General features: G+C 48.0%; 1 protein-coding gene and 1 long non-coding RNA gene across 3 annotated transcripts; both read right to left on the reverse strand.

Moving 5' to 3' along the window:
* Positions 1-20,908: 20,908 nt before the first annotated feature.
* Positions 20,909-34,797, reverse strand: LOC142594328 (uncharacterized). 2 transcript variants are annotated; one of them, XR_012831335.1, is made up of 4 exons: positions 34,443-34,797; positions 34,054-34,195; positions 22,110-22,258; positions 20,909-21,714 (listed from the first exon to the last, which is right to left on the reverse strand). It is a non-coding gene; the product is annotated as an uncharacterized LOC142594328 (long non-coding RNA). The 2 variants fall into 2 exon arrangements; XR_012831334.1 differs by having other exon boundaries at positions 20,909-22,258.
* A 4,111-nt stretch (positions 34,798-38,908) lies between these two features.
* On the reverse strand, positions 38,909-52,810 carry CCNL1 (cyclin L1). The gene is given in 12 exon segments (XM_075717036.1): positions 38,909-39,705; positions 40,737-40,835; positions 40,994-41,105; positions 42,800-42,941; positions 43,219-43,323; positions 43,457-43,556; positions 44,877-44,941; positions 45,365-45,485; positions 51,894-52,003; positions 52,223-52,297; positions 52,498-52,773; positions 52,775-52,810. Coding segments are annotated over 12 exon segments (1,584 nt in total). The 5' UTR covers positions 52,805-52,810; the 3' UTR covers positions 38,909-39,356.
* Between the last annotated feature and the right edge of the window lie 18,676 nt (positions 52,811-71,486).

Below are 71,486 nucleotides of genomic sequence, written 5' to 3' on the forward strand. Positions count from 1 at the left end.
TGCTACAATTAAGTCCATTAGAATTCAGCCTGCAGGAAGATAATATTAGCATACTGGTTCAGGAAAAGTATTTTTCAAAATACAGCCTTCAGTATTTCCTCCAGAATCCAGGCTTTTATTTTCAGGAAATTATGGCTGTACGTTCAAATTTGAATTTGTAATATGAAATATGCGAGATGCCTGAAGGACTGGGATATTTTACCCAGAATTTGCCACTCTCTCGCTTCCGTCTCTCCACTTTTTTGTCCAGAGCTTGTCCCGTGCATGTAGCATCAGTGGGGTGTTGTCTGGACCCTAAAACGAGCTGGAGCTGCTCCTCGCTGTCCTTGAGCCGTGGAGCCTTGCTGCTCCCTCTGACCTTGACCTGGCGCCGGGGGCGATGCTCGGAGGGGCAGGCATCCCGCCGATGCCTTGCCGAGAGCCTCTGTGGAGCTTCCTCCGTGTGCTCCTTCCCCTGGATTTCTGGTATCTACAACAGATTTAGGGGAGGGGCGACGCGTGATGAAAGAGGTACGCGGCGCTACCGTGCGCCGCGCTTCTAAATGGCAAGGAGCATGTGTCACGCGAGCGCGGTCCCCGGGAGCAGACGGACAAACAGTTTATACGGGAAGTTGCTATTCACGTGCAAGGCTGAGTGGCAGAGCACGAATAAAAAATGATTTTATGAGACAGAGTTAACATCTTTATAGCTTAATATTGAGCTTATTGCCTATCTTTAGCATGGTAGATGTCACTTACGGTGAACTGTATCATTTTGCTGCATTTGAAAGTAATAACGAGCTGAGTTTTGCCTCCGGAGCCAACGCTTCCAGCAAAACAATCATCTGTTTTAAGAACCAGCGAAGGATTTTGTACTTCAGTGTTTTCATAGTCATTTAGCGTGAAGTTCAGCGGCCTAAATTGAGACACCGCGGGGCTTGTGAGCCACCTTCGCGGGGCCGCGGGGTGCGACTCAGCCCCGATGCCGCGCGCAGCAGAGCCGGCCGTGCCGCCGTCGCCAGCGGCAAGCGGGAGCTTTCCCTCGCCAGCCCCCGGCGGTCGCAGTCACTTGGTGTTTGCTCAGTGTGCAGAATCTCAGTCTGCCAAATTTCACAGCCCTTCATTTATGGCAGCGTGGAACGTGAAACATGTTTTAAAGAGAAGTGGCTAAATCCTGTTAAAACCCACTTGTTCCCTAGATGGAAATTGATCTGGCTAAAGGTGAAGCACGACACAAAGAAGCAATCCTTAAAGTCAAGGAAGAAGCGAGAGTGGAACTAGACATTGAAAGACAAAAACAGCAAGAACTCATCACAAAATATCAGAGAGATTACGAAGAGCTCCAGAAGAAGGTGTGTAACGCTCGAGAGAAAAGTTTTGTGGCAGCAGATAATGTAAACTTGTGAGAAATAGTATGTGAAGGAATAAAACCACCTTTGTATGTAGTCCTGTATCTAGATGATACAATATTTTTTTCCCAGTCTTAGTATGTGGCATCTGTTTCGTTTTGGTGTTTTTGGTTTTTTGTTGGTTTTTTTTTTTTAATAGAACAGGCTAAAAATAACTATTCTGGTTAAAGTTAAATGGTGTGGAAGTTCTTCTGTTTCTCACATTTTCTCTACCCAGAGTTCAACTATGTCCATAGTCTGTAGTCATTGATTATTTTTAAACCGAAATAAAAAATCTTTTTTGAAAAGCTTTGGACTGTTTCAGACTATGACAAGCTGTCACAAAACCATCCACACTGTTTTTTCCCCTTCCCAAATTAATTCAGCACTGATGGGTTAAGGTCCAGCAGCCAGTGAACTGCTTTCTTGTCTGTACTGGTGGCTGCATCACGCGCAGGTGGCTATTCCCAGCTACCCAGACCTACAGTGTTTGAAGTTTTATGCAGAAATTGAAAATGGTACCTATAACCTTAGTTTTCGCAAGATTTGACGCATTTCTTGAGAATTCTGGAAAAATCAAAGAAATTTGATGAAATTATGTTGTTGTTTAAAATTCGTTATGTTACACAGTGTTTTAAAGAGCTGAAAATAACAGCTTGACTTAGTTCGCTTTACAAATATTTGACTATGATTTTAAAACCCTGAAGGAATACTGGCTTGCTGTAAAGAAGTTAAGTTTTCCCATTTTTACCTCTATTTCTCTATTTGATCTTGGACATCCTAATTAATCTCTTCTGAGTGAGTTTTGATTAATTTACTGCTCTCTGATATCCTTTGAGTGTATTACGTAAATTCAGAGCTTTTTTTTTTTTTGTCTCTGAGGACATGTATGTTTGCGTTTGTATTTTTTTCCCCTGAAGTCAACGTTTGTCTGATGCTTAATTCTACATATCTAAAGACATCCACTGAATGTCTTTTTTTTGTTTTCCAAATTATTTGGGAAACAATAATCAATAAAGAATGCCGTCACAAAACCCCACTAACGCAATTTTTGTCTAATCTAATGCAGATACCAGGATTAATATCCAGTGCCACCAATAGCTTAAGGGTGGAGACAGAAATTCTTGAAAAGAAGCTACAAGATGCCCAGATCAAACTTGCAGAGAAAGATGAAGATAAGGAAAAAGAAATTCAGAGCCTTAGAAGACTAATTACTGAGCTTGAATTTCAGCTGACGATGGAAAAGAACAATAATGAATCATTTCTGGATAATATGAGAAAAGAAATTAAGCACAAGTCAGATGAACTGGAAAAATTAACCCAGGAGAGGACACAGCTGATTCACAATTTGAGTCAAGTTCAAGAGGAGGTAGGAACATGACTGAGGAAATGCCTTGCTATTTTTACTTAGAGACATGTGATTTCTAAAATGATTCAAAGCATCTATATTTCAGACCCTGTTATGTACTGGTTTAAAAAACATTGAAATGAAAAGACTTATAAAACAAGCCCGTCATAATTTCATAAATACAGTGTACCACAAAATACGTGAAATTTTTAATTCAGCAAGCACTTAAACTAGTCTTTTATTTTAAAAATATATTTTTCACGTCCTGCAAGACATGCAGTCTCTAGCCTCACATCATGCTACATAAGCATGAGTAAGCAATAAAGCATTTTTGGTTTTAAAGAAGAAGACATGGACATTTCTCATTCTTTGAAGAGCAGCAATCCTCCCAGTAGTCTTACTTATTTGGGAAATAATTTGTAAGAAAAAACTTCATCCTGTCAATGGGAACGAGAGCGGACACAGTCCTGGTCTGAGTGGCTTCTGGGGCAGAGATCGCATCTTTTAATGTGGGAGTATGTGTGTGCATCCTGCCGTGCTACTGGGGATGTGTCCCACCTCCCACCACTAAATCCACTTCCACACAGGAATGCATAAAAATGAATCAAATGTGAAGAGAAACTTGACTGATGGATATTCTTAGACAAGCATTTGTTGAATGTTTGGAATATAATGGGAGGGGAGGAGAGAGTGCTGTACTGCTCTACGAGAAATGTGAAAACAGTGAAGTCAGGGACTGGAGATAAGATTAGGCTGGAATGTCTAAAGTAATTAAGTGGCAGAAAAAAATTGGTAAACAGTGAAAATAAAACTCTTCAAAATGAATTAGGGCTTGGGTTGATATTTATTTCTTCCTTGAAAAAGGTTCAGAAACACTGTGTTAGTGAAATCAGAGTGATATTGGCAGTCGTTCTGTCCTGTACCTATGGGAAAGGCTCTTGGAAAGACACGCGCTCCTCAAGTACTGCTCGGGAAGTTCAGCAGAGTAACGGACACGCTGTGATCCTCAGTTGTGAGATGCCACCAGCTCTGCTGATGTTCTTAGTTTTCCCCACTCTGAAGCTGAGTTCCCCCTCTAATACAATTATATTAGGAAACGGGGAGATGAGTGGTTGAAAATGGAAACTGGTTTTAACATAAGCTTTGCACCAGGGTGCTTTCTCAGATTTGCAGGTAACGCTTCCCAAATAATTTCATGGACTATCAGTGACCGTCTGAGTGGCAGGGAAAGTAACGTCTAACTTTCTTTCATTCAGTTGTCTGCAGAGTTAGGTGTTCAGAGAATGAGTTATTTTGGATATTTACATCTCTCCTACTTCTGCCTCTGCATGTAGTTATGTTCCTTCTCCAACAGCTCCTTCGCTTGCAGTCAGCACAGGGGTTAGACAGCCTGAGCAGAGCTTCTGGGTTTCCACTCTCCATCCACTGCAGATGCTTTGACTAAAGTAAAATTTTAAAATCTAAAAAATTTGGTCAACAAAGAACTTTTCATTTTTCCATCATTTTCAAGTTTTGATGGGAACACGCAGGCAAAAATGTAATAGTTTTAGTAACCTCTTCTTGGCTAAACAGAGCTTACCACCTTCCACTTCAGTGGGAACACACTTCTGTGCTCTGACTTTACTGCCCTCAGTATTTGCTCTTCAAAACGTCAAAAAAGTGCTATTGAGGTTATCTTTCTTACACATTTTCTGCCCTGTATACACCCACTGTCATAATCACATAGGGAATTTCAAATACAAATGTTTGTCCTCACTTCACGGTGATATGTGATCTGAGCCGGCATGCAGCTCATACTTCTAGCGCTAAAGAGGTTTACGTAGGAATGTTTGTGTCCGGGCCATGAGGTTGTGCGTGACCGAGAGTGTTCTCCAGTTGACTCGATTGTCACTCTCTGTGTTGGAGACTGCCTTGGTGGTTGCTTCCATTCTCATGGACCTCCTGGTGTCAGCAACAATTGCTTGCTTAGAAGAACAAAAAAAGTGGCTATTTTCTGCTTGTTTTGGTACTTTCAGTAGTTCTGACTTCTATGAATCAATTTAGTGCTGTTGTCCCTTGTGTTTTATTTACTTTTTGTTTCAGCTGGAAACCAGGGAAATTAGCATCACGAATAACTTCTACATAATATACTAACCTGGGGACTTCTGTAATGCAGAAACAGTTTCGGTTGTCTGCTCAAGGCCCAGTACCGGTCACTTCCCATTTAGGTATCAGTAATCACAGTGCAGAGTTTGTGAAAACCACTAGACTGAAAATCATTTATCCCAATTATTTGGGAAATAATAACAAAGAATGCCATCACAAAAAAATCAGTGCACAATTATTTAAACTACAGAGGAGGATAACTTCTTGAACTTCGTATCATAACGAAGTGGCGCAGCGATACTCAACCTCTGTACGTTGGTTTTTCCTTTCCAAGAGCAGCATTCCCAGTTTGCCCCTCGTTGGAGGATAGGCAGGAGATCAGAAGTAACTTCTGATAACTTACCTCATATTTTCCACCGTCTCCTGAGGGAATGACGGATGTGTAAATACTGATGTATGTCCTTTGAGTGACTCTCAGAGGAACCAAAATACGGGGAAGTATTGAAGGGTTTGTGTGCATCAGTACCCTCCAGCCACCCCTGCCTGAGCCTGAGGAGTTTAATAGGCACGCTTTTTGACTAAAGGCATTTTGTAAAGCCAGTGTTTGTTTCTGTTTGCAGAACACTCTTCTCCAGGAAACAGTGCGCAGAGAGTGTGAGGAACGCTATGAGCTGACTGCAGCTTTGACTCAAGCCAGGGAACAAGTACTGGAACTCAAAAAGCTCAGTGGAAACTTCCCGTTATCGCCGTGTTCCCTGACTCAGGGCAGCCTAACCTCCTCTGCTGCCCTGCTCGCTGATTACGGACAGAAAAGCCGCACAAGCCCCAGCGCCGGGAAGGAAATCAATCTCTCCGGACAGTTTGGTATTTCAAGATCCGCTAAGGCAGCCACCTCCGGTAAGCGTAACAGCAGCAGCAGCGTGGGCTTGCCGCCTCTAACCCCACCGCATCCGCCAAGAGGAAGAGCGGCTTCGCTGAATGAGCCCAGGAGCAGGATTGCTGCAGTTATAAGACGACAGCTGAGTCAGCTCTGACAGCTACGTACACATCCACAGCACGTGGGAAACCGTTCCAGTGCATCGAATGACCATTTACTTGTGGACCCCTGGGGTCAAATCTTAGCCAATGCAATTCATGCATTTCTACAGTTTAAGTTGAACTTTTATACATTTTGATGCAATAATGTTTCTTTGTCCATTGCATAGAAATGCTATCTATATTTCAAGATGAGAAAAGTAAAAAAGAAAAAATATTGTCTCTCCTAGCGGAGCACATCTTCGATAGCTGTAATTAAAATAATTGCCAATTTCAAATACTGTTTTCCCTAACTGCTTTTTTGAAATCTTTCTATTTTGTGTGTTCTCCCATGTAACTTAATTGCTCGTTTCTGGTGTAAAAACGTGATTTGTTCACTCAGAATCAGATTTTTGCCGTTATTTAATTCAGTAGCATTATATTTGCAAATAATTATGCTTAGGTCAGCGAGACTCGCTAGTTGTGGAGTATATGTCACTCAGCATGAAAATGTGGCAAATCTGTGCGCTCAGTAGACCAGCCGTTGGCAGGGACATAGCTTCGTCTGTGTGTGAGTCTTCGCTGTGCTAATTAACAAGGAGTTGAAGACTTAATACATTTTGTCCAAAAGACAGTTGCCTCTTGAATTTCGTCAGAAAAGTAGCTTTATGTTAAGCATGATTTTTAGCTTCAAAGTAGACATGCTGGAGGTCTATATAAAGTTGTTACACGAGAAGATCAATATATTTATTTTACTGCTTGATGCATGGAACCGTGGTTTGTTTTGGAGCATAAAAAGCCCAGACAAGTCTTGGTTGTCTTTTGTTAGCGTGCGGACGCTGCAGAAGTAGCTGCTCTTCGAACAAGGCAGGCCTGCTCTCGGGGCAGTTCGTCAGCGTGGAGCACCGGGTGGGCAAAGTGAAACGGCGATGGGCAATGCAGACACAGTCTGAGATTTTACTTACTACGTCACCAGACACTCAAGTTTTTTGGTCAGATAAGCCCAAACAGGACCGGTTTGGTGATCGTAACAGGTTCTGGCAACAGCCCAGCGGTCATCAGACGATGAGAGGTGATGGAGCAGGCCCAGGTCAGCAAGTCCCCTGGGCAGAGGTAGACCTACCACCGAGACCCAGCTCAGGCAAGGGCTGGGGCCAGGGCAGCAGCGCAGGGGCTCTTGAAAGGCTGTTCTTCTTCTGAGACCATCAGCTCTGACTTGGACAGAAGCTTCATGGGAGGTAAGTTAGAGGGGAACATTGTGGAGACTCTCAGAGCGTGCATATGAACAGCTGGATGACTGAAATTGCCTGCTGTTTAAGTTTTGGGACTGGGCTTGCTCTTCGCTCCGAGTCATGGAGTTGCTTCTTCACAGGACACTTTACTTGTAAACCCAAATACACTGATAATCGCACCATGGACCTTGACCTTCTTGTTATTTCTGAGTGATGAGATAGTCCCATATGTGACAAAGTGAGAGCAGTAGGCCATGTCTTCAATGCTGGAGTAAACTAGAAAAGCTGTGTTGAATCCAGTGGCGTAACGGGGAATTAATTTTATTCAGTAAAATGCATGGCTCCTGGAAATGAGGCCAGCTTGCCTTCCCTGATGCAGAAGAGCCCGGCTGTAGCTTCCAGCCCAAGCATGTATGGATGGGCTGTATCCTCCCTATGCTCAGTGGAGGCTTTAGTTTTACTAAACCAGGATTGTGCTCAGTACCAGTTGACTATACAAGGAGGAGACCTTAGTGCGGCCTTTCAGTACCTAAAGGGGGCCGATAGGAAGGATGGGGACAAGCTTTTTAGCAAGGCCTGCTGTGACAGGACAAGGGGTAATGGATTTAAACTAAAGAAGAATAGATTTAGACTGGATATAAGGAAGAAATGTTTTACAGTGAGGGCGGTGAGGCACTGGCACAGGTTGCCCAGAGAGGCGGTGGAGGCCCCATCCCTGGGAACATCCCAGGCCAGGCTGGACGGGGCTGTGAGCGCCCTGGGCTGGTTAAAGCTGTCCCTGGCACTGCAGGGGCTGGGCTGGGTGGGCTCTAAAGGGCCCTTCCCACCCAAAGCGCTCTGTGATTCTACGATTCTGTGACTAATTGGCCAATGTCAACAGTGAGTCTTAATCATGACCAAGATACCTGGGAAACAGTGGGAACCATCTGTGGGACCTGCTGACTTTGCTCAGTTACTCATCTTTTTCTTAAAGATGTTGAAAATTGGAAACATCAAAGACTGTGAAAGCAATTCCACTGAAACGCGAGCCTCAGGAAATACATTTTTCAGTAATTCCACAAATGCAGAAAGAAAGGGCTGGGGGTACTCCCAAAAGCCTGTTTGGAGGATGGCTGGATGGTCCCCTTCTCTGGTCGGTGGTCGTGCTGATTTTCTTTTTTGTGTTTAGGAAAGGTCCTGACTACTTCAAGCTTGAAAATTGTTATTCCACTGTCCACCCAGTCTTCCTGTGCTGAAGTAATAGATTTTCATTGAGGCAGTTCTTAAAATGATGACGTCCAGAGCTCTATTATGTAGATTTTTCATAAAATTTTAGATGAACTTCAGTTGTATTTTACAGTCTTATGAGAATTTTTAAATTATCTAGGTCCAGTAAATGTTATTAAATAATTTTACGCCCTTGTATAGCTATGGGACAGGTGTCATGGTCAACCCTGCGGTAGCTGATGTCGTGATCTGGAGTTTAATACTGGAATGCTTATATACTGGAGTTTAATACTGGAATGCGCAGTAACGTCTCTGTGCTTAAAGCAAAGCCAGAGCACAGATGTGGAAAGCAGCCTGTCCCCGGGTAATTCTTACCTTCGGTGACGGAGCATATCCCCAATTCCGCACTGTAGCAGCCACTCCTCCCCTTGTGCCGCTGGGGCTGGGCAAACAGGTTGGATTGAGAATCCGGGCTCGTGTCCACTGCTTCGCTGTTTATGTCCCGTAGCAGCAGCAGTAGTAAAGAATGCCTGTGTGGTCATAAATTGTAAAGAAAGGAATAGCACGTAAAATAATGAGAGCAGTCACAGAAGTAATGTTTCTAGTATGAGGGAGTGTATAAATCACGGATCCAAACCAAGTCAAGAACAAGTATTTCCCTTATTTCCTTTCCCTCACAGAAACCCAGAACTCCTGCTGCTAAGCAATAAACAAAATATATAAATGTCAGGAAACCTTTTCTAGCAGCTTTAAAAAACAATTAAATTAATTTCCCATAGTCAAGGAAAGTTTGCAGAGTGTTTCTCGTAATGGGATGAAACGCACTAGCAGAAAGTACCACGGAGAATGTGGACGCCTAATTATATCGCCACATTTTCAGGAAATAAAACTTCCTGGAGGCAACGCATCTTGTAGAAGCGGTGTCGTTTATGAATGGGTTTTTCGTATGCTAGACCTTGCACTCTAGGACTCATGGCACAAGGGAATACTAAAAAAATCTCCACGCTTGAAACAAATCTGCCTCTGTGGGCTCCTGACCCGCTGGCTGCAGGCAGTAAGCCATCCTTTCACTTCTCAAGGTTACCAGAAAACATCCCATGGCAACGGCTTGTCTTGTTCTTGCCTAATGCAAAGGCTTCTGTTTTCTTCCCTGACAGAGCTGATATTGTTGCCTGATCGAGAATAGCAGCTTGTACAGCCCTAAATCTTTCCATAAAGTATTAATCCCGCTAGCAGGCTGCCGGTTTGCATACTGGGATATCCAGTGCGCTAATGTACTGTGTTCTTACCAAATTTATCCATCTATTTTTGCGCAGTGGTCTTCGCTTCCAGAGCCGTTTCAAAGCTTTAGTGTCTTACTATTAACCAGAGAGAGTCTACGCTCCATGGCTGAGCGCAGCACGGGAGCGTTGGGACGAAGCAGAAGTGCCTGGGTGCAAGCTGCCGGGGGGCTGCCCTCACGCTCGTGGGTTTGCGGGTGGGAAAAGGCGACCGTGGCAAGGCCGCTGTCCGGCGAGGCTGGCAAGTGCTGCCCCACGCTTGCCCTCTCCAGCCTGCCCACCCTGCCAACCCCGATTCCTCTGGGCGTGAAAATAAGAGTAATATTGGTCTGATGCCTTAGAGAAGGCTTCATGTGAGCATCAAACATCATTTGTGGTTTGGCCAACTGTCTCTTGAGTGCAAAGCCGTCGTTATTGGTGGGGAAAGCACGTATATCTGTGAGATGGGAGGGGAGGGACAGGGCACTACCCAAAGCCAAGGTGGGACAGGGCAAGTGAAGCCATCGCAGTGTTTCTGGCCTACAAGGCAACGGAAGAGTCCCTTTGGCATGCCTCAAACTTGCGCACGTCCTTTCCGAATGCTCCTTTTAAGCTGCTGTCCCATTCCGTGTTCACCGGGGAGAGCTCCCCAGCCTCAGGCCGGGCCTTTGCTCCGCCCCCGTCCCTGCGGAAGGTGCAGACGAGAGAAGCTGAAGATGGAATTTCTGGCTCGCAGGCCTTGCACAAGCAGTGTGTAGTTCAGCTGCCACAGCAGAATGAGCGAGCAATGTTTAGACAGCTGCAATACAGGGGTTGTCCTCTTCTTGCTAAGGGCTTGCATCCCAGATGGACGTGGCCAACATAGTCTAGAGGGGGAAAGCTTTGGACAGGGGACATCCTGCGGGACAGTAGGACAGGAGCTCTTCTGGGGACAGTCCTTGGCGCAGCTGCGCTCAGAGCTGTGCCTTGGCTTCATCTCAGACGGAACTTGCTGGTTCACTCTGGAGGAGGAGCAGAAAGGTCCAAGAAGGATGGGTCAAGTACCTACGCGTAGCCTGGACTCAGGAGAGCAGGACCCGCAGCAGGGAGCCAAGTTCTTGGGCAGCACTGGAAGCACCCAGCACGTAGACTCCAAACCTAACTCAAGTGTCGGTGAGCATCAGAGCCCACGGGACGTACGGCAGGAGCCAGGCACGGTATTTCAAGCCCACGTCACAAATGCAAATCGATGGCTGTTGGACAAGAAATGGCTCATATCCAGCCCCCGGGAAGCTTGAGCAGGAGAGCCTGGGCTTTCCCCAGACACGCTCCCTGTCCCAGGTCCCTCGCTGGAGCAGCAATCGGATTGAAAGCAGACGGTCTCTACCTCATTATGGGTCATCACTTTTTCCACTAAGAGTTGCCCAGAGTTTCTGTGTTCTCTACAGATAATACTGCAGAAAGAGTCAAAGCCACGTCTGGTGACACGGAGCTCTCTTGCTGCTCCTTTGACAGGAGCTGGAATTATTGCTTGCCATATGTATCAAAGCGCTTGCCATATGTATCAGAGATATCAGTGCTTGCCACATGTATCAAACTTTTATTCCTAATAGGATATTACAAAATAAAGCAGTGCTGTGCCTCATGTATAAAAAAAATGATAAATAGATCTTTAACTGAGTTGGTGTGTATGATCTGGGATCCCAGCCTGTGGCTTGCATATGGAGTTTTTCCGTGAAGGAAGAAATTAGACTTCAGAAAAAAAAACATCTCAGTATCTTAGCAGCATTAAAAGTATATGAAAATAGAAACTGGAGCCAGACCCACTGCCATATTTCATTAAAATGTATTAATCAGAAAAAAAGATAGACTGCCATTTCATTTAAAGAAACAGTTGTGCTGTGAGATATTCTTTGCTTTAAATTCTTGATTTGGCTCCCGGCATTTGATAACTGCTTTCCTTTAAAGCCTGCAGCATGCTGCAGAACCGCTGGACATTTTTAATACAAAAGAAAGAGCAGACGAGTGAAATCGGGGAAATTTCCTTTCTCAGACAAATGCCCCACATCTTTATTTTTAGTTATTTAAAATAGGGACCTACTTACATAATGAAGACCTGATGTTCGATTTCATCTTTAATTGTTATAGGTGGCTAAGTGTATTCTACGGAAGAAAGAATAAACTCCATATGCAACTGTAATGGTGTGAAACAATATAACCAAATATGCTTAGCACTTATGTGGGTTTTTTTTTTTCATCCTCAAAGCATAGTACAAAATTAATTTTGATAGGATAATAAAAAGGATACTGCAGATGATTAATGTTGAAGAGATTTTAATACCGGAAATATAATTTGTGTGATGGAAAATATGAGCATCTGGCATTGCACTGTGAACTGTTCCCAGATAATGAGAGGAAAAAAAAAAAAATCTTCCAAGGAAGCATGGCCAGTTCCCGCAGATTATTTTCGCTTGTCTCTCCAGAGAAACCCTCTATCTTCTGAAACAACCGCGTGACAAGCGTTCCCTCCTTGCAGCTTTCCATCTGGAGCCTTGAATGACTGGTGAATTAAGGTCAGTGCCAGGATGGGACTGCGTTTCTTCCCAGTAAGCCAAAGGACGATCACCGAGCAGCCAACAAAGCCATACCTTCTGTTCCACCTAAGCGGATCTCATTGCGTTATAACCGTGCGGCGAAACCACGTGCAATTCCGTCAGCGCCTCGCTGGCAAAAGCAAGCGTTGCCTTGAAGTGAACTGGGTAACGGCGATCGCACCATCGCGATTCGCTTCGCACCAGTTTAAATGGACATTCCTTCGCAGCGTGCTTGGAAAAGCCACAAAAGAATACTGAGAAGTTTAAAAAAAAACCTCTTTTAAGAAGTGTTAAGATAAAAAGTGCCTGCAATGCGTATCATACCTTATCCCCATACCTTTTGTGAGACAGAAAGCCCTTTTTGTGTGCTCCGCGGTTCTCGTCCTCCGCTGGCGCAGGCTTGAGCGACTCGTTTGATGCAAAGGCAGTTTCACAGCTCTCTGAAGAAAGCTTCAAAGAGGCTTCTCCATGGGAATTGCTGTGTCCAAGGAGCGACTCCCGGCTGCTGGGCTCCGCGGCGGGGGAGCGCGAGCTGCCTTTGGTACCGCGCCGCGCTCTGCAGGGACGCGAGGGTTTGCTCTGGAGCAGCAAACTTCTCGGGGCTTGGCGCAACGAGGGTTGGAAGAACCAAAGCAGAATTGGGCAGCCAGGTGGGAGCTAAGGCAGGGAGTCGAGGCTGAGCTGGAATAAAGGCTCAGGTGTCCGTGGGAGGGGGAGAAGGGCTTGGAGGGAGCATCGTGCTGCGGTGGGACGAGCCCTGCACGCCTTCCCACCCTGGCCACGTGCAGCTGTGCCTGCGGCTCTGGGGACATCGCGCCACGCCAACGTATTAAAACTGAAAGCGGAGCAGAAACGACTGACAGGTCAGCAAAATTATGTCATTATTAGACTTGGATGTTACTACGGTGTGCATCGTGTCAGGAATGGTGTGGCCAGCAGGAGCAGGGAGGTGATTGTGCCCCTGTGCTCGGCGCTGGTGAGGCCGCACCTGGAATGCTGTGTCCAGTTTTGGGCCCCTCAGCACAAGAAGGACATTGGGGTGCTGGAGCGTGTTCAGGGAAGGGCAGCGGAGCTGGGGCAGGGTCTGGAGCACAGGGCTGGTGGGGAGCAGCTGAGGGAGCTGGGGGTGTTCAGCCTGGAGAAGAGGAGGCTGAGGGGAGACCTGATCGCTCTGCAGCTCCTGGCAGGAGGGGGCAGGGAGGGGGTGTTGGTCTCTTCTCCCAAGTAGTTAGCGATAGGACGAGAGGAAATGGGCTCAAGCTGCGCCAGGGGAGGTTTAGGTTGGATATTAGGAAACATTTCTTCATGGAAAAGGTGGCCAAGCATTGGAGCAGGCTGCCCAGAGAGGTGGTGGAGTCCCCATCCCTGGAGGGGTTCAAAAAACGGGCAGAGGTGGCACTTGGGGACATGGTTCAGTCTAGTCTACCCTTGATTGGTTTAGTGTGGACTTGGTAGTGTAGGTTAATGGTTGGACTGGATGATCTTAAAGGGCTTTTCCAACCTAAACGATTCTATGATTCTATGATTCTAGATTGGATATTAGGAAAAATTTCTTCACAGGAAGGGTGGTCAAGCATTGGAACAGGCTGCCCAGAGGGGTGGGGGAGTCCCCATCCCTGGAAGTATTTAAAAAACGGGCAGAGGTGGCACTTGGGGACATGGTTTAGTCTAGTCTACCCTTGATTGGTTTAGTGTGGACTTGGTGGTGTAGGTTAATGGTTGGACTGGATGATCTTAAAGGTCTTTTCCAACCTAAACGATTCTAGGATTCTATGATTGCACTGTGCACATCGCCGTCGTTCCTGGCCTTTCTACTGCAGGTTTGCACGTGACCACCCCCTGCGTGGTCCATAAGTTGTAGGCTCTGCACCGCTGGCCCGGCGCACCACGGAACTGCTCTGTATTCGCCTCACTCGCACTGCAGGCCATAGCAAGGGTCGTTTTGAAATGCAGCGCTCATCTCTGTGCAGGGCAGCTCTGAAATACGGCACACGGAGAGAAACGAAAGCAGTTCATCGTCATCCCTGCGCAACGGTTTGTCTGCTTGTGTCAGCACAACCCCACTTCCACAGGTCATGAATAAACAGATATTCAACTCAGGGTTTTTTTTATTTAGCCTCTATTTGCTGTCACACGCTAACCAAAATTAGGAACAAAATGGATTGCTAATGCAGAAGCCGTTTCGGTTGTGGAGCTTGTGTAATTGCACCATAAAATGTCACTGTCTGGGGTCTGAGCGCTGCACCAGCCTCTACAAAAATCAGATTTAACTATAGTCTTTTTTTGTGTGAATCATAACCTAACATACTAGAGGATAAAAGAGCAGTCCCAAATCACGCTGCGGGTGCCATCTATTTCTTCCTCTCCTGTTAACCTTCATTTAATAGGGTGTGGAGTGATGCTGGCTGCTCTGAAAGCTGTGTAGATTTTTATATCTCCTAAAAAATCAATCAAGTTCTAAATGTCAGGAACATACGAGTGATGACACAGACCCGTTTTAGCCTACAAAACCTGGTTTTGCTGGTTCTGCAAACCCACAAATTTAGAGGAAATGGTTTGTTTTGGGAAGCCTCCTATTTCCAAAAAAGGCACTGAATGTTTTTCAAGTTGATAGAATACCCTGTTTTGACACTACTGAATGTTAAATTTATATTTTATTTGGTTTGGAATTCAATTATTGACGACTTCATGGTAAAATCCAATCATGGTAAAACCAAAAGAAGTTGGAATTCAAGCCAAAAGTCAAAACACACAGGATTTCGTTTCAGCAAACCCAGAAAGTTTCACTTTTTGTTTACTTATTTGTGGCTGTCTTAAACTCTCCCAGGGCAGGAACACAATCTCTCACATGACTCGCTGCTAAAAACCCGTGTTGGCCGTCCCGCAAGACGCAGCGGTCGGCGCAGTGGCGACGGCGGCTGCGGACGGAGCCTGCGTCCCGCACGTGCCCCCGCGTCGGCGCTGCGGCGTGCGCTGGCTACCGCTGGAAACGCGTCAGAGCTCCCGAACTCATTGAGGTAAGAGCTGCAGGACGCTTTGGTGTAAGAACTGTGCACAGCTGCAGTCAGCGGTGTGTAAAAGGTCTTTAATGATGCAAACGACTTTTGGACAAAGTACAAAAGAAGATAATTAAGCAGCTAGGTCAGAAAGCATGGCAGGCAGGCGTTTGTAAGAGGTCCCCGCATGGAAGCAGTTTGCTCTGGACACAAACATGCAGACAACTTGAAGCCCAGCCCTTTTTCATACCCATTAATAAGACCAAAACCAAACCAAAAATGGGAATAAATGGGGTGTTAATGTTGGGCTTTGTGCTTGCCATTGGTTAGGGTGTAATTTAGCCAGGACGCCGTGCTAACATCCCCGGTGAGTTTAAATTTAGACGTGGTGAAAAGCCCAGGTGATGTGAGGTGTGCTCCGAGGGTTTCAAAGGGAGCGTTGAGGTTTGACCAGCTTGGACAGGGCTGGTCTTAAATATCATTTAAAGTGAAACCCGACGTCCTGCCCCAGTGACAGGTAGGTCTCCTCAATGACGCCTCGGCACGACGCTGTGATTTGCAGGATTACAGCTCACGAGGCCGCATCTGCAGGGGGTGAGGGGGCCTGGCAAGAAACGACGTCTCCGTTAGAACGGGACGGTATTTTGTCAGCACAGCCCAATGATTTTGAGAGTCTGAGGAGATGAACCAGCCAAGAGCGCGGGGTGACCTTGCTTGGCAGGAATGCCTGTGGCGGCCGCTTTATTCCAGGTTTCCTTCCTGAGCCGTGGATGTGGGCACCCTGCGCGTAAGGGAGGCTGGGCTGATTTCTGATGGGACGCACTCTTCCCTGCCCCGGTGGGAATCGGCATCAGCCCCGCCGCGGGAACCGGGCTGGGCTCGGGGAATCCCGCAGCAGAGGGACGAGCCCATCACGCTCCAGCAGCTCAGCAGCTGGTACCCTGAAGGCATTTCTCTACGGGGTTCAGCCCCGCTCCCTTCAGCCCAGCATCCCTGAGTAGTCATTAGCAGACTGCTGCTGAAATTAATCCTCTGGCAAGTCTCAGGAGCAGGGAAATCATAGAATCATAGAATCGTTCAGGTTGGAAAAGACCTTTAAGATCATCCAGTCCAACCATTGACCCACACTACCAAGTCCACACTAAACCAATCAAGGGTAGACCAGACTAAACCATGCCCCAAAGTGCCACATCTACCCGTTAAATCCATCACTTACCAGGTCCTTCACTGCCTCTGTGTAAATGCAAGCATCTGAGTGAGTGATTTTTTGCTGTAATAGAGCAGATGAGCAATCTGGAGATATCTGTGCTCAGTCTACTTCTCTGGTTCGCTGTGGTATTCGACCTTGTCACTGGCAGTGTGGTGACTTCAGGCAGCTCGCTTAGCAGTCATTTCCAAAGTTGATGCAATTGGCATCAGTTAATTATTATCAAATTATTATCTGTAGCAACGGATTTCATGTGCAAAATATTATTTCTGGGAGCCTGATGTTTGAGCCGCGTGCCTGTCCTGTACCTGCCGCATTTCTTGTGTGTACAGTCACCGGGGTGCACTGAAACTGTAGAGTCTCGGTTCTGCAATTCTGCACACAGACATGGCTAAATTTGTCCTTCTCCTTCATAAGCTGGCCCAGGCCACCTGCTCTCTGAAAGCTGCACCTGGCGGGGGGCGAGAGAAAACAGAGCCACGGGCACACGGTGGCCCCTTCTCCCGCTTCCAGCGGTCCTGGTGGTGTTTGTTCACGGTAAATCTGGGAAATAATGAAGTCCTTTATGGAAAAGATGGGAAAAGTTGGAGCCATTGGGGTAGAGTATTGCTGGAAAAGGCTTGGAAATGTAATCAAAGAAATTGCTCCTACCGCTTTTGATTCCCACTGCAGAAAGCAGGGACCTTAGATAAGCTTTTCATAACTGAGCAGAAACGTGTCAAGAACCGCTTCGCTCCATCTCCAGCCACTCTTCTGGGAGGAGCAGCCAGCAAGGGGCAATGGCAGGAATATTTTCACTGTGTAAAAGCGGCTAGCTCTTTACAAAATACAACCAAATCGTGTTTTGATGGGAAATGTATCCAACACGCAGGACTCCAGTGCCAGATCTGCGGGGACTCGGATGCCAACAGGGAGACTCCGCTGATTTGGCAACGCCAGCCGGGTGCTGAGTCCGTGCTGGCCCGGCGCAGCTCGGTACCCAGCTGGGCTTTCGCAGGTTTGCTCCTCGGCAGGGGCCCCTCGGGGTAATTACCAACGGCTAGGCATGCCGCAGCACCACGTTAACCTTCCTGCTCAGCGCAAGTGCCCGTCCCCGGGTGTCCCGCGTCGCTGCTGGTGCAGGCAGGGCCAGGCTGGCAGGTGTACCCGCTCCGAAAGAGAAGGGGCTGGCGTAGCCTTGCCTTTTTGCCTTCTGTTAATGCTGTGTGATATACACAAACTAAAAAGAAAAAATAAATAGTGAAACAAACTGTCCTGGTTTCGGCTGGGATAGAGTTAATTTTCTCCCTAGTAGCAGGCACAGTGCTGTGGTTTGGATTTAGGATGAGAAGAATGCTGATCACACGCTGATGGTTTAGGTGTTGCTCAGCACTGCTTATGCCAGTCAAGGACTTTGCAGCTTCCCCTGCTCTGCCAGGGGCACACGAAGCTGGGAGGGGGCACAGCCAGGAGAGTTGATCCCAACTGGCCCAAGGGCCATTCCATACCATACAGCGTCATGGGCAGTATAGAAACTGGGGGGGTTGGCTGGGGAGCAGCGATCGCTGCTGGGAACTGGCTGGGCATCAGTCGGCGGGTGGTGAGCAACTGCATTGGGCATCACTTGCTTTGGATATCATCATTATTATTATCATTATTATACTGTTACTATTAGCATTACTCTTTTACTTTATTTCAATTATGAAAGTGTTCTTATCTCAGGCCAGGAGTGTTTCTCACTCTCACTCCTCCGATTCTCTCCCCCATCCCACCGGGGCAGGGCAGTGAGCGATGGCTGCGTGGTGCTGAGCTGCTGCCTGGGGCTGAGCCCCGACACAAACGAACACAAAAGAGCTAGAATTAGTTTGGTTTAGCAGGCGTGCATGGTGAGGGAAGCCTGGCTGCATGTATTGTGCCCTTCTGCAGAGTCCTGGCAGGAGGCGTTCAGCATTTATTCAAGTTTTAAGCAGCGTTTTTTGCCATGATTGCTCAGAGAGGTTCCGTGCCAGGAACAGCCCCATGGTAGCCCCTGGCCAGCCCAGGCTGACTTTGTCCAGGCGCAGGCGGGGCAGCCCTGACGCTGACACCCGAGCGTCTGCCTTCCTCCCATGGAGGTTTGGTCCGGATTTTTGGCATTCAGCGTTCTCCCCTACCCGTCAGTGAGTCAAGAGGGAAACCCTCGCTTGGTCTGCGGCTGCCTGAACGCTGGCTGGTGCGACCGCAGTCACGGTTTCATGCTAGGCTAGCTTGCGGCGATAGAGCTGCCTACTTGTTCCTCTTATTTTTTTTTTTTTAAAAGTAAACTTGCAAATTGGGAACGAAGGGCTTTGCATGCAACAACTGCTGTACACTGAAGAGAGCCCACAAGAAAGCTTTGGAAGATGTGAGCATTACTGATTGATTCCAGTCTCAGTGGCAGCGTCCTCAGCTCACAGGAAGAGAGGGGCCTTGTTCCGCGCGTGGTGCCCAGCGTCTTCGTCGGTGCCGTGAATGAACGGGCTTCGGATGCACATCATCGTTCGTCATTGTCATGGTTTAGCCCCAGGCAGCAGCTCAGCACCATGCAGCCATCGCTCACTGCCCTGCCCCGGTGGGATGGGGGAGAGAATCGGAGGAGTAAGGGTGAGAAACACTCCTGGGGTGAGATAAGAACAGTTTAATAATTGAAATAAAGTAAAATAATAATAATAACAACAATATAATAATAATAGTAATTATGATATCCAAAGCAAGTGATGCCCAATGCAGTTGCTCACCACCCACCGACCGATGCCCAGCCAGTTCCCAGCAGCGATCGCTGCTCCCCGGCCAACCCCCCCAGTTTCTATACTGCCCATGACGCCGTATGGTATGGAATGGCCCTTGGGCCAGTTGGGATCAACTCTCCTGGCTGTGCCCCCTCCCAGCTCCTTGTGCCCCTGGCAGAGCAGGGGAAGCTGCAAAGTCCTTGACTGGCATAAGCAGCGCTGAGCAACACCTAAACCATCAGCGTGTGATCAGCATTCTTCTCATCCTAAATCCAAAGCACAGCACTGTGCCTGCTGCTAGGGAGAAAATTAACTCTATCCCAGCCCAAACCAGGACAGTCATAGAATCACAGAATCGTTTAGGTTGGAAAAGCCCTTTAAGATCATCCAGTCCAACCATTAACCTACACTACCAAGTCCACACTAAACCAATTAAGGGTAGACTGGACTGAACCATGTCCCCAAGTGCCACCTCTGCCCGCCTTTTGAACACTTCCAGGGATGGGGACTCCCCCAACTCTCTGGGCAGCCTGTTCCAGTGCTTGACCACCCTTTCCGTGAAGAAATTTCTCCTAATATCCAATATTCATCTGTGCCCTTGGCAAGGAAGAAATTAAGCTGGAGAGCACTGTTTGCTGACACTGGTATCTCGCTTTGCTACCCCGCGTCAGGCTTTGCTGGGAGCAGCACTGGGAATGCCAGAGCAACCCCGCTGCCCGGTTTGATCCGCAATTCCCTCGTCCCAGCCCCAGGGCCAGCAGGCGATGCGTGAGGTGGGGTGGAGGCTCCACCAGCTCTCTGCTGCTGCCGCCGCTGAGTTGTTGTTGTTGTAGTTGCGTTGCTTACTGCAGCTATGGCTACGGATAAATATTTTGTATGTGGGCATCTCTGGTGTTGGCTAAGCAAAACAAATCCCAAGCAGTTAAATTGCCATAGCAGGTCGGTTGGTTGTGTGTGTGTACCCGGAGTGAGATAAGGAGATCTGCGAGGTGGAGGACTCCGGGTTATCTGAGGCTGAGTACCGAAATTGGGAAGCCTGTGTTTTTTGCCTGTTTCTTTTTTCCTTTTTCTCCCAGCGCAGACAGCGCCGTTGTAGAAGGTTAATGCAAACAGGTCACCTCTCCACCCTTCGCCACCCAGGCAGCAGTGATTCCCTTCTCCTCTCCCCATCGGGCTGCCGTGAGTCACCGCCTTCTGCCTCCTGTGATCTGTCTTTCCCCGCAGCTTTGTCAGCTCCCACCTGGACACGCCGGCACACGCCGGTGTCCATAGGCTGAGCTATAGGGTCTGGGGAGGGGGTGCAGCACAGAGCCCCTCCGGAGCCTGCGCAGCATTCCCTGCTGCAGGCAATGCCGGGACAGGGCTGGCGTTACGGAATGATGCACGTACACACAAAAGTTAGTTGCCATTTCAAGATAATATCAGGAGACATGACTCATGGCTGGAGCATCTGCTAGCCCTGCCCGGAGCATCTGGTAGCCCTCCCCGTGCAGCGTGGCCGGGTGCCGGTGCTGCTGGGCCAGGTGTGGGGCTGGAGTCGTGCCGGAGTCACTCCGGTCTGTGGGGTTTCTTGATAAGGGCTAATGGGAAATCGAATTTCTAAGGGTACGTGAGGCTGGTGGGTGCTCCTGGCTTCTCCAGGCTCTGCAGTCCTCGCTGTGCCCTGCGCTGCCTGCCACGATCCAGCCCTGCAGCTTTTTCCCTGACGGTGGTCAAGGAGTCACAGCGTTGCAGAAAAACACCGGCGGTGTTTCTTGCCGAAAAAAAAATCACAGATAATTGTTAATTTTTTTTTTTTTCTTCTGCAGAAGAATGACTCTCCTCAATTTTTAGGCGGGGTGCTCAGGGCGTGTGATGGGGCTTTTGTAGCTGTGTCTTCTCACCTGCCTGTGCTGCAGCGGCTGTAGTGCAGAGCTGCAACGCCTCTCATCCCACCATGCGGACGCCAACGACCAGGCGCTGGGCGTTTCTCCGGGGCATGGACTGTCAGTTCTGCTCTCGGCACTTTCTCAGACTCGCTGGGACCTTGCTCAACCCCGTAACTGCAGTGCACCTTGGATCAGGCTGCCCATGGGCATTTTTGTGAGTACTCTGTTTCTGTGAAAAGAACACAATGTCGTGCCAGAAAAAAGAATTTGAGGCCAAGTTTCTGATTTTTTTTTTTTTTTTGGGTGTAAAACTAATTGTTCATTCGGGGCCATGCATCCAGCTGTTACGTGAGTGTCCAAGGTTTTTCACAGCATCCCAATCCCCATGCCTTTGTTTTACAAAGATAAGATTTTTCATATGGAGCCCACATATCTGCAGCTGAATTAGGATGGGTAGCTGGGAGTAGGTTATGTGTGGTGGCATCTTCACTTCATTTACATACAGCCAGAAAAGATGTCCCATGAGTGCCACCAGACTTCTAAGTGTGATGAAGACCATTCCCTCCGTTTCCTCATCAATTACAGCAGTTCAGGCTACTGATTTTCTTTTTGTTAAATTTAGTATCAAGTGTTTGAACTCTTCTACAACAGCCCTACTACGCTGGTCGCTGTAGTCTGTTAGTTTAGAGGTTGTCCGGGTCTGTCTGCATGAGGCACAGACTGAAGATGCTTTGCCCAAGGCGTCTTCGTGGCCACCTCTCCAAGCACCGGGCACCGCGCTGCCTTCTTTTATCTACGGCGGGACGCGTCTGCAGATCAGAAGCACTCAGACACTATGGTGACAGGCACAGAATAAAAAAATCAGGGTGGTAAACATCAGCGAAAGGCTGGAATAATTCCGGGTGGTCCCATGATGGGAGTAATGGGAAGATATTTAGCAAAGGAAAGTTTCGGTGCTGTACAAAGGAAAATGTCCTCATGTGGAGTTGTATTAGCCATGGAAGTCTCTGGTGGGAGTGGTGGAGCCCCTGTGCTTGAATCATTCCAAGTGGACAGGAAAAAAAGCTATGGAAAATGTAGTGTCAGGAGCAGCCCTGCGCTGGCAGGAGCTGATGAACCATATGACCTAAATGGTATTTTCCGACTCCCAATTTATGTGACATGGAAAGTGATTTATTTTGGCCTACCACCCCTTTACTACAATGAATAATATCCAGCTGGCAAGTACCTGCTTTGAACTCTGAGGAAAGAGTCCTCGGAGAAATCTGGTGGTCACAGAGGCACTGCAAGTGCAGGAGCTTTTCCTTTGCTGATGGGGTTGGTTTGAGGGTCACGCTCTCTGTCCTGCCCAAATGTGCTTGTCAATGAAACCGGTCCCTGAGAAATAAAATGACTGAAAGCATTAATTACACGTGGATTGCCCTCTCTTGACTTATGAGCTCACTTTTTTCCCATGTCCGGGTCAGCTGAGAAGCACTGAATTAGCAGCAGGAAATGTAGATGAAACATCCCCCCAATGCTGTATTCTGTAAATTCCTCCTGTTCTGCTAAAATCACACGTGATGGTGAGGGTGGGCGTTAGGACAATGACACGCAGAGCGGTGGACGGGGCGGTGGAGTCTGTCTCCGGCAGAGGAGGCTCCGCAGAAACCCGAAGCTGACCCTGCTTGCTGAACACCAGCTTTCATGAATCATTGGCTTTTATGGAAATCCGTTTCAGCATCTATTTATCCAGCTGTTTCCTGTGCATGGGAAGCATTGTGCTAGCTGCAATATTTGTTTTAAGTTACCAAGACCGAGTGGTCATTTTAATCATCGTAAAGCTCTGAACAAAGAACCACATGTGCATTTTGGGAAAAGAACCCAAAAAAGGATCATCAGCAACAGCTGAAAAGTGTCCAGAAAGAGGTCAGATGTGGAGAATGATTTATGGGTGCTGTGGGTGTAACCAAGTAGCAATATTGCCTCGGTGCTTTCATAGATCAGCTGTTGCCAGCTACATTCTATTTGCCAATGTCTTTTTTGGGTTTTGTAGATTCCATCTAAAAATAACAGCAGCACCTCCTTGGAGGGTAATGGGAGCAGTCGCTAGAGCTAGAATGAGGAGGTCATCTGCTAAAACTGTACACAGGGAGCATTTTGATTTTTAATTCCTGTGCTATAAAACAAAAGGATAAAAAGTTGCTTCTGAAGTCCAGGCTTTTGTAGGAATTAGTATTCATGGCAATTCGTAGAAATACTTTCCTCTGGCTATCTTTGGGCAAGGATGTTACAAACCTGCCGTGCGTCCGCCTTACAAGAAACCAGTCCTTTGCCCGAAGGGACGTCAGGTGAGAAGACGAGCCGTACGTGGCTTGCCGGACGCGCAGGGCGCAGTGCCTGTGCAATAGCTGCAGCGATGGAGACGTGGGAATCCACGGGTGGGTAGCGTCAGGCAGAAGGTCTGCAGACCACCCTCTCACCACGATCACAGCCCAAGTCACGTTTTACATTGCGCAAAGGGAGCTCATTTGCTGTAATTTTCATTAATCATCTATGAGTTTTTCAGTCCCAGGGCGGGATGAATGTGAGTTTAATGAGTCTCGGCTAGGAAAACAGCATCCCCCAGTTAAAACGAGGGGGTTTGTTCTCTTTCCACCTGACTTCATCTTTGTGCCTAACAAGTCTCTACATGTGGAAGAAGAGCCTAAAGGGCAATCGAGTATCTTGGCATCGTTTACTAGCCTCCTGGTGCAACGTGGTGAGGAACGTATGAGAAAATGTGATGAAGCTGGAGAAGATGTAATGAAACTGTTACGCTAGCCCTTGCGACCGTGCAGATCACATGGATTGCTGGCTGGCGTAGTGCTGGTGCTTTTTCCCCCTGCATTATCCCAATGAACACATAGATCTGTGAGCTCGGGAGGTGCTCGGAGTCTGCAACCTGGCTTTAGCCTTACCCGATGAAACCATTCCGTTCAAAGGCTGAGGCTCCACCTTACTTCCCAGAAATGTAGGTGAGGGGCGAGGCAAAAAGTATCCTGAAAGCATCTGATCTGAGGAAAACAGTCTATTTTTCAAGTAGCTCCCTTGGGAGCTCAGGAAAAGAGAGAGCTCCTGGAGAGATCGTCTTTCCTGAGAAGACTCTCCAAATTTGCTCGCTCCACACCGTTTCATTTCACACAACTCAGGTTGGAGGGCGAGGAAATAGAAATGTCCCCCCAAAAAGCTGGAAGCCCTGGGAACCTGCCTTCTCTCCACACCGGGTGAGTTGCAACAGCCCTCCCTGCCGCCCTGCTCCCGTCCCCGCTCAAGACGAGCATTTTGGCGTTGGCTGAGCCTGGATCATCCTTGGGAGAGGAAGCCCAGAAGACGCTTTCTCACCATGTACCTTTGCTTTCATTTTTGTTGCCATGGAGTTGCTCACATCATTTACTTTCCTTACATCATATTAACAGCTGTTTCTATTTCATATTTTTCTACGCTGAGAATTTTACCTACAACCACCCTGGCCCTACTCACCCCGGCGCTGTGTCACCCTGTCCTCTTCTGGGCCAATCTCCTTGTTGAGAAGGGCATCTCAATCCCTTACGCCCATCTCCACTTGCAGCAGAGCCAGGGTCGGGGTTTGGGTGAGAAATTATTCTCTTAACATCAGAGTAGTTACTAGTAACCCTCCCTTCCTTTGGAACACAAACCAAAAATGTTTGGGTCTCACTCCGAAAGGCAGGGTCCCAGATCCTTGTTTAGGTACCTACATGGAAGTCATTGGTTTTCAGAAATATATTCATTACAGAGCTCAGTGAAATCACTGGAAGCTGCAGCTGCTTGGCTTTTCTGAAGATCAGGCTGCTTTATTTTTGGTATCTAAATGTGGATTAAGAAGCCCTGACTGCGGCCAGCCGAGCCCAAAGGTCTGCCCAGGTCATCACGGCTTCCACTTTCTCTTTGGAGACTGAAGTGCGACAGGCACGTTTCCGAATATGACTAATTGCCGTTAGCTCTCCAACCCCTGCCCTGGGACCTAACTGTGCTCATTTTAAGGCTACAGCTGATCTCAAGACACATCCCGTGAGTAATCCTGCCCGCAGTGCTGGGCATCACCGCCTGCAACCCCACGCAGCCGGGGCACTGGGGACCATCGTGCTGCTAAAAGACAGCGGCAATGTTTGTACAGTCAGCTGTGGAGGAGGACATCCGCGTAGGGACTGAGCTCCCACCCTCACCGACCAACGGGACGTCAATGCAAAAAGGAATACGTCGCTTTTGGCCGGGATCCCGAAAGGTATTTCGGTGCCCACCTCTTCCTGAAACACTTACAATGTTATCGAGGCTCAGCAGATTTGGTAAAGCTCGCCAAGTACCTAAAGCTGCAGACTGGCACATGCCGAGGGTGCTGAGAGTGCCTGGCGGGGCTCAGCCCCAGCCCCAGCTCAGCGCCACGCAGCCATCGCCCACTGCCCCGGGGGGATGGTGGGAGAATCGGGGGAGTGAGGGTGAGAAACACTCCTGGGCTGAGATAAGAACAGTTTAATAATTGAAATAAAGTAAAAGAGTAATGATAATAGTAACAGTATAATAATGATAATAATAATAATATCCAAAGCAAGTGATGCCCAATGCAATTGCTCACCACCCGCCGACCGATGCCCAGCCAGTTCCCCAGCAGCGATCGCTGCTCCCCGGCCAACCCCCCCAGTTTCTATACTGCCCATGACGCCGTATGGTATGGAATGGCCCTTGGGCCAGTTGGGATCAACTCTCCTGGCTGTGCCCCCTCCCAGCTTCTTGTGCCCCTGGCAGAGCAGGGGAAGCTGCAAAGTCCTTGACTGGCATAAGCAGCGCTGAGCAACACCTAAACCATCAGTGTGTGATCAGCATTCTTCTCATCCTAAATCCAAACCACAGCACTATGCCTGCTGCTAGGGAGAAAATTAACTCTAGCCCAGCCCAAACCAGGACAGCACCCAATGCCTGGGTTCAGGGAGGGCTCGAGCAGCGCGTGTCTGGCTGGGAGCAGCTCCCAGGCAGCTGCAAGCCCCAGTCTCCTCTCCACCTTGCAGTACCCAACCCGTTTTTTTTGCCAATCTTTTGAAAAACCCAGCAGCTTCCTAAACTCTCTTGAAAATGGGACTTCACTCATCTGTACTGCGTGCACATGCATGTGCTGGGGTGAACCACGGCCTCTGAGCACTCACTCTGAGTTTGTCCCCGTGCCCAGCACCGCTTCCAGGGGATGCGCAGCATCCTGCGGGCAGGAGTTAAAGTGGAGGTGGCCGGCTGGGCATCGGGGGCTGTTAACCCAGGAATCCCTGAGCACAGCTTCTTAAAAGCTGTTGAAGGCTGGTGCAGGGTCTGGAGCACAGGGCTGATGGGGAGCGGCTGAGGGAGCTGGGGGTGTTCAGCCTGGAGAAGAGGAGGCTGAGGGGAGACCTGATCGCTCTCTACAACTACCTGACAGGAGGGTGTAGTGAGGTGGGTGTTGGTCTCCTCTCCCACGGAGTTAGCGATAGGATGAGAGGAAATGGGCTCAAGCTGCGCCAGGGGAGGTTTAGGCTGGAAATTAGGAAAAATTTCTTTACGGAAAGGGTGGTCAAGCACTGGAACAGGCTGCCCAGAGAGGTGGGGGAGTCCCCATCCCTGGAGGGGTTCAAAAAACGGGCAGAGGTGGCACTTGGGGACATGGTTTAGTCGAGTCTGCCCTTGATTGGTTTAGTGTGGGCTTGGTAGTGTAGGTTAATGGTTGGACTGGATGATCTTAAAGGCCTTTTCCAACCTCAACGATTCTATGATTCTATGATTCTATGAAAGCTCTCACATACAGGAGAAAAGGGTGGCGGGGGGATCCCATTTCCCGACACGGCTCGCTGGCCGGAGGAGCGCTGGCAAAGCACAGTTGCAAGGTCAATGCCTGCAGCGTCTGTGGCCAGCACTTGTACTTGGCCGACGAGGACGCGTACGGGGCACAGGGGAAGGGTTTCCGGTCCTGCCTTTGTGTTTTCAGCACTGGTATCCGTGCCACTGGCTTTGCTGTTGCTAGGGGAACCCAGGAGAAGTTATAAAACAAAAAAACAGCCCCAAGCCATATTGTGTCATTTAATGTAACCAGACATATTTCCTCAAATAAGAACCATATGTTAGAGATAACATCTTTGTTTGTTGCTTGCGGTTTCCTTGATGGCAGACTACTGTGCCTTCAGTGTCTGACTCATTTATAAAATTGTTGTGGATGAAAATATGGAATACCGAGAGTGCTTGCTTGGGGCCGGGCTCGCCCAGGGCTCCGAGCCCCCGGAGAGGCGCCTGCGGGGAGTGGCAGGAGGCAGGAGGATGCTCTTTGCCTGGAGACCACATATTTTGGGATACCTGGGATAGCTCCAGTCCTCTGCCCTCCAGTTTGTTCTCTTCAGTTATCTGTCAGCCTTACGTGTGTTGTCAGGCTGGGTGTCTTAGCGCAGGGTAACCTAATTTTTGAAACATCACCAATTGGAGTAAGATGCTTAAGGTGGTGGGTTTGTTTGGTTTTGGTGTTTTTTTTTTTTCTTCCCCCAGAGGTATTGTGGCATAGCAAAGCCTACAGGCTTTGAACAAAACTTCAGCTCCTCAGCCTCTGTACCAATTTAAAGCGGGACTTAAGACTGGCTGTGAAAGGTGTGTGGGTATCCCGGTTGAAGCAATACAAACTTGAGGATCCCAAGGCACGCAGGTATTTTAGAAAGCTGCAACGCTGAATGGATGGATTTGACTCTGTGCAAGCCCTTAAGTAGATTCGCTTGGTTTAAGATCATTTTGCTATCGATTTCCTCCCTTGATTCCTTATCAGCACAGGGCACGTGTCACAGCTGCCCAGGACCTGCCCTACCTCAACTGGATCAACCCCCTGGTTTGGCAAACACCGCAGCCTCTGCTCCACTCACGTGGACATTTGCTGCAGCAGAGAAACCCCATAACGCTGGGATTTGTAAGGCCACAGAAAAATGCACAGGAGACAGGAGAACTTAATTATTCTTTACATGATTGTTTTTCACTTGGATATCATGGCTGTCCGAGGGGAACAGCAGTATCAGTCTAATAATTCTGCCTTGGTCAACCCCTTGTGATATTTACACAGTGGCTGTGCAATAGTTGGTGGGTAAATACCATTTCTTTGATCGATGCTCACTTACGGCACGTCGGATCCATTTCGCGCTGCTGTTTGAGGACGGATGCGCGGGTCGGCATCCCCGCCACGCTGCTGCACCCGTACCCTCAGCTCCCTCTGTGCAAGTGCACGTGGGTATCTGGCTCCCTCGGAGCCAGAGCACTTAGTCAGCTGAGTGAACTATTTTTACCTCGGGGAAAAAGGCTCAAATTGCAGTTGTATATGGGTTTTTTCCTGCCAAATTAAAAAAAAAGGTAGGCTTAAAGCCAGGCATGGGTGAAGCGGCACAGTCTATAGAGCAGGCAAAGCCCTCAGAGGTCGCACGCGCTTAAAATGGGGCTGAATTCTGCCTTCCAATTAGCTGAGAAGTTTGGGCCATTTGCCGATTAGCCGTGCTCCTGTGGGTGTATTTTGCTTTCACAAGTACTCAGCAAACGGCGTACGTTTTAACACCAAGGTGATGGGACTCGCTCCTCGTGCTCTGCCCTCACTCTCCATGCTCCGCTGCCATCAGCTCATGCCCTCGCTCCCCCCCAGATCCCCCGTCTCACCTGGGCATCCGGGGGGCAAATTTCGGCTGGGGTGAGCAGGCGTCGTGTACGCAAACCCTCGAGCTGCGGGAAGGCTGGAGCCCCGCTGTCCCACGGGCACCAGCATGGGCAGCCACCCCACGGCACATGCGAGCCGAGCATGACGATGGGGCGTGTCCTGGTTTAAACAGTCAATTTTTTCCTGCAATATTTGCTACTAATACGTTAATCGGATCTCACACGCAGCCCCTCATCGTATCGCGCTCTCTGTCCCTTGTGCAGTAATTAATTCTGACTGCACTGACTCCATCAGCCTCAGGGATCGCTGTGTATGTGCCTGCGAGGTGATTTTGGAGGATGCCCGGATGAAGCGGCGAGGCTTGCTGTGCGATTTCAAATTGAAACTTGATGGCAAATTGATTATTGTTGAAACAGAAGGAGCGTGGCGAGCACAGCCAGACACAGCCCGCCTCGTGCAGCCCTGTCCGCAGGCGAGGGGCTCCGGGATGCTCCGGGCGGTCGTGCAGTGGTTGGGAGAGCGGGAGCACACCGAGCGCTCGCCAGCCGGGCGCTCAGCCTTGGCCCTCTTGCTTGCCAGAAGCAGAAAAACTAACGGTGCGATTTGGTCAGGGCAATCTGAAATCCCTTCCCTTGGGGAGCATCTGCTCCGATCACGGCACGCCTGTAATTCCCATCAGACTTCATCTGCTGCCTGCACACGCGTCAAGGTTGAACTGTGCTGTGCAACGCACGTCGAGTGAAAGCCAGATACTTTCCGAATACATATAGGTTGCGATCGCGTAAAGGCGAACATAAACCAGACTCTGTCCTCGTCTAGCGTGTGGAGGGCAGCGTGGCTCAGGGCCACATCCAGCCTGCTCTGCCGCGAGCAGTGCCGGCGGCGGGGAGCACGTGTTGCCCACCCCTCTTCACCCCTGGCTGAGGCTGCCGGCATTTCCAGCACAAAACTTCACCTACTTCCCCCTCCCAGTCCGCCATGAAGTCCTCCCGCCCTCTGAGCAGCGTGAGGTCAGAGCTCGTGTCTCTGCAGAGCCCCGCGGGCAGCGTTTCGGGGATGGCCGTGGCGAGCAGCATGCGCCCGGCTGCGCTTTTGGCTACGTGGTTTCATAGAATCATAGAAGGGATACTTCAAGAAGTTTCACATGCTAGACATTGTTCCACTTGTACTGATAGGAGCACAGTCAGAGGCAGTTGTAATTTCTGTCTGTTTTAAACAATTTATTTTGTTTAAGTATGTGCCAAGGTATATTATATCTAACATGCACTAAAGCAGTGACAGCATGCACTCGTATTCAGAATATTTGTACCATCACACAGCACAAGCCGCGGCAGTTTTTAAGATACTGGCATTCACAACAGGTGGTCTCACCAAACTATTCTTGACTGCAAGCTGTGATCTCAACCTTCCCACGGTTTCCTGTTGCAGCTTTACATTCAAGCTGATGAACAGGGATGCAGAAGACGACCCAGGGGTGCACTGCAAAGCTCAGAGGCTGCCCTACACTTACGGACACAAGTTGCAGAGGAGACTCACCACCACTCTGGCTGCCTTCTCCAGGTGCTGGACACGGCAAGGATGGCTCTGCTGGTGCCCACAGAAGTGGTGGGTGTGCTCAGCACTATGGGCAGAGGCCAGACTCCTCCACGAACACCTTACACCCCCTCATTGTTCCTCCGCAGTGTCGATTATAAGGCCTTGATATCTCCTGTACGGCTCCTGGAAGGGATGAGATGAGTAATTTTAAGCTAGGTCCTTCTCTTTGTCTTGGCAAAGACAGTAGAGGTTTGCTTTCAGTGCTTGATCACCTTCTTTGAAACACACGGTGTCCCACTGAGCTTATTTCAATGTTTTTGCATTTCTTGTTGTCGTGGTTTAGCCCCAGGCAGCAGCTCAGCACCACGCAGCCATCGCTCACTGCCCTGCCCCGGTGGGATGGGGGAGAGAATCGGAGGAGTGAGAGTGAGAAACACTCCTGGGCTGAGATAAGAACAGTTTCATAATTGAAATAAAGTAAAAGAGTAATGATAATAGTAACAGTATAATAATGATAATAATAATGATGATATCCAAAGCAAGTGATGCCCAATGCAGTTGCTCACCACCCGCCGACCGATGCCCAGCCAGTTCCCAGCAGCGATCGCTGCTCCCCGGCCAACCCCCCTATACTGCCCATGACGCCGTATGGTATGGAATGGCCCTTGGGGCAGTTGGGATCAACTCTCCTGGCTGTGCCCCCTCCCAGCTTCTTGTGCCCCTGGCAGAGCAGGGGAAGCTGCAAAGTCCTTGCCTGGCATAAGCAGTGCTGAGCAACAACTAAACCATCAGTGTGTGATCAGCATTCTGCTCATCCTAAATCCAAACCACAGCACTGTGCCTGCTACTAGGGAGAAAATTAACTCTAGCCCAGCCCAAACCAGGACATTGTTCAACAGATATGCGAGGCAGCACTTCATCCTGAGGAGGTGTAATTTCATCCCTTGTCATAGCTACTGGACCCAAGTACTGGACCTGTTGGGTGGAGGTGATCGAACGCTTCAATCCCAGCGGGCAGGGCCCTAAATCTCTTGTCACGGCACCACGGTCCCAGCGCGTCCCCCGGAAAGCGGCTTTCGAAACGCCCCTGTGCCGCTGCACCCCTTCCCCTGCCGTTTGCTCCGCCGGGCGAGAGAGAGACCCGAAACCTGACGACGTCGTTACGATGACTTTACCTTGCATCAGGCTTTGGGTGGGGGGATTCCCCTGGAAATGGGGCGGCAGCGGCCGGCTACCAAGTCCGTGGAGACCAGGAGCCCCCGCTCAGCCGGCACGAACCCCCCTGATCTTCAGAGGGTGGCTGAAAAATGCCATTTCCCGGGACCCCCCCCCCAAAAAAACCCCAGAGCACCAGTGTTCAGGGCACAGGGGGAAATTCAGGCAGGAGCTGCCGGCCCTGCTGCCCATTTCTCTTCAGGGGGGGCCTGCCCCTGCCCCCCCGATGCCCTAAACCTACACCAAGAACTATTCTTAAATCTGGTATCTTTATCCGGCTTGCTGCACTTTTCATTTCACCGCGAGGAAACGCTGCATGAGGGGAAAGTGATTTGGCTCCAAGTAAACTCTCATTTTCATCCTCAAATGAAATTCCTCCCGTAAAGCCTGGGGAGGGCATTTGGATTTATTTGGGATTTATCAGGCAGCAACAGCTTCCCGATGCCACCGTGGCACGACCAGGGAAGTTCCTTTCGTTCCCGCGGCCCTGCTGTGACCGCCTGCTTTGAGGCATCCTTTGGGAGCGGATATTCTTATTATTTGGAAAGCGGATGAGTTATCTGCTAGCGTTTCTGAAACTCTCCCTTTGCACTGAGGCACAGCCCTGCACGGGGACACCCGCACGGCCCCGGGGAGCAGGGTGCAAGGGCCAGGCACGGGGAGACGCGAGGTAGGGCGGGATCTGGGTTTTCAATTCGGGGAACAGAGCGATCATTGGGATCCTTGGGGCAGCAAGATGTGCGTACCAGCCCTTTGGAGACAACAAACCTTTTAATGCTCAGGAAAACCACGCTGGGAAGGGCAGCCGAGCAGGGCCGTGAGGGACGGGGACACCTTGGAGGGCTTTTGTGCCTCTCGTCTCCTGCAAACTTGGGATACCTTTTGAACCAGCATGGCTCAAAGCTACGTAAATCCATCGCCGCCTGCTTCGAAACACTTTAAATATGTATTTAGCTGAGAGGTGGCCACCAGTGCAGTTCAGTCGGCGTTCATGAGCTCCGTGTGGAGGTTTCCTCATGCACAGCAGCCTGGACGAGCTTGGGCTGCGGCACATAAACCCCGTTGTAACTTACTGACTCTCCTGCTGCCGTCGCAGTTGGCCTTGTAGGGGTAGTTCACGCCGGGCCACCTGAGTTGTTGCAGAGCTGCGTGCAGATGCTTTTACACCACTTTTTAACCTGGTTGACACTGGGGTATCTCACACATCTGGTGGTCGATGCTCTCCCTCAAGGCTGCCCACCCGGCAGCTTAAAGTCGGGCGTTCATTTGACCCTGGCTGAGGGGGCTGCTCTGCCCGTCTGTCCTGGTTTGGGCTGGGCTAGAGTTAATTTTCTCCCTAGTAGCGGGCACAGTGCTGTGGTTTGGATTTAGGATGAGAAGAATGCTGATCACACACGGATGGTTTAGGTGTTGCTCAGCGCTGCTTATGCCAGGCAAGGACTTTGCAGCTTCCCCTGCTCTGCCAGGGGCACAAGGAGCTGGGAGGGGGCACAGCCAGGAGAGTTGATCCCAACTGCCCCAAGGGCCATTCCATACCATACGGCATCATGGGCAGTATAGAAACTGGGGGGGTTGGCCGGGGAGCAGCGATCGCTGCTGAGAACTGGCTGGGCATCGGTCGGCGGGTGGTGAGCAACTGCATTGGGCATCACTTGCTTTGGATATTATTATTATCATTATTATACTGTTACTATCATCATTACTATTTTACCTTATTTCAATTATTAAACTGTTCTTATCTCACCCCAGGAGTGTTTCTCACTCTCACTCCTCCGATTCTCTCCCCCATCCCACCGGGGCAGGGCAGTGGGCGATGGCTGCGTGGTGCTGAGCTGCTGCCTGGGGCTGAACCCCGACACCATGTCACCCCCGGGGCAGGGCACCCGTCCTCTCCTTTGCTTCTGGCCCGTTTTGGGGCGTTCGGCGACACCGCAGCACAAGGCCAGCTCCAGCAGAGCCTGGGCCTGCCTGCGTGCGTGAGTGAGTGCGTGCATGCACGGTGAGTGCACGCACGCAGGGGGATGCTCGTGTCCGCTTTGCAATACTTCCACCTACAGAATAAAACCCAGAACGGCAGCGGGAGCAGCCAGCAGCAGCCCTGGGAGCCGAGGGGTGCACAGCAGCCCGGGGGGGCCCAGCCGGGCGGGGGGACTGCTTTGGGGGACTGGGGCAAAGCAGAGGACATCTGCCAAAGTGCTGGCGAGCCCCTCGGCCTCTCCAGCAGAACTGGGAAGAGGCATTCTCTTTCCTGGGACAACAATCGTAACTTTTGCAATTTTTTTCCCTTCCACTGGAATATAAAGACTTTGTTTTTTTTTTTTTCAGGCCAGCTTTTCTAATTTTAACCCCTTTTTCTTTTTTCCAAATGCCCTGTTGGTCTGTGGCCAGACAGGAGATGGGAATGGAAAGCTGTTTCCTTTACAGAAGTGGTTTTTTCCTAAGCAGGGTGTAATCACCGGCGCTCCGCTGCGACGACACCCGAGCGGGGCAGCTGTAGCAGGTTGGGTTCCTGCCCCAAATTGCTTGCAAGCAACAAGCTTGTGCTCTGGAGGGGAGAAGAGCAACAAGGAGCGCAGACAGGATAGCCATGGACTTGGCAGCTGGCGGATGGGGCTGACGTGAAACGATGGATTTCACAAACATTTCCTGGCCGGAGCAGCGACCAGGGAAAGATTTCCCAGAAAAGGGACCCTTATCGCTGTCATTAACAGCTGCACGCAAGGCACGCTCTGCTGCGCCCGCTGCCACTAACCTGTGGGTTTTGGGGGCGGCTGCATCCCTGATGAATACTTGTTGGGCCAATTGTCATAAAGAATATTCTTGGATCGTTCACGATTTTTTTTCTCCTTCCCAAACCATCCAAAGCTTTTGGTCCACGTACACCATTCTGACATCTGCAACAAAGCCAAAAGTCAAGGGCAGTCACAACACTTTGAATTTACTCACTTGAAATGCCTGCATCATTTTGTTGATAAATCAGTCAAAACATTTTAACAACATCCTTTTTCTGAGGAAAACCAATTCTGAGAGCGAGACCAACCCAACCCCACACCCAAGGAGAGCCGGTCGGCTGGAACATTTCCCCCCATCTCCTGTGGGTCTCTCTAGGGGTCTTGGGTCTTCAAAGTTCGGTGGCAGCACCTTATTCCCATCACGGTATTTCTAACAGTGGCTGCAGCATCAGGCGACGCAGGAACACTCCGTATTTCCCAGGAAACCGTCCCCATTGCAGCACGCTGCAGGTGTCACCACCGTCCCCGAGCTCCAATTAACACCCTGCTTTGTTTAGCGACAGACCTCCCGTGGTCTCCTTTCACTTGGGGTTGCAGATCAGACTGGGAAGCTCGAGGCTTTCACAGCCGCTCGCTGTTAGAGCTATTTTTTCCGGACGCGTCCAAGCTGCGGGGCTGTGGCTCAGGGCGGCGCGTAGCTCCTGTTCCTGCTTCGCCCCAGTTGCCATCTGCTGCTTCGCCAGGACAGCGTCCGCTCTGCCGGCGTTAAGCAAACATTTGCCTGCGGCCATCTGGGTTCGATGGCGCAGCCCGAGCAACCTTCCTGCCTGCCAGCAGCAGCAGGCTGCGCCCCGGCGACGGCCATCGCTGAAAATACTGGAAATATCTTCCATTGCGCCTCATCTGCGCGCTCCGTCGCTGGCTTCTTTGGCGTGCCGGTACTTCCATCCGTGCCGGTGAGAGAACAAGCATGGTAAATGAAACACGAAGGAACAGGACTGAGGGAAATGGGTGCTGTGCTGCGGTACAGCCCCAGCCAGGAAAGCCATTGCATTCCCACCTGCACACAGGATTTCAGGTAGAAATAGCCTTGCAGCGTGGCATTGGACTCTGGTTTTTTACCATAAAAGCATTTCCACTCTGAAGGGTAAATGTTTGAACTCCCACTGTGCAAGTGTGTCACATACCGCTGTGCAGAATAAACCCTGTACAGGTGACAACGAGCTCAGACAGGAACAAAAGATCTGTGCAGGGTGCTCAAAACCCCGGCTCGTTTCTCAAATACGTCTGCCTGCTATTTCCACCGCCCGGCGCGGCTGCCCGGGTCCCCAGCGAAGGCAGAGCTGCGGGCTCCGGGCAGGAGCTGCAGTGAGGCACCGCTGCCTTGGGCGCTTTGACATTCGGATGTCAACGGTGGGTCACCAAAGCCACCACACCCTGCAGAGAGAAGTTTCAGCTCCCCTAAGTGACTTGAGCACACGGACAACACTGAAGGATTTAAAAATATCAAGCATTAAAGAAAATTACTTCTCAACTACTGAGGTATGTCAGCGTAGCCTCAAGTCAGCCTCAAGTGACTGCTGGAGGTCGAGATAGATGCTTAAAGGTCAACCAGCGCTTTAAATCACAAAAATGAATCATTTGAGAGTTCAATGAACACATAAGGACACTTCAAAGTCTTGGGAGAGACGTCAGATCTAGTTGTAAAAATAATGCAGCACCTCCCTTAAAATATTACGCAGCGTTGCTGATGGTTACTGCGCCGGAGCCGGCGCTGGCGTGTGGCACAGCAGCGCGCGGCCCCGATGCCGATCCGCTCCCGGCACGTCACTCAGTTCCTCAGCCGGTCGCATCGCCTCCGAACACAACCTGCCACCGCTGCGAGCAAGCTGGCACGTTCACTGTGTCACCGCTTTTGTCCCCTGCCATAGCCGATGATGGCGCAGTAAGTTTGCGGGAGCAGCTTTGTTCCCGGCTAACCAAGCCAAAGAGACCGAGGAATTCACAGCGTGGCCATGGGATAAGGCAAAGGAGGGGGAAGCTCTCGGGTGTGGCTCAGCCGGAGCCGGGAGGGTCAGACCCTGGGTGCTCCCAGTTGTGCCCAGCAGCGGGGGCGGCTCAGCAGCTCCAGCTGTGTGCACAGCTGGCTCCTGGGTACAGCCTGGTCACCGGCAGTAACCATACCGTCACATACTTATCACCGGCTGGAACCGTACCGTCACGTATTTAACACCAGATGTAACCGTACTGTCACGTATTAAACTGTTGCTTGCCCAGAAGCTTCCTTCTTGACAAGTCCTCCAGGCAACGGGACATTAACAGGGCTACAGCCATTCAGGAACGTCACAGGATAGAATCATGGAATCACAGAATTGTTTAGGTTGGAAAAGACCTTGAAGATCATCCAGTCCAACCATTAACCTAACACTGCCAAGTCCACCACTAAACCAATTAAGGGGAGAGGAATAATTCATTTCACGTTTCCTGCCTTGGTGGCTGCATTAGTTTTAACAACAGTAAAACTGGGAATCATTAGGGTTGGACAGGCCCTCTAAGATCATCAGCCCAACCATCACCCCAACACCCCCATGCCCACTAAACCATGTCCCAGAGTGCCACCTCTGCCCGTTTTTTGAACCCCTCCAGGGATGGGGACGCCCCCACCTCTCTGGGCAGCCTGTTCCAATGCTTGGCCACTCTTTCCGTGAAGAAATTTTTCCTACTATCCGATCTAAACCTCCCCTGATGCAACTTTAGCCCATTTCCTCTCATCCTATCGCTTCTTCCTTGGGAGAAGAGACCAACACCCCCCTCCCTGCCCCCTCCTGTCAGGAGCTGCAGAGAGCGATAAGGTCTCCCCATCACCCCCCTTTCAGGCTGCTCCACCCGCTGAGGACCACACAACCACACAGCCCCACCCAAGGGGACCTGACTGGTGAAATGAATTCGCTCCCATTTGTGCTTCTTGTCCCTCAGACCCCCCAGCACATCATCTCTTCTTACAGCACTGACCTGACACACTTGGGCTTCAAGAAAGATCTGCTGCTTTCGTTTCAGTAACCAAACCCATTTATTTTACGGCCTGTGGTTGGCAAAGACATCGCACGGTTAAGGCCACCATCCATAAAGCTGGCTGAAGACGTCTTTTTTTTTTTTTCCCCCCACGGAAGAACAAACACCGGACTTCTCGCTAGCTGACTGCACGCTCGCGGCGTAAGCGATCCACAGTAGATGGTGTCTAGACATTCAGCATCGCCAGATGTTCCAGCTTTGCACGGAAGTTAACTTCTGCTCTTTGGCTCTGGAGCGAGGGGCACTGGAAGCACAGAAGGGTGGTTAGCGCTTATGCATAAACACAACTACGGAGGCTGAGCCCTCCTCACGTTTCACTCCCGATACACGAACCGAGGTTCAAGAGAGCTTAGAGCTGATTGCGCTGCTACTTCAGAACTGCTGCTTTTCATCGCTGCCCTGACTATCTAAATACTGGTATCTAGGGGGAAAAAAGCGACCTTCATTTCTATAGCAACAAATAATTTTTCCTGAAAGCAACAAACACGTGAAAGACAGTTACTGCAGATTAAAAAAACAAAACCACAGGGGTAACCAAGAAACAGGGGAAGACATTTATCTTCTCTCTCTTTTAAAAAAAAACCATACTCACTTTTTGTATTTCTAGAGAACAGATGCAGATCGGGCCTGGCAGGATGCTGGGTAGCTGCTTACGAGAATGTACCAGTTCCAGCGAAGCTTTTGCTCAACCACAATTTTTTTTTTTTCTTTCCCTTTTGAGGTCTGCAGAATTTGCGGCCAAACAGAGACTGGCACCGGCTCCTGCAGTAGCGCAGGACACCAGACCCGTTTCGGTCCGTTGCCAGCTCCTTCGGGCTCAGGCTTTGCCCTCTGCCGCGCTGCGGGCGAACGCACACAGTCAGGCCACCCTCAGCCAGAGCAGTTTGGTTGCGAGAAGCTTTTCGGGAGAGCAAAAGTCTTCTTATGCCGCGTCAGCGCTCTACGCACACGTAAACAACTCTGGGTTAGCAGCTAAAGCTTGCAAGGAGGGCGAGCGCCTTCAGCCTCAAGATTTTGTTACTGGCTGAGCAGCAACTGAACGCACCAGCTCCAATTCCTCCGTGCCTGTTTCATCTCTCCTTTACCCGCAACTCCCCCCACAGCCGCCCCGTGCCGCCGTACAGCTCCGGGTTGTGCCGTGGCACTGGGTACTGTGCCAGCACACGGGTGAGCTTCCAGCAGCAAACTGATCTGTGTTTTGCACTGCAGCACACCTGATGTGTTTAAGTTTCCCCAAGCTGAGTCAGCATGAGCCTTCAAGCAACTGCAGCCACGCAGCGGGCACGGGGCGGGCTTTGCCAGATTCGCCCCGGGGAGCTCAGCTAAAAGCTGCGTAAGCATTGCACTTGCAACAGGATCCTTCCTTCTGCTGCCACCAGTAATGAAAGAAGGGAAATAAAAATCCCCAAACTCCATCCCTTGCTGCCTTCTGCCAGAGGCAGCTGCAGGAGAGAAATCCCCAACTCGGCCGGGGCAGCCGATGGGGAAGCCGGGACACCAGGAGCCCGTCCGCGGCCTGCGAAGCACAGCTCTTTCACAGCGTCCTGCCATCAGCTGCTCCTCCCACTGCACTTCAGGCAGGTCCGTGCTCATTTATTCCAACTCTTGCGCGTCGGAAGCGGACCTGGCCTCCCAGTGCCTCCCCTAGGAAGGACACCAACTCCTACAGCTTCCCGAGGCTTTCGCTCGCAATAGAAGCGCATCGATATCCCACACGTCCCATTAATCTGCAACGGTCAAAGCGATGGCGTTTAAGAAAATTTAAGTTTAGTTTCAATATACTTGACATCCAACAGGCAGTAAAAAAAAAAAAGCTTTGTATTTTATTTCTTGTAAAAATCTTTTAACACATGCAGACTAAAACCAGTGTAAGAAAGTATCCACCATCGTTTAAACAAATAACTATACTTAAATATAAGTGTCTGCAATTGACTTGTATAAAAATAAGGTACGTTTTGCTTTTTTACAGAAATCCATTCTCCAGTTCTCATATCAATAAACAATACACAACTCTAATACATACAATTTAACCTGATCGTTGTTTTCCATCAATCTGATACTGCTAAGGTATTATGTGCAAAAGTTGGTAACAGTTTCTTTCCCAAAAGAAAAAAAAAATCTACGTGTTTTAGAAAAATCAGATATTGGGTTTAAATTAATCAAATCCTAATCGGTTCCTTTGTTCTCAAATAAAGAGTCCATTTACTGTATTATATACAGGCTTAAGCAGAATCGGGTGCAGGTGCAAACCTCAGCGTCTGTGCCTGCTGTGTCCTGACCGGCCGCTCCCGTGGTGTTTGCCTTTGTGGGATCTCTCGAAGGAGCGGGATCTCTCCCGCCTGTCCCTGTGGTGTCCCCGCTCGTGCCTGTGCTTCTTGGCAGCGTCAGAATGATCCCTGGATTTGCTCTGCGAACGCGAACGGGATTTTTTCCTTTTGTGACCGTGTCTATTTGCGCTCTTCAACTCTTCCCTGCTATGCTTGGTCTTCAGGTGCGGCGAGCCGTGATTGTGGTGTCGGCGAGGGCTGCCGCTGTGGCTGCGGGACCTGCTTCTCGATCTTGAGCTGTACGTCCCAGACAGGCTCCGCCTATTATTGCAGCTTACAGAAAAGTGTTAAAAAGTTAAAACACGTCTTCCACACGGAAGAAAATAAAAAAAAATACATATATAAATCAACGCTTAGGAACTTCCAGGTTACTGGAAGAAATCACAGACTCTTTCTGCCACAGGGATAACTGGTGAATGATAGCGACCGTCCCAGAACATGCTTATGAGCGGAGTTCCTTGGAAAACAAAAAGTCCAAACTAAACCCAAACCCAGAATGCCGCACCTTTCATAATTGTTCGACCTTCTCGAGAATCTTCCCCTCAATGCCAGATTGCAAATTGGTTATTGCCTTTTTTCCTTCAATGATTTGACAGTCAACAATACTTTAGGGAACACCGCACTGAGATCCAAGTTGGCAGTTTCCAACTTCAATGTCAGTCTGAAGGTTCTTTAAAAAAAAATGTATCTGGAATGCCAGCAGCTATCTCTGCTTCACCCCGCACAGTTCCCCCTCTTCCCCAGCCACAGAAGAGAGGCAGAGCACTGAGGAGCCAGACAGCGCATCATGCGACGCCGACAGAAGGCACATTGCCCCGCGCGTTTGGAAGAAAGCTGCAACGCGTCGGACTGGCTCCTATGGCACTGCTCGCTACGTCAAAGCGGACAGAGCTCCGAGAGGCTGCTCTCATTTACAACAGACTCCTTGCAAAGGCCGTCAAACGGGGTAAGCCTACCTTACACTCACTCCATCACAGGCTCATCATACACACGTGCGTTAGGATAATCTTAAGGTTCCATTTTACAGCTTGAACTATTAACGGCACAGTTACCGACAGAACTGCTTCACGTCAAGAACCGAGAGCCTAAAGGCAGACGCAAGGCTTACACTTCTGCTGGCCAGCAGTTCCACGCTTGTGCTAAGCGCCTACAAGCTTCTTGGAGTGGCCCTACTTCTTAGAAGTGACAATCCCTGCTGAAGTATCCTAGAGAGCTAGTGATGACGACGAAAACATCCCCCCGCCCCCAAAAGCCCTGCCCCCTCCCTGCAACTCCCCACCAACCAAACAAAAATCACTACTTACTGCCGCCTAGGAGTGTGAGATCGAGACCGTGACTTTGTTCTTGACCTAGATTGACTAGCACTTCTGCTGCTTCTACTTCTCTTGCTTTCTTTTCTCATGCTTGAGAGAAAAAAACCCAAAGAAAAACAAAAATAAGGTTACACTTCTGAGGTACTCGCTACTTCCATGAAGTAGCTCAAAAGTAGTTCACTGTACTTCAGTTAAGAAACCATTTTCACAGAAGTATTCTCTTCGTGAGGAAGAGATTTTCCACCTACCCGTTGTAAGGGCTCTTTGAAGCTTGCTGCCTCTCTTCTGGCTCTTTTTTAATGGTTTTGGTATTCAGAGATACTGGAGTCTTCTCTTCAGTTTTTACTTCTCTTGGGGAAGCTAAGAATTAAATTTAAATTCAAAATTAGGTATTTTATTCGTATACTTTGTAATAAGCATATTGTCATAGACTTTGTGATAAGCATACTGTATCCTTTATACACCTTTACCAGTATTTGCACAAAACGGGAATATGAACTCAAGAGCTACTATTTCATTCCATCTTTCCATTTATAGAGCACTGCCAGAAGAGAACACTGGAGCAAGATGCCTGTGAGGAGACGCAGAGTGGTTTAAAGCCAACTGCCAGCAGGGGGGAAGAACACTGTGACCTTCAAGCCGAGCAGCCAGGCTCATCTGAGATTTTGTCCACCGGGGGCCAAGCGGTACAAACCAAAAGCTGCCCTTATGGCCCACAAATACACAACTTGTTACCTTGACAGTTAATTTCCAATACTATAGAAAGAATTAAAGACTGAACAGTAGAATTACAGATTTCACTTTTCTACTCGTGGTACAAATAGAATGAATAACAAAAAACTTCTTTAGTTTAGAAGTCACTCGTCTCTACAGTCAGCTGATACAGTCCATAGACGGAGTCACCTTTTCACGGAAGGGCTACTATGCGAGAACGATGCATTCGTATATGGCCTGCGCACAGCAAGGCAGAGGTGCTCCATTATGACTTACACTGCAGCTTCCTAACTCTACAGGCTTCAGAGGTTTAATGTACAAATAGAGAAAGGCAGAATTCTGTCAGCGGCTTTCCCTCAGTTTATCTGCTAGTAAGAAGTCTTCTGAAACCCCACCAGAGGTTCTGCTTTCACTCAAATTCTTCTAACCTATGCCCCCACTTCGCAGAAATAAGAAAAAGCTTTCATTGCTTAGTGAGAAATTCACACTTGCCAGCTCAAAGACCTCTGGAAACCCAGACGTATCATTCTTAAGGAGAAATAACTGCTACAAATACTGCTTTCTCAGAACACGTTCTTAAGTTCCTGAAGAGGCCACAAACAAGGGCCTGCAGCTTCCACTTTACCCACCATCACTGGACCAATGCTCATAACAGCCTTTACATTTTGTTGGTAGTTTTACAGATCAATAGCGGCATTAAGAGGTAAAAGCACCAAAGACAAAAGTGCCTGTTCTTTCTATCATTAGAGTTTGGACAGATTTATTGGCCGGTTCAAGATATGCATTACAACAATTTATTCACTCTAATGCCAAGACAGCACTGTGACCTTCCCATCTCCATTTCCTGACCGCAAGCTGTCTTCCTTCGCTGCACTTGAACAGCTGACAAGTACATTAAAGGGAAGCAGAGAAAGCAATTTTCAGATATGGGCCACAAAAGGAGCCATGAAGGCTATTGCGACATGCCCCCACGACAGAGTAAATCCAGAAAGCCTCTCTTCACAACACAGTAATACACAGCAAACTCCTGGGTCTAAACATTTTCATAACATAGTTATCTCAAGGATGCATATTATTAATACATCACTCTCCCATCTGTGGAGGTATGCAGTAAGGCATCCCGTTTCCCTGTAATCTGCTACTTCCAGGTATTGAAACTGGTTTTAGAATTTGTGTTTTAAAAAAAAAGAAAAGATCTGTCTTGCTGCTTAGTTCTGTGAGAAAGCCTGAATTGTCTAACAGCTCAAGAAGCAAACCTACATTTTAACACCTTGGGAACATGGATTTAGAAGACTTACCAAATAGCACTATGTAAGTTTCTGTTCAGAAAACAAACTTACATGGTTTGGATGCAGGAGAAAAGCCACCCAGTGTTGAGAGTGCTGGAGTTCCGTCTGGATTTAAACCCTTTGCCTTCAGTTTAGCTTCCTGTAGTGCCATTTTCCTCTTTTCTACTTCTTTATCCAGGAATTCATAATTGGGCTGTTAAAGTAACAATGCAGTAAGAAGCTGAACTAACGCAATTCATATTTCCACCTCATTTCTGAAAAATACTCGGTTATCTTTTAATCATCTACCCAGTAATGTGAGAAACTTCCATAATTTGTTCTCACACTCCCCTTAGAGGAGGCAGCACACAGCAGGGCCTTTCCAATTCGCAGATTTGTATGCATGTGTTCCCAGACGCGCTTAAGACAACCATGAGACAGCTCAAGCCGCACCGAACACTGAATAGGAAAACCAAACATCTCAAAGTTACCTTCTTTCTGGTATAGAGCTTAAGAGTTGTTAAGCAAATCTCCTGAATCTCCTCTTCCGTGGTGCCAAAGAGCAAGAACCAGTGAGGACGGGTAGGTAGTGGAATCTGAAAACAAAACAATTGAAAATTTAACAATAGAGATTACAGATCAGGCTTTTGTATTACATATTTTCATTAATTTCCTTGAAACCAAATTACTAGCACTAAAAGGCAATGCTAAAAGCAGACGAATACTCACCTGCAGAGCTCTAGCAGCGAGATAAATGCAAGCACATGCTATAGTCTCTGGCTGAAAGCGAACAAACACGTTTGTTCGAAGGCTGTCATTCATGTAATTCCTAAAATAAAAAAATTAGAAAGGTTGGATCTCAGGTTTACATCTTTTTATTTAGAGGATAACAATACTGGAGACTCAATTGACTTTATTATTTTTTCTGTTATTATATTAAACACGTGGTTTCTTTCCAATTACTGTAGTTGATGTTTACATTTGTTACTTCTGTAACAAAGTTTGCACCATTGCCATTGTTTTGAAACCCCAATGCAAGTAACAGGATGTAATGGCTACTTCCTAGGTAGGTACTTTAAGTTATAACGTGAATGGTCCATCGACTTAACAATCCAACAAATACTTTTTATCTGTCCAGCTGTGCTTTAAACACCAATGTTCTTGTATTTAAAAATCAATATGCTTAAAACTCAAACGCAAGCATGAAAGCATGGTGTAGTTTTAACCTACCATTTTCCAGAGGCTAGATGCAACCTATAAAGTTCATAAAACATTGCATTTAAATCCTATGTGTGCCTTGAGTCACATTAACTTCATCCAGAGAAAGAGAAGCATCCCATTTGCTCACTGAGAGTTGGAAAAAGACCTGCAAGTTAGTAACGGGTCTCCCACTTCACTAAGCTACTCGTTCTTCCACCATGGCAGCACTGCCAAGCAATATATGCCAAGAGATACATTTAAACCGCAGAGACCTCCGTCGATTTCTAAGTTACTGGGCTACAGGAAAGAAACGAACAGCAGTCAGAACGTATTGACTCTACAGAAAACCATGCCCAATATGGCTTCTAAGTGAACATGCTGCATGCACTGTAATTTTTTTTTTTAAACTCAAATTTAGCAAAATGCTAAATCAACTAAATAAACGTTGGCAGAAGTCTACCCCAAGTTGTCCTTTAAATACACTACAGTATACAGTAGCGAGGCAACAAATACATTTAGAAACATTTTTAAGTTACTCTAAAAGCAAATATACAAATCCTTTCGACACCCAGACAGAACTAGAAGATGCTGCCCGATGGATATGGACCACTTCAGTGAATCTCGGATGAGAGCTTGCACTGGGTTGGCTGGAGAGAAGGGCAGCCAAACAGGCCATGGGCTGAGGTGCAGAGGGCAGAGCTCTATGACTTACCATCATGGACTACCCTTTAATCAAAGAGTAGAAAAAAGAACAAAGTTAAATTGAGTTCTCCATTACTGTAGTGGAATCAAGCCATGAAAATAGTAAGCAGAAACAAGCACTAAAGTATTTCAAAAGTCTGTATTTGCGTAATAACTTACATCTCATTGCTTTGCATATGGATCATCAGGCTTGTTATTTCTGCTACTATTTTCCTGGCTAGGAAAAGAATGGAAAATAACAACTTACCAGGCTGTCTGTACCAGGGTTTGATTACGTTCACATTCTAAGACTTGTAAATACATAACAATGATCTGAGGAGTAAGGGGGGGGAAAGAAAAAGAAAAAGAAAAAAAAGGAGTCAGTTTTAACATATAAAGCAACACTAAGAAAGTAACTATGTATAGCCAAACAGAATTCCAAAACAACCGTCTCTCCTCCTTTTCTAAGCATACAGTGTAAGCTCACATGTCATCCAATCATGTTCGGACAATATTTCATTACTTTTCTATGATTTTCAAAACCAGTCACCTTTAACATTTCCCAAGGAAGCAATTTCTACCAAAGTCACTATGACTATTTGCCCGACCACTCTGGCAAAAGCATTCATGGTAACGACCAAGGAATAAAGAGAAGAAATCAGGTCATTTTTACACCTGTGTTTCTTGTCCCACAGCTCACAACGGTGCCATCAAAGTGGAATAATATTTACAATTATATTACTTTTGATAACTCACCTTATGTGGATGCTTGACATGAACACAAAATCCCAACTCCTTCAGTACCCTCCTTTCTGCTTTGATTACTTGATTTTTGGTGTTTATGTAGTTCTGATCAAGTATCAGGGGGCTTGGAGTCCTATAGTTTGCAAGAAATAAAATCAAAACTGTTTTGCATATCCAAAAATAGCGGCATCTCTGTTTTCCCTTCCAACCAACTAATGGCAACAGAAACCGGTTTTCAACTCCTGCAAGCAAGTTTAAGCATTAATCTTGTGCTGTCCAAGTTTAGCTAAACTAGTTTAGTTTCTGCTTTTGACTAGCTACAGATTAGATGGCCAAGGTAAAAAAAAAAAAAAAAACCACACCACACTTTTGCTACTGTGTATGCAAACTACGCTGGTCCAGCTGCCAGAATGAAAGTCACCTTTAGAGGGAAGATCTCAAAGAACCTTTACACTTCATGACAGAGGTGGGGGAAAGAGCATGATACAACTACCTTTGCTAGGTAGGACTTCCAAGCAGAAGTAAGTCAGACCGGGTTTTTTAACCGATATTAAAGTAGCAAGCTTGCGCTTTATAAATTGCAGTTTCCTATGCACTGGAAGACAAGATTATTCAGCTCTTCGGAGAACAAGACAGCCCTGCTACTGTGATATACAAAAAGCCTAGTGAAGCAAAGAATTTAACCTCTGAAATTGTGACAGATCTGCCTGCAATTCTGAACGCTGCACCCTCTAATCAGTGGATATCATGTCAATTCTGCAATTTGCATTTGCAAAACGAGCTCATTTCACAAAGATTCCTAAGTTTGGCACTATCAAGTCCTAATTCCTCCCAAGTCCAAAACCTGAACTCTCCAAAGCATTTTTTTGTCAATTTTAACTAAAATAACTTGCTGTATGCTTTATGCATGAGTGTCATACTCCCATTTTGTATTCTTTTGTCTGTGCTTAGACTTGACCTTTTAACATTCCACATCATGTATTTTAATCCACTTCCTCCTAAAGACAGACCAGCTTTTTCCCTGTTTGCAATATGCCTCACATATTCCACATGCTTTCCAACGCAGAAGAATGGTTTTGCAACTAGTTACACTCTAATAAACCACAGTCTGTTTACATGATAAACCTGGTACACCCCAAGCGCTGGTGACAGATTTATTTTACATCACCTTCAAAAGAAAAAAAAAGCAAGGCAAAGTGGATTCAAAATGCAGCTTCTGTTTTAACAGACAAAGTATTTCACTACTAACTTGACTTTTTTGATTCCATGCAAGTTCCACAAGTGGATCATGCTTTTCTCCCCTGATAGGTCACAGAGTAGGAAAAAAACCAAACCCCCCACAAAAAACCTAGGTTCCCACCCCAGGAAGAAAGGGTCAATTTAATTGCAAGGCTAGCTGAAGGGCTTCCCACCTTCAATAATCCACAGCTTATGCCAAGACTTCTGCAGTCACCTGGAAGGATGCTTATTACCATTGGTTAAAGGATACAACAAGCCATCCACTTCACTAATAAAAGTATCACATTGTATAACCACGCACTTGAAGCGTGAGCTCCCCCTGCTCTTCCCACAGGGCTGAGAAGCAGCTCCCAGAAGGTTTGAAATGAACTACTGCAGCTTCTTAGTGCCAGGAAGGACCTACAACTCAAGTACAAGCCTTACTACTTCTGTCTCCTAAAAAAAAAAAATGTGGTGTTTTCCATGTTACATAAAAGTAACTTCTTTAGTTAAGGGTTACTCTCACTCATCAGGGCAAGTTTACATGATTTGTGATTTCGGCTACTCTAAATATAACCCAGTCAGAATATGGGTTGTTTTCTCCCCCCCCCCCCCTAAATTAACTAGGAAAGAAAAACTTTTAATGCTTCTTTAAGTTAACTACTTCAGTAGAGAGGCTATGATTTTATCTGAACACTCAAACACTACAAAGGCTGTCTGAACACAATGCTCTGGAGTGGGACACTGGGAAGAACCAAGCAAATAAGTGAAACTGATTCACTTCCCATTGATTTCAACTAGCTCTACTGGGGTTTATAACAACATTTCTTCCAATATTGCTTTACACAATTGTATCTAGAGATCACTGGCATTAACAGGATCTGCAAGGCATCATTCAGAATGAGTTTAGGTGTCCAGGCTCAGCTTATCTTGTTAGCAGAACACTTCATCAGAGGTGACAAATCTTGGATGAAACCGTTAGGGCAGCTATGACTTCCAGTCTAAAAAAAAGAATCAACAGTGGGACAACATGACTGCATGGGATCATCCAACAACCTGCCACAGGATTACTGTCTTGCACACATCTCTGCATTCTCGGAAAGCTATGTAAGAAAGTCAGTATTATGAAAACACAGTAAGGTAGCCAGGGGTGCAATAGGAACGACTGCGAGCCCTACGGCATTTCAAGTTTTCACCGTCCTTCTACAGGGCCATAGGATCAGCACAAACAGTTCATAATTTGGTTGTACATGTTCAACAGCAAAGCAATAGGAAACTCAAAAATTCACACACTCAAAAGCGTGCTTGACTCTGTTGTCCCACCTTACTCCGGTCACTTAGGACACACAAGTTCTAGAGATCTACACACAAGTTCTAGAGATCTACAGATCTAAGGAAGCCATGAGAAACATCAGTTTATCCAGACAGTATTTCCAGAAATAGGAAGACAAACACAGCCTTTTATCCACTTATGCAAAAATGAAAATCTGCAGAAGACTTTACTGCACCTTATTACTGGCAAAAGTCAGGTTCCCCGCTGTATTAAGGTTTACCAGTTTAGTACTTTTGCCGTAAACTCCAAAGCGTTGGTATGCATAATTATTTAGAAGTTGGAAACTTCAGAGACTTCCCTTTGGAAAACTTCCTCTTTTTTTCTTTTCTCAGTAGGAAAGCTAAGAACTTCGCTACTGCATTTGCTGCACTTAGTTCTCAGTCCAAGTAGTAATCATTTTAGGTCCAAGTAACAAACCAGAGAAAAATAATTTATAAGCTTATATATAAAATACAAGCTTCAAGCCCTATATAGCCAAGTAGTATTTTAAGTTCTTTCTTTGAATCTGTTCTTACAGACCAGCACTAGAGCTCCAGGCAAAACTTTAGACTTAAGAACAGAAAGCACACAGTGCCCGTTCTGGTAAATCAATCCAACCAAAGTCGCAAAACTTCATTGGGATTTAGAGATTGCATAACAGCCCAAAAGCTTAACACACACTGTAACGTGTTTGTAACAATAAATAAATTACTAATACCCCTTTTTTAAATCCCTCTGACAAATGAAACCTAAGTTCTCAACACAGCTCCACCTTCATTTGATGTAACATTAAAATTTGATGTCTTTGGAACATCTAATACTTTGGAGGAAAAATGCCCTGCATGTAGTTTTGTTCATAATGCAAAAAGTACTTCTGACAAGTACAGCATAACATCAGCATCTCATTTCAAAGACCAGATCTCTCCGATGCCAGTCAATAAGAGAAGAGAGCGAGTTCTACATTTGTCTCCAACATTGTAAATACAAGCACCGTAGATTTATAGAACAGTTTGAAGAATGCTAAGTAGTGTGTATCATTAATACAGGCCACTTCCAACACAACTGCATGAACCTGTTTGCTGCAACAGAAGTAAAGAACAGCTGACTGAGCATCTCAAACCAACATTTGTGAGGTTACACAATGACAGGAGTCACATTTGGTTCCAGTCGCATAAGGACTTTCTGCAGCTTTCAGGCACATTTAAGATAAATAAAATCAACTTCGAACTACATTCTACATGTTAAACAATAGTTGCACTTCGCTCAGAACACAGATGTTTTGGCACACAGTTTTTTAAAAAGCAGTATTTTCATCATACGAGCTTTTCTCCATGCACACAAACATTTTTACATGCAGTACTACATGACATATGCTCGTGAGAGAGATCCAAAAGAAAATATGCTTGTCCAAAACACTTTTTTAGCTTTTTCTTACTTCTCAGTATTAGAAATACCACCTAGCAGTAACTCAGTTGACTACAGGTCTTACAAAAAGAAAATTCCAATGCAATTCCCAGTTCTGCAAACAGGTACATATAAGGGACTGCTTACATAGTAATGTATATAAATAGCTTTACAAATGCAAGGCTTCCGTATCCTTGTGAAGGCATGTTTTACTATGAATTCAAACTGCAATTATACAGAGCCAGAAAGTGGAACTAAGAACCCAAAACTGTTTAAGAAAGCAAGCAAGACTACTCAAACTACTCAAACTTCATGTGCAGGTTAAGAGCTTCAGTTAACAGAAATACTAGACTAGAGGTGAAAAGAAAGTACAGCAGCCTAACTGATTGTTTCAGTTCTGGGTTGTGTGTGAGAAACTAACTACGGCCTAAGTGTTAGCTTCAGATTAAAAAAAAAAAAAAAAAGATTAAGCTAGTATTCTAAAAACCTGGACAGCAAAGAAAAAAGCTTATAACAAGATACAGGAGTTCTTCCAAATGGTTCACCAGCGGCCAACCTGTTAGTCCCCCGATTCCAGTGACCTATTCTCAGAGCACTGGCTTCTCCTTGGGGATTTTCGATACTTCACTCACTGTTGCCATGACGACAGCTTCATCTTTATGTACCACTCCACATCACCCAGGCTTTGGTAAATGTAGCTGGTCGCTGTATAGTCGGTTGCAAGGGAAAAAAGAGTTGAAGTTAATAACGTGTACAGATTATGTAATTGTAATCTTGTAAAAAGTACAGAAAAACGTTTACATCCTGCTTGTTAAAAAAAAAGAAAAAAAAAAAGGCAAGCCTGAATGTCAGACTTCAGCATTTTTAAGATTAATTTCATGCAGATTCACTCAGAATCTCAGGGTAACAATACCCATTTCTCCAGAAAATAATGGGTAGAAGTGCACGATTTCTCTCGACATGATGCATTTTAGACACCATGTAACATGCACAAGTGACATTCTGATATGGAACAGGCTAGCTGGAAAGATTTAAGTTCACAGGTTAAGTTCAGTTTCTCTGATCCTCCACACAGCACAAAGAAACAGCTAATTTATATTCTCATTGCAAAGAAAAGCATTGCATATGATTAATTAACCTTCACTGTCTGGATCAAGGCCAAAACATTAAGAATCACTGAACCAGCTTCAATAACTCCAATAACCAGACTCCCTTATCATAACTGTGGTAAGAAACAATACCACCGAATTCACACTCGGCATCACTTCATAAAACTCTCTCAGGGCCACCAGGCATAACAACTTTAAAAAAAAAAAAAAAAAAGAGAACAAAGCTAAGTTCCAAAGTATAACTTTGAATCATTCTTCTTTTATCTGAAACTAACCAGGAAAACAGAAGCACAAGACAGCAAAAGCAGAAGTTTTAGATGCAACAGAAGCATAACTGGGATAAATACACCAAGAAACAGCTGGTTTCCCTAAGGGATTTCTACCCTACTTCTCGGGAAACATTACACAACACTAAAGTTTAAATTCCTGCTGTAACCTGGTGATACGGAACAGAGAAATTAAGAGCGTGAATTTAATAATCTAGCTGAAAACAAAATCCTTTCGTAACTATGGATTACCTTACACTTTTAGCAATCGGCCACTAAAAGTAAAGCTACTTCATCACAGCTGACGTCTCCAATCTCAGACTACAATATCGCTGCATGACAGGTTTAAAAAAATTTTGCATTTAATAGCAACTCAGAAAAATCCTTCCCTTCAACCATCCTTGTTCCTTCCCATCAAGTCAACTTCCTTTACACATGAAAACACACGTCACTTTACACACAAAAAAGCAGTATTAGGCACTCAAAACTGAGCACAGCTCCACAACTCGAGCAGACGATTATCCAGATCTGCACACAGATCAAGTAAGCTTACACTCCAACTTCACTGACACAAGCACACGGTACCATGAAAAACACAAGTCTCACTTTTTTGCAAATAAACATGCCTTCAGCTTCCAAGACTCAATTACACATTCCTTGTTGAAGTGGTGTCATTAAAGCTGCAAACACTGTAGGCCAAACCATACTTTTTTTTCAGATACCACCTAAAATTGCTTTTTTCTAAAAGGCAGTACTATAACCACTGGGAAAAGTTAAGCTTTTAGTTAACTGGTACATCACTGGCACCACAGCCACATTCGGATGGCTACATACTAACAAGAGAAAAACATTAAGACCACTGAACACGGTTAAAAGTCTGGAGAATATGCAGCAACTGGCTAGTTAGCTACTCATACCTAAGACTACCTTGCAAGTACTACAAGACATAAAAATCAATTAGCAACGGACCTAAAGCTACAACCATGGACCTATAACTAGGACTAATACTCGTAACTTGTAGCTAAATAAATAATGAAAACCGGTCTACCAAGTAGTCAAAAATAACAGTAGAAGAAGTCAGCATTGAACTGTACTGCCTACATAGCAGCCAATGAGCTCTCCCTTCTCAATTTTAGGTCGTTGAACTTAGCCTGGAAAAATACTGTGAATTGAAAACTGCAGCGTACATTAGTGACAACAGATGCTTATGTTCGTAACGAAGCTGATCTTACCTTTTTGCTCTTAACTGACGCAGATGATGGAACACATTGATCACATCCCTTATACGACGAGGCGCCTCTTCGATTTTGGATGCGAGATTGATGCAGGCCATAGCAACAATCTGAAAGGAAGCCCCGTTTCCGTAAGAAAAATAGTTTTAAATCCCGCTAAGACTAGAATTACAGCACTTAAAAAAACCCCAAACCGGTGGCCTAAAGGCTCGAAGAGAGCAGCCCGTTTGGCATGCGGCAGGCCAAACTCACCGGTCGCCCACGACAGCGCCCGGTGCGCTCCTCCTCCTCCCCCGCCCCGCTTCCCCGCCAGGCCGTGCCGCGCTCACCTCGAAGCTGTGCTTGACGAAGGACTTGGAGTAGAAGAACCGATGGAACAGCACCTGCCCCGTCGCCATCGCCACCTAGGAACGCCAAGGGGAGGGAGAAGGAAGAAGGAGCGGGAGTCAGTCGCCGGGCCCAGCCGCCGCCGCCGCCATTTTGTGTCAGGCACCAGCTGGCGCCGCCGCCCCCCCCGCCCTTCCCGCCGCGCCACAATGGCGGCGCCCGCCCTCCCGCCCTCCCTCCCCGGCCGCCCCGGGAAGGCAGCGGGGCGCGCACCCACCTGCGGCAGGCGGAGGAGGATCCCGGCCGCCTGGATGAGCTCGCAGCCCAGGATGCGCAGGTCGGTCTCGCACTGCAGGTCCAGGCCGTCCTGCATGGAGGGAGTGGGCGAGAGGCGCTCCTCGGGGATCAGCGAGTGATCGATGGTGAGCGACACCTCCGAGTACAGCCGGTCACCGATGAGGATGCCCGGGGCGGCGGGAGCCGGCGGGGCGGCGGCGGTGGTGGCGGCGGCGGCGGCGGCGGTAGCGGCGGCGGCAGCGGCGGCGGGGGGGGGGGGCCGGGTGTGTGGCGGCGGCGGAGGCCATGATGGCGGAGCTGCTCCGCACCCGCAGCCGGCCACGCACAGACTAGCGCGGCCCAGCGCCGTGACGCAGCACACCGCGGCGCCTGCGCGGGGCACGCCGGGAAAAAAAAGTCCGCCGGGCCGGGCCCGGCCCCGCCCCGGCTGAGCGGCGATCGCTGCCGGCCCGGAGCCCGGCTACCGGATACCGCAGCCGCCGCGTCCCGCTCGCCCTCACCGGGAGGATGAGGCGGGCGCGGCAGGCCGCTCCCCACGGGAGGGGACCTGGGCCGGGCGCCGGCGGCCGGCTCGGGTGAGCTGTCCCCGCCTGAAGGCCCCCTCGGGCAAGGGAGGAAGGAAATGAGGACACGCGTGGGCCCGTGGGGACGGACCGGCGCCGCCGCTGCTGCCCCGCGTCCCGCTGCGCTGCGGGTAGAGGAGGGGGCGGCTGGCGTGGTTCGCTTTTTCCTTTTTTTTTTTTACAGTTTTCCACTGCAAAAGGTTTTAAACGGTGAAAAAGAACGTAACTGCACCGTGCGCTGCACAGCCAGCGGAGGAAAAGGAAATTGCGCTGGTTAAACTTGTGTTTTTTAAAGCCGACGCAGGTTAACTGGTTCGTGCCCTGGATGCCAGCTCAGCCTGGAGCTGCGGTAGAGCGTCCGGTGCTTGCAATGCATCGCACAGGGGGAAAAAAGTCCATAAAATTGAGTGAGAAAATAAAAGAGGATGGCTGCGGTGCAGTACTGACAGAAGGTGGGCTGTGCATTTCCAGACTGGAAGCATACTCCAGCAAAAAATTACCTTCTGCTTCATTAATCATAGAATCATCGAATCACAGAATCGTTTAGGTTGGAAAAGACCTTGAAGATCATCCAGTCCAACCATTAACCTAACACTGCCAAGTCCACACTAAACCAATCAAGGGTAGAGTTTCATGTTTCCTGGCTTGGTGGCTGCATTATTTATAATGAAAGTAAAAACCAGGAATCACTAAGATTGGAATGAAGGCGGGAAAAGAAAAAAAAAGGTTAAAGCAGCTACTGCGGTTTAAGCTGTCATACGTAAACGCGTGTTAAGCGTTGGGGAAACGCTCCCGGCCCTCAGCAAGTGCCCGCCGCCTTCCCAGCCGTCGCATGGCCCCGCGTTCGTCCCATCGCACAGAATCATAGAATCATAGAATCGTTCAGGTTGGAAAAGAAAGACCTTTAAGATCACCCAGTCCAACCACTAACCCAACACTACCAAGTCCACCACTAAACCAGTTAAGGGGAGAGTAATAATTTCATGTTTCCTGGCTTGGTGGCTGGATTATTTTTAATGAAAGTAAAAACCAGGAATCACTAAGGTTGGAAAGGCCCTCTAAGATCATCAGCCCAACCATCACCCAACACCCCCATGCCCACTAAACCATGTCCCGAAGTGCCACCTCTGCCTGTTTTTTGAACCCCTCCAGGGATGGACGCTCAGCCCCTCGGCCCCACAGAACATGGCAACAGCTCGTGGAGCCAAATCCGGAGGCTTTTCCCTCATTTAGGCGCTGACGGCGTAAGCAGCCCCTCGCAACGCGCGGGAATTGGGGGTACGCGGGGCCGCGTCCCTGGTTTTACTTGCTAGGGATTTGTTAACGTTTACAAGCCACGACTTCGCAGCTCCATCACGTAAAGCTCGACGGCAGCTCCGCCGATTTCTGATGACGGGTGTGCCGCAGATGTGTTTATTTCCAGTAAGAGAGTGCTTGAGAGCTGGAAACAGCCCTGTTCCAGGCTAGGATGCAAGACGGTAATAAATGTAATAAAGATTTCCACTACGATCTTAACGCGCTGCTCAAAAAAGATTATTCTAACCAAACGCGGGTCATTTAGTTACAACCTGCAAACCGCTTAAGTACGGCGCCAGGATTTCATAGCGGCCAACTACCCTCCCCAAATCCCAATTTCTCATTTGGGGAATAAAAAAGCTAGCGTGTTTTTCTGGCACCCTCCCCACATCCCTATTTCTTATTGGGAAGGAAAGCCCTCAGCACGTCGTTCTGCCGGCGCAGCTCGGCTGTCCTCCCCCTCAGGCACCGGCTGTCCCTGAGGGAGCGGCTGGAAACGCTCCCTCGGCGGCCGGGACGCTCGGGAAGGACGGCACGACGCTGCCCTCATGGTCCCCCGCCGAGGAGAACGGCGAGGCGGTGAAGGCGGTGCCCACCCCGCCACGGCCCTCGGCCCCCCGGCCGCCATCTCCTCAGCGCAGAGCTGAGGGAGCACCGGCCGCGCACGCAACAACACCCGCCGCTGCCTGCGACCACCGGGGCGGCGACGGCGCCGCCGGAGGCCCCACGGCGGCTCCCGCCAGGCCTGGCTGTCGCGGCCCGCCCGGCTGTCGCAACCGGCGGCGGCGGCGACCGGGAAATCCCCGCCGCTTGCATCACTTCTCGGAATCAGCCGCAGCACGCCCCGCTGGCCCCAGCACGCCCCGCTCGCCGTATCCCTCCGCGGCCGCGCGCCCCAGCCGGGACTAACTCCCCGCGGCCGTAACTGCACCCGACCTGCGCGGCAAATCCCGCCTCGGCGGACAACGCCGGCATCTGATTGGCTCGTCCGGCCTGAGTGACAGAGCCCCGCCCTCGGCGCCCGTCCGCCATGTTGTGGGGGAGCTGGCTGCCGCCCGCCCGCCTCCTCGGGTGTCCCCGCCGGGCGCAGCGCGGCTCCCCGCAGGCGCGGGTTTGAGCTGGCTCTGTGGGCGGGCGAGGCCGGCCGGTATCGCCCCGGCGGGCAGGACGGTGCTGAGGCGGGTCCTGTGGAGATCCGGCGCCTCTTCCCGCCGGCGGCGCGGTGCGGTCGTCGCCTCCCCAGGGCCCGCGTCTGGAGGAGATAAGGCCGGGCCGGCCGGCGCAGGCCGTGTCTGGGACAGGAACCGGCTCTCGTAGAAGGAGATAAGGCCGGGCTGTCTGGGGCACAGACCGGCTCTCCTCAAGGGTCCCTCAGAGCTCTCCTCTGCTTGGGCACAGTCTCCTGGTTTCTACTCACACCCGCTAAGCCTAGAAGGGCCCAGTGCCCTGCACATTCACAGCAAGGCGTTGTAACCCCTCTCTTACAGGCCAGCACACCTGGGAGCCGGCTGGCCTGATCCATAATCCAGCAGCAGCAACTCGCCGAACAGCTATGGGACCGCAAATCAAGAAAAGAGACCGTGACTCTGCTGCAGCAGGGGATATCTCGAAGAGGAAAGCTCAGGGCCCATAGGATCTGCTAGAGGGGACATGGTGGCTATTAGCTAGCCAGGATAATGTCGTGCATGCACAGGGGACACCCATCAGTCAGATGGGCTCGTCAGCGTGGTTTTGACCTTGTGGGACAGGCTGAGAGCTCTGCAGGGAGGGTAAGGTTGCAGTGCTGCAGAGGGCACAGGAAGGATTGATTTTTTTTTTTTTTTTTTTTTTCCACTGCGTGTGGAGGATAAGCAAACCTGATGGGAGCAGAGTGCTCGCAGGACGTGAGGTTGCCGAACCCCTGTGGATCCAGGCCAGGTTGCAGTATAATAATTAATTGAGCAAAGGGTCAGAGTAGTTCACTGCTGCCAGGGTTTGTTGTGCTAAGAGAGCCTAAGGTAAAAGCATTTGTAGAGAGATGCCAATGCAAGGTTTTTCATCGGGGACAAGAAAGATCAGTGCACAAGCCTGGTCTGCCAGGCTTTCACAGGAATGGCCTCGCTGAGGGAGGCTGGGGTGCGTGTGGCCCAGTCTGCTCTTCCTCACAGCAGCCAGCATGGGATGCGGTGTAGCTGGGTGAGACACCTTATTTTGTGTCCCGGTTACGATGATTAGTCAAGCTTCCCGAGTTTTACAAGCAAGTCTTTTAAAAAGATCACTAAGCCCACAGTACACAATGTTTGCTTTCTAGCCTTCCTTGCCATTTATAGTTTGGGGTTTGAGAGCCGGTCTGTAACTATCACTGAAACAGTGCTTTTTATAGAAACAGAGTGTTTAATTGGGAGGTGCTGTACTTGCAGGTTCATGACTCAGCAGGCAGTCTAGTTAGTTGGAAGGGTTGGTGTGCTTATCCCTATTTTCCTGGTCCTTTCACGAGCTCCCTCCCTTTAGCCATGTACTGTATGGTCACTGAGATTTAAAAAACAATTTTAGAGAGATTAAAAAAAAATCCCACCACCAACCCAGAACATCACCAGTCTTTTAGAAACCTGTAACAGTCTTCTGCATTGCATTAACACAGCCAAGAAAAGCCTGGTGAACCCACTGCGCTAGCGCTAAGCGCATCTGCAATGCCAAAAGCAATTTACAGTCCATTGAACGTACTGAAGATTAAAGAAATAGTAATACAAAGGGAGCTGGGAAAAAATTGCCATGGTTGGCTCAGTTCTCTAATCCTCAAATTATTCTGAAGGTGAAAATACCAGGTTCCTTGATGTTTGGAGAAGGCAAACAGCTCTTTACGTTTGCATAGCAGTTTGCAATGTGTGCCAAATGGGCTGGAGAGGAGTTAAAGCAGGAGTCACACAAGCGGGAGGTGTCACTCATTGCATTTTCTTTTTTTTTTTTTCCCATCACACACCCATCATGTATTAGTTTTAATTTGCTCTGGTTTTCCAGGTTGCACTCTGATGTTTTAAAAACATGAAGAGAAGCGCATTTCCTTAGGTGGCTCAACCTGCCCGTCCCATTCTCACCAATTCTTGATGTTTTTCACATGTGTATATTTTTGAAGTCAATAAAGTTGAGCAACGCGTTGTCCCCTCGGCTGTTCCACACTTGGAAGTCTTAGGCGTGCCAGAAAGGTTTGCTGTAGAATGTGTAAAAATAAAGAGTGCAAACAGCCTGCAGTAGCTGGGGAGCTGGTACCTGATGTCTCCAAACTGGTAAACACGCAGTTACGTTAATGTTTTATTTTTGCAGTGCGATCCACGGGAGGTGGTGCCCACGTTAGCGGTCCCCTCGCTGCAGAAGCCTACCCAGATGTGCACAGCAGATGACTTCAACCTGTTAACAAAGCCACGTAGGAAGTTCGTGCTTTGTTGCCGGGACACAGTACACTGCTGGAAAACAATGTCAGCGTAATTGCTGGTCGAGTCATGAATGTGATTGCATTAACGAGCCTAATTCTCTTGTGCCCTTTGGCCTGGGACTGTACAGCTCATGGACGCTCTTGAAGTCAACTGTACACAGATAGCTACTGACATTAAACTGGATGCTAAAATACGTGTGTTTGGCGGCGTATGTTCACACCTGACAGCCTACGATCGTGTACGGCGTTTGCAGTGTTGGTGTCTGTGGCGGTGCAGCCCCCGGAGCACTCGGAGATCCCGGGATAAGCCCTGTTGTGCTGTTCTCGTGGTCACAAGTGCAGTGACTTGGGTGTCAGGCACTCCCTGGCCACACCTGGGCCATCCGCTGCCCGGATTCTGTATCAGAATGACTCAGCAGGTATAGTGGCCAGAATGTAAAATACTGACCAAAGCCAATCATCTCGAGATCCTGGAAATAGCGATCCCAAAGGGAGACCTTTTGAGCTCTCCGGGACCGCAGTGGGCTGCATGACCCGGCATCTCCCCCTGAGCCGGGATGCCTCTCAGGGCAGATTTTGCGAGGATTGAAGGATTGTCAGTCGGCCATTTCACAAGGCCTGATTTCGCAAGGTTCAGCGACCGTCTGTTGATGAATACTGGCACATTAAAGCGAGTAATTAATGAAACTCACGAAAAAGGAAATTTTAATCACAGGTTAACCTCAGCATGTATGTGTGCAGTTTGACTCAGAACTGTTTGTCTGTCTGTGTTTATGCGATTTGATTTAGAGCTGTTTGTCAGTCTGTCTGTGTGTGATCTGATTTAAATCCCATCTGTGTGTGCAACCCTGCTGTAAGTTTTGGGTGACCCTCACCATTCTCAAATCTTTTAAGTCGCTATTTTGATTGTAACAAATCCCATTGACTTGCCCTGTGAAATTGACTAATGCTTACGTGCTGTTAAGTTACATAACCTAATTTTGTGATCTATCTCAAAAACGTTAATAAATTTTAAATTGCTAAACCAAAGCCATGTAAAAAAAATCATATTCACGACAGTAGATTTTGCATCAGTGCCGTGTTGCCTCCAGCCTTTCATAACCATTCTTCCTCACCTTCTGTTGGCACCTGCAGCTGCAATTCCCCAGCTTGCCCAAGCAAGCGAATGCCCTTGGGACTGGGATACAGCCGTGTATCACGTCTTCCAAATCTGTGGTGTCTGTCCTGCACCCCTTCGGCATCATACCTTTGCTCTGCATCATCTGGCAATGCTGTTTCGTTCTTCCAGGTTTCTGACTGCAGTTACAGACACCACAGCTGAGCGGTAAGCTGTGTTGGCAGAGGATGGCTGAGCCGAAAAGAAGGTAGCACCAGCTTCCGCATGAGCCTGGTGGGAAGGGAGTTTTAGGATATCTTAAAACCTCTCTCCTAGTTGGGTAATTAGACCACCTCGGTGCCTAAAATCCCCATTTGTCAGCAAATGTTTCGCAAAAGATAATATAAGAACAGGTTCTTAGCAAAGAATTGCAGATTGCAATGTGCGATTACCTTAACAGAACAGAAAGGATTTTTTTGGAAAAATAAGAATCTGTGATGACAGAAAAATCTAATTTCCTTAAACAATTATAGATGTCAGTATGTGAGAAAACAACATGATAGGAAGTTAGGCAGTAAGATATTTTGACATGAGCTGATACCTGAAAGTTTCTGCTGTCATGTCAAATAGACCAGACTAAGGAAGGGAGACTATTTTTAGATTAGTTTACTCATTGCATTCAACTAATTTTTTACTTTGGAGATTCTAGAAAGTTGATTTTTTTTTTTTGATCAAATCATTTAGGAGATTGACTTCAATTCCTCATGCTGAATCTGATAAATTAACCAAGACGCTAGAATTATCTGCCATCTCAGCGATAAAAATGTGTTATCAGCTCTAACAGGACTTCTGATTGCAAGTACACTTCTAGTACGGGTCGAGTACTGGGTTTACATTGATATAAATGAGTTTGGCACCAAAAGACTCGGCAGTGAAATTTACTGAGGCTGGAGAAATGGTGTTTTACTCTGTCAAATTATGACTTGAAGAGGAATTAGCTAGGTACTTCTAGAAAAGATTTATAGACACTCCAATTTTTGACTCTAAATTAACAGCTCAGAGAAACAGTGAAGATTTTTTTTTGCCAAGAAAGGTTGGACCAGATGATCCTTGAGGTCCCTGCCAACCTGGTATTCTATGATTATTTGAAATCGTTCCCAGAGGGTGATTTCTTTAAACTCTTACTCACTGGTTTTGAAAGAGAAAAGAGGAATTCAGTAGCGTAAGTTATATCCTGCAGTTTTTACCATGAATAACTTGGTGTGAAACCAGAAGAGTAATTATGAATACAGTCTTTTATATAAGAGTTTCTCTGTTTCATGTTAACTGATTCTTTACCTTCCACTCCCTAAATCTCTCACTCTCTTGGTTTCGGTGGCATTCCTCCGCATTCCTCCTGACATTACTCATTTCTTCCTTGCTCCAGTGAAGCTATAGCTGGTGACGAGCTTTAAGTCTTTATCAAGAAAAGATTAAAACATTGTTCCCATGTGAAAACAGCCCTTTTTTTTCAAGGATGCTGTCACCTGGAATGTAAAAATGCACTGCTGAACTAGAATGTTTGTGTTCTTCAAATCTTGTACTCAAGATACAATATTTGTTGCCTTTTGCTTTCTCAGTAAAGCTGTGTTTCTGTAAAAGTGTTTTACAGATTTTTTTCGGAAGAAAAAATAGTACAGGCTCTGCAGCGTTTGGATGCTAATTGAAGCCTGCGCGCCTCTCATTTTTTGAGTTTGTGGACTCAGGGCTTCGTATTTCCCATCACAATACACACTAATTGCTTAACGTTCAATCAAAAGAAGTACAAGGCATTTGGAAAATAAGTCTAAATAAAGAATACTCACCATATATTAGAATCAGTAAGCTTTTCCCACGGACTGATGTTTACCGGCTCACCTGTTTGCAAACAGTAATTTGATGCATTTGCCAATTGAACATCATGCGTAATTTTAGTTCAAACCAGTTTTCCAGCACATTTAAAACTCAAGCCTGTTTTTCTCATTGAGACACATTGGTACTGAAGAAAACGCGAGTAGAATTTAATTTATTGGACCTTATCGTGGTAAGACAATGATACGGCAGAAGTCACATTCAGATGCAGATCAGCAGAGCCCATTTCATCTTCGCACAAGTTACGTGCCTGAAGCAAACTGGTTGGAGAAATAGAAAATGATAAATGTGTCCAGCTACAGCTGACACTCAAAGTTAACGTGCCGGCCTTGGAACTGCGTTAGGCAGCTTCTGAGGGCTAGCAGCAGCAGTGCCGTGGCTGCAAGGACAGGCCAGTCCTTCCTCCTCTGGGCCAAGGTTGCTGTTCCCACGAGCAGGAGGCAGATGAACCCTAACCCGTTCAATAGCACCTCGAGGTGGAAAAGGTTATGCACATTTGGGCCAACAGCTCCGACTCTGGGAGCGCCAAACCCTGTCAGAGGGACGGGGACAGCAGCTGACTGGACAGCGATGCCTTAAACCGTGGCGACTTTATGCCTTAACACATACCCGTCTGTGTCCCTAAATGCCCCAATGGCCAAAATGCGAAGATAATGACCTTTAAGGCCAGACCCCTGTGCTTCAGCATCTTGCAAGGCTGGATGCGAGAAGCTTAGCAGGCTTAGCTCTTCCACGTGTCATCTTTGTCTACGTCACGGACCTCGTGTGGTCATGAGCAGCTGGAGTTACGCGTAAAATGCGGGCAGGCAGATCGGAGAGGATACGACGATTGCTTTGCACTAGTGTAGATAATCACCCAAGATGTGCGACAGCGATATGATGATGTCTCTGCTGCCAAGTGGTTCTGAGAAGCAGGCAGTTTCTGCTGTACCTCAGGTTTGACTCGGCACTATTAGGTAATACCCGAAAATGTGCAGGGGTACTGCATGAAAAAACAGGCTATTTCATGTCCCTGAGGTATGCTGCAGCTAACAGTCCGCTGGCCAGCTTTGGGAACGGGGCAAGTGCACAGCTAAGCTTGATGTTATCCCCACCGGGTGTTCACCGCGCACTTTAAAGAAGAAATACGCTCCGCACGCATGGCTATACAAATATCTGCCTCAGATCCATCCGGGGAAGCGACTGTGGGTCTGATAGCATTTCCATCCGGAGGTAAGGAAACTGGGAAACTAGCAAATGGGAGCGTATGGCATAGAGCACGGGACAGATTCCCCAAACTCACAGTTTCAGCAAGCAAACTCTTGCTTCAGCGAGAAGCTCTTGCACCCTGCGTTCTCATGAAGGTAAAAGACCTGAGCTAGGAACATGCCCGAGTTTGTCCTTCGCGTGCAGTCCTCCAGTGCCGACCCTCCTCGCGTGCAGATGCGGTTCTCACAGATATATCGCAGCCGAACACGCGGGTAGCTGCAGGCATGTGAAGAAGGAGGTACACTGCCAAGGTGTTAACCTGCAATAAGTCACAGCAGAGCCGCTAGCAGAGAGTGTGAACAGAAGCAAGCACTGAGGGGATGGAAAAGAACTGCAGGGAGAGAACATCAGAGAGACAGATTTAGCTCTGGTTCATGCAGGAGCGTATTTGTCATTAGTGGGAGAGGCCCGAATTATTTTTAGGGGTTGCATCATGAGTCTGCAGCTTTGAAGGACAGCAAAAAAAAGATGAGGCGAGCTTGTCTCTGGTGAGGGCTCACCCCATCGCTCTCGTGGAGCGGGGCGATGCAGGTGCAGCCCTGGGAAGCCGGGGAGCGCGTGTCGGTACATACAAACTGCCACGTGCTGCTGCAACTGCAACGTCTGGTTTTGCTGTTACTAGCTGTGATGCTCGTAGCCTGCAAACCCCAGTGCCACACGTGCCGTCCTCATCCTGGCCCCTGCAAGCAGCAGCGTAACTAGCGGAGCGAGCCCGTTAAATCACATTAGCGAGACGCTCCAGTCCGGCAGCAACCTTGTTCCGCAGCAGGAGGGAGAGGTGACTTTCCCAGCCCGACTGCAGCGTGGCTGGCAGCCTGGCCGGGCTCCTCGGGCACGGTGAGGCTCTCAAGCTCGTTCGTGAGCCCCAGAGAGGCTCCGTGCTACGGCGGCAAGCGCGCCGAGGCCGCAGGACCACATCCTGCTGCGGGGGACGGGGCTGGGGGCGGGGTGGCCATCTCCCGAAACATTATCTGATAGACTGCAGGAGCAGCTGCACAGTCTAGAAAACATCAAGCTGCAATCAGCCAGCGTTTTCCCCAGGTGTTTCCCTTGCAAACAAAGATACAGTCAGTACAGAAATGCTTCATCGCATGTAAATATCAAGCAAATCTTTCACCGCTTCAGCCATTTGCATATTTGTATTTACCGAACTCTGGAGGAGCGCAGAATGAGTGTAAGGCAAGGTTAGCGACAGCAGCGCTATCTGCACGCCTGGCCTCGGGTGCACGCAGGAGTTACCAGAAAGGGCTCTGGGGCTGTTCAGCACTTCTCCGAAAGGCGTGCGAGGGTTACCTGAGGGGCTGCACGCCCTCCCCTGCTCTGCAACTGGGTTTTTGGTTTTTTTTTTCAGCAAAAACTTCCACTGCTCTGTTAGCCCGAGGAGGAGCCCTTTGTGTATATAATAGAAAAAGCTGCTTTTAAAATTGAGCAAATTGTTATTACTGCTAGCATCCAAGTATTAAAATAGCAGCTGGCGAACAGAGGAGGGCATAGAGCAGAGAGGCTGCAGTGCTGGGGGAGAGTTAAATGTGTCAGCTGGGCTTCTTCCACTGCAGGAATTGCTGGAATGGCCTGTGAGCTGTTCAAGCATTTCTTCATGGTTTTGCAAGCTTTTTCTGCCTTTAAAGCATTTTCAAGTGTCTTATTAACCTCAAGATGTCTTTTATTCTATTTTTTCCTCCCCAGAGAATGATTCAAAGTGGAAAGATCAGGTCCATCAGGTCCTTGCCTCTTCATCTTTGCTCCTCTGTCAGGGACATTATTTCTGCTACAGCATCCAAGTGAAATCTCTACTGAGCTCTGAGCCAGTGGCCAATTTCCCACCGACTGCAGTAAAGCGTGAAATTCTGTCCCTCTGGACAGAGCAGGGCAGCTTAGACTGAAGAATATCATGGCCTCTTGAGAGTTTATATATCACGTTGCCAAAACTAACTCACTGGGTAAAGTAGAAACTTATTAGAAGGACACCTTCAGCGCTCCTGACAGAAGGAGGGGATGCTAAATGTGCTGCTGTTCACGGGAGCTCACATCCAAGCTCTGCAAAAGCTCACGTTGTAGCTCATGATCTGAGTACCTGAAAGAGGAATTAGCAATATATCTTGCTAGTGGTTATTGGACAAGCTTGAGTATGCTCTGTGAGGTTAGCTATAAGCAGAAATTTAATTCCTTTAGCAATTTACCAGTGGTGAATTTGATGTGGCTACGTTTATATAGGACAACTGCATCTGCCGGCTTTTATAAGTGGTGGTTTGCCATCTAGTGGGTTGATGAGATTTTGCAGAACAGCGTTAAGGACAGTTTGTTTTTTTCCTATCATCCCGGATCACACACAGCAAGACAAGCAGAGAAGGGATGCTGAGATACCAAGAGCCTCGCTAACAAAGGGAGAGGAAATTAAATTGCTAATATATGGGCAAGATTTTCCTTACTGACAGAACGGACAACAATATTAAGGGCATGCAGAGATTGCCACTGATAGACCACAAGTCATTTGCAAATAAAGGAAACCGGTCATTTAGAATAATTAGTTGTAGCTGTCATCAATGAGCTCTCCATCCCCACAGTGCTGAGAGAAGACTTGCATATAAATGTAGACAGAGTATACATTTGGGATATCAATATCCCAGAATATTTTCAGCACCAGTTAATTAGAAACAAGGGAAGACTGGAAAATTCAGGTTAGCAGGTCATTTATGAGTGTAGGTAGACACATCTTATTCAATGACTGACATAAATAGGGATTACTATTGTTAGAATCAAAGCTCCCTCATATTGTACAGCACCATAAATTAGTCAGGGTTATATTTGATACAATTCTTCTTTTAGTCAACATAAATGGATAATTTTGTCGCTGATTTTTGTAACAGATCATGGTCTGATCTCAGAGATTCAGTAAAATGCTCTAAACCTTGTCCAGATTCTGAAGACACACAATATCATTTGCTAGTATTTCCCTACACTAATAAAAAACAGTTTTGGCAAGTACATATAATTTAATACTGGGGTAAACCCCTTCATCCCTCCTCCGCTTTTTTTTTTTTTTTTTTTTAATATAGGCATGTTTTGACACAGCAGCAAGAATTCTGTGTGTGTTGCAAGGCTTGGTGTGCAAGAGAGCCCGGAGAGGCCTCGGTGCTGGTCCGGGAGGCTGGCACGCTCCAAGGGGACTGCAGCCCAGTGCCCGTCCCCGGAGCACCCATGCAGAGCGTGGGAATGGGGCAGTCAGGCACCCCAGCACCCGCTCCGAGCATTACGTGCTCGCCAGCACAGACCTGGGCAGGGGTGTGCAGGGTCACTGGCCCAGAAAGGTTAAAGAAGGGTGCGGGAGTAGGGGGACACACACCCTGCGCTTGCTCCTAAGCGCATCTTGTACGTTCTCCAGTCACCACCTCAGAAGCAGCTTGACATCAAGCACCGCAGCAAAAGCTAGCATTCCCCATTCCTTCCATGAAGGATTCACCTTTCCACTTGCACCAAACCGGGCACAAGCAAAGAGGTTTGGCCTGAACCATAGCTGTTTGTTATAATGAGGGTAAGGCAGAAAAGCAGCAGCCCAGATCTCCACCCCTGCGCAGGTGGCCCACCGACAGCATCCCGCTGTGCTCAGAGGGATAAACACGCTGCTGTGAAATAGCAGCCTATTTTCTTGTGCAGCCCTTGTGTCCACAGGCAGTTTGCTTTCCTCTGTGCTAGGCAGTTTGCAATATGGATAGCCTATTTCACTGCCAACGGAGCAACCTCTGCAAAGCCCTTCCCTAGACTTCAGGTGAAGGAAACACTTGATAGTAAGTTACTGAAGAAAGGCTTCCTTATAGGGCCTTTTACCCAGCAGGAGGCAGCACTTTACTACAAAACCAACCAAAACTTAGGAACATTTGTGTTTGGCCTTAGGTAAAACTCGATTTTGAAGTGAATTGAGCTGAAAAAAAAAAAAAATCAAAATAACACCCATCATCTCATGCCTGTCTCCCGTAGCTTTGATAGAGGTTTGTACAGAAGTTAAGTGGATCCTGCAGTACTAATCCTCCACCTAAACTGGGGAGAGTGGCAGAAGGTGCTGAGCCAGCTACATGGAGAGGGTGGGAAGCTCAGAGATCCTTAGAAGGAAATTCCACATTTATCCCACATTAGTTGGGAATAGGACCGTATTAAGAATGGATTATGTCAGATACAAAATTTGTTAGTTTTGATTTTGTGGCTCTGAGGATGCAGTGTAGAGAGAAGGGGGCTTGATCACCCACGGGGAAATGCTGTTCTGGGGAGACATTTCCGCGCAAGGGCTTTGCAGTGCAAATGCTACTACAGGACAACATTATGCTGCAAGAATCACGACAAGAAAACATCACTGCTTTACACACTGCAGGGCCCATCTCAAACTATGGAAAGCATGCGTCCTTTTAGGTTGAAGTATGCAAGTATTACCAGCAAAGTTGGAAGAAAGACTTGACTGTAATTTGAAGCAGAACAAGACTCATGCTGACTCTACACTCTCTTGAAAAATGTCATTTGTCTGCTTTGGTGTTGCAGTGTAACCTGTAGAAATGATCAGTGTAACTCAACTGTTCCCTTTTAAGCCTATTTGCATACATCATTATCAAAAGAAAATTCACAGTTTAATTATAATTTTTACTGCACTGGAGCTTAATAGAAGATCTAAATAATTCAAGAAGACCTAAATAATTCAATCAGCTGAAAGCATCAGAATCTCAACCACTTATCTGGACAGTTCTGAGTCTCCCATGTCCACACCACATCAAGATAACCAATACGTGATGCCAGATGAGATGTATTTCACAGGCTGTGCTCCCCTCAATATTTGCTCCTTCCCTCTAGTGACTCTGGAGCAGAATGAGGCCTCCCCAAAAGGTCTTTGCTCCTTTGAAACAACAAAAAAAAAAGCAAAGCTCAATGCATAGCATGGCTAAAAACCAGCTGCACCCTCTCCTGCTTCCCTTGTGCAGCCAGAGAAACACCTACCGCTGCTTGGAGCATCTACAGGCACAGCCCCGTGAGGAGATGGGGTCAGCTGTGGCATCACCTCTGGAACTCCAGAACAGCTGTACCAGATCAGAGCAAACACCTGTGCTGCTCAGCATCCTGCTCCCAGCAGCAGCAGGACTCTTTCTGAAGAGTCCAAGACCAAAGCAGGCCACACAACAGCTTTCTTCAGGTGATCATCCAGCTTCCAGCAAATTCAGGATCTTCATGAACTAGAGCCAATAACTTCATACTTTTGGGTGGACTTTTCCTGCTGAACATCTTTTGGTCTGTCACCCTGCATGAAATTTCACCATCCAGCACACCACATGGCCAGGAAGCCCCAAGCTACCACCTCATTCTGAACACCAACAAACCCTGCTCACACTTTCCATGCCCCCAGCTGCCACAGCCGCCCATTTTATAGCTCTCTGCCACCTGCAGCTTATCACCTAAACTCCGGCAGCTGGTTCTCTAACCTCTGTAAGCCCAGGCACTCACCTCTGTATACCTTCAGTATGTAGCTCAGTTGCTCCTTAGGAGGTGAGAAAACCTGGTTTGCTCAGTCACTGATGGGAACTTTCCAGACAGTTTTGACAAAGTCCAGCTGACCGCTTTGCAATGCTGTTTTTCCCAGGTCACGTTTTGGGATGCAGCTATGATTAATGGAGAGTGCGCTGCATAAGCTCATGCATCAGGCCAAATACATGAATGATGTCTCCAATGGGCCATCTCTGGGCCCGTCAGATTTTAGCCTGCTTGAACGATCTGTTAACATTTAACAAGCTGCTGAAATCCACTGGTGGACAAGAGACATTTCTGGCATTTTTGGACTTCATGTCAAGCTGTATTTGTTAACCCAAAATGCCGTCATCAAAACAATATGCATATATCTAGACCTTTCCTAAAATTACCAGGTCTGTTGGGAAATGCAGTGAATCCACAGTGTTTATTGACATTCTCTGCGGGAGGTAACTTGTTACGCCAGCAGCCTTGGGTGCGTAGCGAAGAGCTTAGCGGTGCCTGTGCCTCCTCGATGATTTACGACGTAGACAGAGACACACTCCATCTAGTCACATCCCACTGAGACTTTGCTCATCATTTTCTTCTTCAGAATTACATGAAGGTCCATGAAACTTCTTCCTTCCCTCTTTTCTCTCTCTCTTATCTCGCTTACCTCCTACCGCTTCATACCTGTCACAGCACTGTTCTGCGGGACACCTGAGATAACTCGGGTCCTAGAAGCAGGGAGCGTCTGCCATGGGGACATTTTATCCCATGGAGACTGTAAGGTTGGTAGAAAGGAGCTGGAAAATTCAAACCACTGTTATAGTGGGAACTCCTCGCGGGGCGGTGGATCACACAAAGTGCCATCAACACTTAGACGAAGATGCCACATTGGACAAGTGAACGTCACTTATTCCTGGTGCCCTTGCAGTCATCTACCTGCTTGGTGGTACCTTCTGAAAAGCTACATGGGAGCGGCTTCCTGAAGATCTGTCCTAAAGATCCTCCCTACTAAATAAACAGACAACGTCTGCATGTAAATAGGTGTCTCTGCCAACGGATTTGCTCTGGCAAACCCGATCTTTCCTGAAACAAATAGGAGACCGCTACATCGCACTTCAATCCCACGTGTTCATGTGCTCACTTTCCCATTGCCTCCATTAATCACAATTCAATCTTTTAGGTGGAAAGAACAGAGATGAACTTTTTCAAAGAAAAATGAAAAGAGGAGTGGACTAGAGAAAGTGACTGATACAGATGTAGAAGTGGAAAGGAAGGTCTTACTATACTGATGTTAGAACCATAGATTTAAAGAAAGGAAGATTGAAAGGAAGAGGCAAATATAGTATACACAAAGCCCTCAAATGCAGCTCACAGCCGTTCATCTGGTTGAGGCTCCTGGGTAGGGCCACGTTTACAGGACTGCAGCTGACAATATTTTAACTGAGGTGGATGTACCTGGTGAATTCTTCAGGAGCTGTGAAAGTTTAGAAGGCCCATTAGCTGCCTTGAGGGGAAAAAAGACCTATTTTACTCCTATTTAATGGACTTGTGGTCTAGTTTGCTATTACACCGGATCATATGAGACTCTGTGCTGCTCCTTCTGACTGAAAGGGTCAGAAGAAATAAACAATGGAAACGTCCTGAAGATCCTGTTGCATTTAAGTGCTTAGATACAACTTCAGATCTCAGATAAGCCTAATGATCTTGAGTCATCTTCCCTTTGACTCTTCTGCAGCGAGTCAAGGACCTCACATACCAGCTCCTGTTTTCCTGCCACGCTTGGTGTGCATGCCTCAGAAAGCTTGCATAGTGCCTGCTGGGCTTGTGTGTAAGGAAAGGGAGGCAGGAAACCTCAGTGCTGAGCACCTGAATTAGGTAGGTGCTTTCCAGTGCCTTCATGCTGCCATTAGAAGATTTGCAGATGAGGACATTGAAACGATCAAGCAACACAGTTAAACAGGGGAACTCACAGCCGCGGGACGTTGTGGAGGCCAAGAATATGGATGGCTTTAAAAAGGATTGGGCAAAATCTCATTATTAAACGTAGTGTTCGGGAAGAAGCATCTGGTGTTAGAGGTCCCCGAAGCATCCACTGGTGATAGCAAAGAGGATGGTGCAGAGAGGGGGTCACTTGATGTTCGTCTTCTCCTACATTCTCCTTAAGCATCTGCTACTGGTTGCTGTCGGAGGCAAGATGCTGGGCAGCTGGCTTTCGTCTGAGACCATTGATCCACCCCATCACAGCCTTCCCTACGGTTAACAGGCTTATGGGCTTTATAGTTTAGTACCAATACGGATATTTTACACATGGTTTTTATTTCTCATTTCATAATAGTATGTACAACAGGCTGTTGATAAAATCCTAATGTTTTCCATCGTCCTTCCCCACCCCCATGGCATTGCCCTTGTCAAAGACAATCAGAGCAGCAGGAGGCTGCGAGTGAGAAAGTGAGCTGCTGTGAATATGGAGAGCTAATAGATAGCAGAAAGTGAAGCCCAAAAGCAGAAAGACGCTTTTTGAAGAGGGCAACTGCTTTTTGCATGCATTCCCATTAGTGATTAGATGGACCGGGATACAGCCAGATGTGAAGCACTCAACAGAGCTGAAACAGTTTGCAAAAATTAGGTTTGAATATTCAGCTTCTATTCAATTTGCTGCTTTTTGTTTATCCAAAAAAGTATCTGGAGGGCTGCAAGGTGTTTACCAAGCTATTGATGAATTCTGGCTGGAATAACTTTGCACAGGACAAATGTTTCTCCCTAGCCAACATTCACTGTCTTCTTTTTTCCTTCCTGTCTGTCAGCGTCAGCCATTCTGTCAGGAAGCAGAAGCAACAGCAGGTAGCCAGTAGTATGTTCAGCAAAGTGAAGAATGTCAAGTAATTTGCCCCCTAAAATTGTCAGGCATGTTCAAGGCAGTCGCAGGTACCCTGCGCTGGGCTCTAAGCGGTTCTGCCACCCACCTGTGCTCGTAGCATCCGAATGGCTTTGGCTGATGCAATGAGATAAAGGCAGCTCCTGGGGCCCCTCCTTGCTGCTCCCATGTAGCAGGGAAAAAAGTGCTTCCTAACCTTTTGCCATCGCCCCATGAAGCATCGCAGGGCTCAGACAGCTCTGACCTTGGTATAAACCCAGCAGAACACCTCGGTGGTGCATCAGTGAGCTCTGCCGGGGCTCGGCGCTCAGCCCTGTTTCGGGGGGGTATTCTCGGTGGTGTGGAAGACAGGATAGTCAGAGGTTCACTGGTAAGCCAGTGCTTAGGTTTTGGACACGCATCTTTCAAAGTACCCAAGCCCCAGGCCTTGGGGTAGATTTTGTTTTAGGTTTTTCAGAGGTCTTGTGATATTTTAGACACATAATTTACCTCTTTTATTAACATAAGGCATCTGCCTGGTGCAGTGCCATCAGGACTAGTCTCTGGTCCCCCCAGCCGTGGGGCAGGAGAACTGTGGAGCTCCTCTGAAGCCCTCTTTGTCCTACTGATGGAAATCTCAAACTGGCTGGGCCCAATTATCCTGGAGACATATCGTGCTGGATCCAGATCTGCAAGGCATATGGTGAAAACACAGTGAAACCGATACCATACAACCTCCGGCGGAGAGCCAGTGCAGCAGTCACAGTCCCGTACACACATGGGATGTGTTTAGAAAGTGCCTTTGATTCTTTGTAGTTTGGGTTGTAGTCAATGTTTTAAAGCCGTACCTTGTAGGTGTTAGTGGACAATGTGCTTCCACCATTTGTCTGATGTTGATGTTGATCCTGATCACTTGCTGGTTGGGCAGTGGGATGCAGAGGGACTCCACCAAACCAGCGGCCACGGCAGGTTAGCTAAAGCATGGCTGGAGTGAAAGGAACCCTGTTTTTTGTTTCCTTCTGAATTCCTGATCTATTTTAGGTTCCTTTCTTCCCTTCAAAAGAGAAGAGCGGCCGTACTGGACTGCTGAGGAGCAGCATGAGAGCAGGACGCTCACGCAGCCCTG

This window comes from Pelecanus crispus, chromosome 9, assembly GCF_030463565.1.
Source record: "Pelecanus crispus isolate bPelCri1 chromosome 9, bPelCri1.pri, whole genome shotgun sequence".
In the NCBI taxonomy this organism is placed as follows: domain Eukaryota; kingdom Metazoa; phylum Chordata; class Aves; order Pelecaniformes; family Pelecanidae; genus Pelecanus; species Pelecanus crispus.